Raw genomic sequence first — 60,948 nt, 5'->3', positions numbered from 1 at the left:
ATTAACCATGATTATTAGTTTCACTAACTACTGCACTAAAAACTACTACCGAACTTGTATAATAATTCATTTTATAATCCAACAAATAACTCCAAATCAAAGCTTTGGAAGTTTTACACCATCCCTAAACATTTTAATACTAAGATTGCTTTGTAAACTCTACAAAATGATTATCATTGTATAATATATATATATATATATATTATATATATCTTTTAGGATGTTGAAGAAATTGTAGAACAATGACATATCAAAATATGATGCTCTTTTCTAATTAAGCATGCATCTTTCTCCATTATTTATAGGGTTAGGCATAGCAAGATTTACACTCAACTGTGGAGAAATATCAAATATTAATAAGGGAGTTTCTATTCATACCTTTCAAAATAGTATTTAGACCTCATTCTTTTTCTAATTGCGTTTTAACTTTTTCAATATATATGAAATCACCAAAAAGATATATAAGAGTGAAAAAAAAAGAAAAAAAATCTCAAACTGCCTATTTTATAATTTTACTTTTTCTTGTTAATCCTTTATTTATTTATTTTAGGCTAACCCTATTTTGGAATAATAAATTGAATAAGATAATTTAATTACTTTCATTTTTTATTGTTAAACATATAATAAATAACATTCTTAATCTTCATGTATCAATTGAAAAACTACATATAATTTTTGATAAACTTATTATAAGAGAAAAAAATTGTTCAATAGATGTTAGAATTTTTCGTGTTGATTTTACCATTTGGCGAGTTTCAAATCAATGAATGAATAAAAAATAACAATATTATTAACTATGAATTTAGGAGTGAAAAAGAAAATTAATTTGAGAAGATAGATTATGTAATTCTAAAAAAAATTCGATTTTTTATAATAATTGAATATAAAAGTAGAATTGAAAAAATATTAATGGATAGTAGATTGATTTGATATATAATAATAATATATTAATTATAGACATTCTCGGAAAAAGTATGGAAGTCTAAATAACATTTTAAGAATTTGTAAAAGTAAAAGAGAAATATATTAAGTGTGGAGGTCCAAATAACATTTTTTGAGGTATGAATAGAAGCTCCATATTAATAATCATGAAATATAATCCTCTAATCCTCTATAACTACTCGATCACCATCAACATCTTCTCCTCCACAACATTTCGATGATTCATGTAATTTTTTCCTCTCTCCTCTAAGGTCTCGACTATTCAAATCACTTAACAAAAAAAAGACCCATATTCCATCACCTAGCAAAACTGAAACCATAAAATTTATGGAAGAAGATGGAGGGCATTATAGTAAACAAATGGATATGTACTTAGGTTTTCTAAATACTATAAAGTAAAATGGAGGTGCATTAAGTAACAAATGTAGATATAGCAATATTGGAGGTGCAACTAGAGTCTCTTAATTAGAAATGAGGTACAAATAAATGTTGAAACCTATTAAAGTTTAGCATGGGATATCGTCATGTGTTTGCATTCACAACTTTAATTTATTATTTTTTAAATAATTATGTTTTGTCGATACTTACGGTTGAGTTTTGATACTATTGATTCTTAAGGAGATATAATCATCTAGATTTAAAAACAATCATTTTGACAATATAGTATAATTTTGACACGCTCATTCTTATGTCACGAGTTTGCTTGAGTTGTCAGTTACTTCAGTTGCGATTGAATACCCGTACATGACAACATTCTCTATTAAATTAGATGCGCTCATTCTCGTTTTCAGGTCCACTTTAGTATCAATTTATGTTTGAATACCCACACATGACAACATTTATATTTTTAATACGCTCATTCTCGTGTCTTGAGTCTATTTGTGCATCCGTTACTTTATTTATTTTTAAATATATTTGCAAAATAAAACTCGAACTGTTTTTTTGGTTCATTTTTTTATATCTTTCAATAAAAAGAAGAGGTCAAATACAATAATAAGTTGATGCCACATATTAATTACATCATAATCAACACTAATGTTTCACCTAAAAATTGGAAAATAACCACATTGAAACATCTCTATCCCCATATGCTTCACGACATTAGTTATTTACTATGTCATGTCTTACTCTATTGTAGTTTCTAGACAGTAGTTACGTTTCAACAACTTGATATCAGGATTTGTTGTATGAAAAACTTAATTACATTAGAGAAGTACACGAAACGCTCTACCATAATTATTTTCTTAAAACCAAAGTATGTGAATAGTTGACTTGAGAGATAAAATTTTCTCCCATACAACTTGGTTAAGATCACTTACTAAAAGGATTTTAGTACTAATGCCATCGAATTAGGGCTTGAATTAAACGAGGATTAAAAAAAGGGAATAAAATAACAATAAAGGCAAAAAATGGCAAAGCGGGATTAGCATGGGCACGATTCATGGCCAATTCTGCGCACTACTACGGCTTTATACATTCGAGCGGAAACCCAGAAACAAAGAACCTCATAATATAAAAAAAAAACAAAAATATATTATCCCATTTAATCTATGGTTGTAATTTTATATTTTCCCCAAAAATCTTATATATAATTCTCTGTCAGTTTGAACCCTCTCTCTCTCTCTCTCTCTCTCTCTCTGAAATCCGCGTCGTCGTCCATATAAAACCCAGACCTCCGTTCACGACGATCTCTCTCTCTCTCGCATTCGTTTTTTACCGGCTTCAATTTCGTGCCGGCGGTTCCCTCGCTCAATGGTGATGGAAGACAACGAGAGCTGCGGGAGTAGAGTAGTGTTAAACGACACGTCGTCTTCTCCGGCTCAGTCCCAGTCGCGTCAACACCGCCTGAAGCTTCAGGTCTACAATGAGGTTCTTCGCCGCCTCAAGGACTCAGAAAACGACGAGGCTCTTCTCCCTGGCTTTGATGAAGACCTTTGGGCTCACTTCAACCGTCTCCCCACTCGGTACACCTCTCACCTTTACCTTTTGCCTCTCTATTTTTTTTTACTTTTTTTTTTACGAGACGATGTGATGTGCATGTGTGAGGTTCTGGTTGATCTCGATTCTCTTCGTATTTTCATGGATTAGTTAGTGAATTTTGGATTTTCTCTCGCTTCGTTTTTGGTAGTGGTGATCTTGTTCTTCACGTTATGGCGTTCGTTTCTGTTAGTTTTGAGCCAGCGAGAGTAGAATCGAGACAGCTGTAGCGATTTGAAGCACAGTACTGTGTTGTCGGTTTGAAATCTGGATTCTGGAGTTGGAACTTGGCTAGATCAGTGTCTCTCATGCATTTACTGATGACTTATTAGTGTAGTTTTCGATGATTTGAAACGATCGTCCGTTGCGAAAATGTTTTCAGGTATGCGTTGGATGTGAATGTGGAGAGGGCAGAAGATGTGTTGATGCATAAAAGGTTGCTGCATTTGGCGCATGATCCAGCTCAAAGACCGGCGATCGAAATCCGGCTTGTACAGGTTAGTTGATGTCTGCTTATCTGTGATCTGGCTGAACGAATCGATGACATCCAGATGGAAGAATCCTTATTATGTGTTTTTGATGCTTATTCTTAGCTGTTTGTTCTTGTCATGTTGCTATATTCACCAGGGATTCAGTGCAATCTTTTCTTGCTTAGGCTTAAACTTGGATGTGGATAAGGCCTGAGTTGTAATTACTTAGCGGTTTATCTAGCTACATATTACATTCAAGATGTTAGAAATTTGTTATTAAGGAGTCCAATGTTTATAACTTAATTGATGAAATGATAGTAAGACACGATAATTATCCTTGACTAATTCTTATAAGGTTCATATGCTTTTCTTTTTGTGTGGAAATTATGCCACCTCAGAAATGTAGACATTTATAAAGTCAAATGACTTTAGTAATAAAGTTCCCTTTCAGAAAAGTCTCTTGTCTCATCTTCTGCTGTAATTTTTCTCTCATACTTTGTCCCGATTTTTGTTTTTTTTTTTTGCATATTTGTAGGTTCATCCAACCACAGATGGAAATATAGATTCTCCGGGTAAAGAAGCTGCCCAAAGCCCAAAGTTATCTAGCAGACAAAGGTAAACTTCTGTTTACCTACGTTGGATTTTTCATCTCACTGCCTGATTATTGCTAAGCATTTCTTATTTCTTCTCATATGCCAGTTTACATCCACCTCCAGCATTTGGCTCATCACCCAACCTTGAAGCCCTTGCACTTGAATCGAATAAAGCTCATGATCAAGATGATGAACAGTCTGTACATGCCAACTCACAGATGAGTCGGTAAGTAGCCATTTCTGTTTTCTTGGAATACATTTGTATAACTCTCATCTTCTTCTTTTATTTCTGTGAGGCCAAAAAAAGAAGAGTTTCGGGTTGACTCATGTGCTTGACTAAATTACTTTTTCTATTCTATGTTTAAGTTGGTTTCAATGAAAGGCTCTTGGAGATCATCTTCAGTTAAGTGTGATAATATTTCTATCCAGCTTTTGATTGGTTTTAGATTTGTAAGTACTTGTTAGCCATAATTATTTGATATTGATTCCGAATGTTTTTTTTTTGTTTGAGATCCTGATGCACTGGATAAATCCTTCATCGATTTATTGTATTATTTCTTAAACTTAACTTTCATTTCAATTTCAATGTGCTCTTTATTGATAATGTATGATACTAATGAAGTAAAGTGACTTCAGTTGCTTATGAGTTGTGGTTAGTCTTAATTTAGTTTAAATGATGCAGGCCTATGCATGAAATCACTTTCTCAACAGATGACAAGCCAAAACTACTCAGCCAGGTACTTGAGTGGTCTTTATCTGAAAGCAAACAAGTTTTCCAATGATTTTTGCAATATCCCTTTCCATAGACAGACTAAGCTTATGGCAATAAATCTACTGAGTTTGAGAACTTTACTCACTGCTAAGCTATGCACATGCAATACTTGACTAACGTTGCACTGATAATACAAACTTCATATGAGAAGAGTATATCTTTCTATCATAGTACCTCTCATTTTTCACTGTCTTGGCTCTTGCAATAAATTTTGCAGCTGACTTGCTTGCTCGCGGAGATTGGGCTGAACATCCAAGAAGCACATGCATTTTCCACGCTGGATGGTTACTCCTTGGATGTCTTTGTTGTTGACGGCTGGCCTTACGAGGTACATACATTCAGACTCTTCATAGATTATTAACCTTTGCCAAAAATAGATCATAATGTGAAGTGGGAATTGAGAGAAAGCGACACTCTCATCTATTGTAGTAAATATTTGAAGTTGTTCTTTTATCATTGCATGGTAAGCATGGTTTTTGGTTACAACAGTTCTTTGGAGAAATCATTATAGTTTCAGAATCTGGCCAGTTTATTGTCAAATTTTATATTATTTACAACAAGCAACTGAGTGATTGAAATATTGCCGAAACAGGAAATTGAGAAGCTCAAGTCTGCATTGGAAAAGGAAGTTTTGAAGATTGAGGTGAGTTTGTTGTTACATGGTTCAGTTGTGCAATATTTAGTAGGGGAGGTGACAGTGAGTAAGGCCTACTTGTGTTATTGCAATCTTATGAGAGATTCCTCATGTATCTGAGCAGGAACCGTGGCCAATATGTCGATCATCATCTTCTGGCAGTGATCATGACCAAGTAGTGATCAAATCTGAATCTAATCATCTGACCATACCCAATGATGGGACTGATGTATGGGAAATTGATCCTAAACAGTTAAAATTTGGGAACAAAGTTGCATCTGGATCCTGCGGTGATCTGTAAGTTCAAAATATTTATGCTCCCAGCTAATCATACACTTTTGAGCAGCAGTTTATTGACCTGTTGCATTTGATCAGATACAAAGGTACATACTGTAGTCAAGAAGTGGCCATCAAAGTCCTCAAGCCTGAGTGCGTAAATTCTGACATGCAAAAAGATTTTGCCCAAGAGGTCTTTATTATGAGGTATGTTAAATCAAATTGACCTCCATGTTCTCTACCATTTCAGAAGACCTCACATGAGCAAATACCTAGGAATAATTTTTACTCGTCAGCGAGTTATTAAGCTTCATAACATGTCAACTGAAGTTTGAAGGGCGATAACTATGGCTGTTTGTTTCTTGTAGTCGTACTTCCTCTAGAAAATAAAGCAAATAGTGTGGTTTTAGACACCATGAAATGAACTCAGTTGAATATTAGATGCCTGTACTTGACATTTTCTTAGATGTTTGTGATTGTATCTAACCTTTTAACATCATTCACTACATGAGTCCTTTCCTCAAGAATAGGGGTGAGAGGAGAGGTTCAATTCTACCATCATGTCTTTCCCGGATTTTTCTGTATCGGCTATCCCTACTTTAACGATCTAGTCTTTGAATCTTGTAGGAAAGTTCGGCATAAGAATGTTGTGCAGTTCATTGGTGCATGTACCAAGACTCCAAGCTTGTGTATTGTAACAGGTGAGTTCCATTGAATGATTATTTTTGGCAAGTCAAATGAAAATTTGAGTACCCACTATTTTATTTTAAATACTTACCTTACCTTATATACATATTTGTATTTATGCAGAGTATATGTCTGGTGGAAGTGTGTATGACTACTTACATAAGCAAAAGGGTGTCTTTAAGCTTCCCTCCTTGCTTAAGGTTGCAATTGATGTTTCTAAGGGAATGACCTACTTGCACCATAATAACATAATCCACAGGGATTTAAAGGCTGCCAATCTCTTGATGGATGAAAATGAAGTAAGAGACCCAGCGACATATTTCCTGTAATAAGATAAATTCAGTGTTTATGCCAGTTCTTATATAGAAACAGTCCTGACACGTGCTTCACCTTAAAGGTTGTCAAGGTTGCTGATTTTGGGGTTGCCAGAGTCATATCTCAATCAGGAGTAATGACGGCAGAAACTGGGACATATAGGTGGATGGCTCCAGAGGTATGCACTGCCTTCCCTCTAACTTCTTTGTATTGAGAGATTATTTTTGTTTTGGGGGGGGGGGGGGGGAGGGGGATTTTGGATTAGTCATAAAACCAAAGTCATGAGAGAGAGAGAGAGAGAGAGAGAGAGAGAGAGAGAGAGAGAGAGAGAGGTAATTGGCTTCTTCAACTGACATAACCAACTTTCACTAGTTTTTGGATTAGTCATAAACCAACTGCTACATTGGCTCATGATGATGGACAGTTGGAATTGTGAATTCTGATTTGTTTCTTATGTTGTCATTTTCTTATAACAGTTCTTTTGCATTGAAGGTTATTGAACACAAGCCGTATGACCACAAAGCTGATGTTTTTAGCTTTGGAATTGTGTTGTGGGAGTTGCTGACTGGAAAGGTATTGCTTGCTTAAGCATTTCTATTACCATTGTTCTTTGTTCTTTTTGCTCATTTGTAAGACTTTGTACTCTGTTTCAATTTGCAGCTTCCGTATGAGTACCTGACCCCACTACAAGCAGCTGTTGGAGTGGTCCAAAAGGTAACTATTGATTCCCCAAATTGCATAGTCAATTGCTAGCATGGAAATTCTGGTCGTTTTGTGTTGGGATTAGTTTTCTTGATAAATTTGTTATACCATGCCTGCTGAAGGGACAAGTGATGCACAAATTAATATGCAACTGTTATTTACATTTGAGTTTCATGATTTTCAGGGTTTACGGCCAACCATTCCAAAGCAAACTCATCCAAAGCTTACTGAGTTGCTTGAGAAATGCTGGCAACAAGATCCAGCATTAAGACCCGACTTCTCAGAAATCATAGAGATTCTGCGTCCATTAACCAAGGAGGTAATCTGGTCATGGGCACACAGGATTGCCATTTGTGTTTGCTTCCAGCCATTGAAAAAGCATGTCTTAATAGCATGATCAAAAGCTTTGCTGTTGCTCTCAGATGGCGCTTACATGAGTTTTTTTTTTGTTGAACAGATTGGTGATGATGGAGAAGAAAAACGCAAGGCACCAGGAGGGTTTCTGTCCGTCCTTAGACGAGGTCATCACTAATTAAGACACATATTTATAACAAAAGCAAATGACTACAGCATGGGGAATTCCCCATCTATTTTCACATATCATGTACAGTGTTACACCCTCATATCTGTCTTTTGCAGTTCATATGAAAGTCAATTTTTTAACAACCGACCATTCTGGTTTTCTGTATTTTCCGGCGACTAATCCATATCATAGCAACTTAACATTACTATGTAAGGGGATCGGTGCAAATCTCCTGCGGCTGCGGAATGGTGTTTTGCCGTGTTTTCGTTTCACCAAAATCATGGGTTTGTAATGAGTTGGGTTATCTTCGGAATTGTTGGAATATGACAAGGCTACATACTCTTTTCAATCAAGTTATCTCAATTTTTCTTCAAAAGGCCATTCGTTATTGCCCTAAGACCTCTGCACTACTGCCAAATATGTATTTGGTTGTCAAATTTAAATGCGAGGAACATTTTCTGTTCGAATTAATTTTCTTCTGCCGCCAAGTGATAGTGAAGAGTGCAACGAGCTCCATGTATGGACTTCTCCCTCTGTCGATGTAAGGGTGCTGTGACCATCGAAATAGGAGCTCTTGAAAATATCAGTTTCGACAAGTTGGCGGGTAAATCATATACAAAGGCTTTGCAACTTAGCTTGTAACCTCGTCTATTCTCAAGGCTAGCTCTTATTTTGGGTGTTCCATAGCCGATGTTGGCTAGAAGCAATATAGTTGAGGCCATGGAGCACCCCTTCCAGGTACTTTGATTCTCCTTTTCCTCGACGCTGGACCTTCAGTGGCCTGTGCGATAAGCATCTTCGATCTCAGTATCGTCGAAGAAGGAAGAGGTAGATGGTTAGAGCATCTCCAACAGTTTTGTTCTATAATAGAGGAGGAAATTACAAAATTTCTATAAAAAAAATCACCAATTTCAACAACTCTTCTATAATATTTGACAAAATAAAATGCATTTATGCATAATTTAATGAATTTAGAAAATTATTATATATTTATTCAAAATAAAGAAATGATTTTATCAACCTTTTCATTTATAAGAAAGAGAGAGTGAATTCTAAGAGCAAGTAATAAAGTTTAGAGATTTTCCAATAAATTATACAAGTTTGAGAACTCTATAAATCTAGAGATTTTCATTCTCTCTTCCCACTTTCTCTAGAATAAAGGATGTTTTACATTAACTGTTGGAGCAAAAATGTGGTATTTTTACTCTAAAATATAGATTTTTATAGTTTTACAAGAGCTGTTGGAGATACTCTTAAACACAATGTTTTTTTTTTAAAAAACTCACCTCAAGACTCGCCTGAGGCTTAACAAACTTAAAACTACTTATAAAACATCTCTGTTTTTTTTCTAGGCAGTGAGGTTTAAAAAACTTACGTCTTTCACGCCTATAGCTATGTTTTTCACGTATTTTACTACGTCTTAGAAAATAATTTTTTATGTATTTATATATATATATTATATTTAATTGATGAAAAATATCTAATAAGTTTGGATTATGAATTTCATTATATCTAAATATAATAATTGGTAAGTTTTCATGTATATATGTTCTATTTGTATGTATATAATCATACATTTACATATTTAACTACTAATTTTTTATAACATAAGGCGTAAATGCATCTCAAATTTTAAAGTTCAATGCTATGAAGAAAATGTTTTGGGGCAAGCTTTGGCGTTTTAAAACAATGGACATATGCGCATATGACGAGGGATCGCAGTTGAATTGATGGTCTAGTGTATCATGTATGGACCACAGCCATGCAACTATATATGAATAGGTAGAATAGCTGAGAAAGGATCGATGAACTCTTTTTTCTCTTGCAATATTCAGCATTTTACGATTTCGTCACTTTGGCTAATCTGACTGTCCTACTGCAACTTTAGTTCAGCAGTTGAACACAGAAACAAACCTTGATCTCCAGCCAAAGCACCAAGCCACCGTATATAAGAAAAAATGAGTTGCAGCAGCCAGCATGCAGTGCCTAACTGCCTACTAATCTGATATTGCGACTGGAGGCGGCACGAACAGGGATTTTACGACTTTGGCACCCTGTTGTTGTCAAGCGGAAGACCAAAGTCCTGCTACGTACGACGTCCACCATGTCATCACCTCGATCACTACGGATAGCGTCCGGTCCGGCCGGTACAGCGAGAAGTATGGCCGGGTTAGCCGCCGTGCCTGAGCAGTGATTAAGCGCCAACATGGCAACATCCATGTTGCAGCAGATTTTGACATTATTAGTACCCAGTAGTGAAAAAATGCTAAGCTTGAGCTTCTCAAGACAGGATAATCTTCAAAATTGAAACACTCAATCAGACTGAAAATGTTACAAATCCAAAGGTATGTAGACTAGAGGGTCGTCTTTATTGATTAACTGCATAGAGTCGTACGTAGTATAAACAGCTGGAGTTATGAGCTAGAGGGTCCTCTGTTGAATCATAGGCGCCTAGTACAAAGAAATTGCCGCAGATTTAAATTTCGCAATGAAACATTGATCCATTACAACTGGGTTCTTGTCTTCTTGATCTTGTAATAGTTGCATGTGATTTCAAGAAACCAACATCAATCTCGTAACGATTTGCATATAAGAATTGTCCAGTTTACAGACTTTCAACCTCAGTGTTGAGCCGCTCTAGCTGTTCAAGCATAAACAAATGCTGTGTAGTGGGGGAGGAAATGTTACATGATCCCTCGCCATATTAGTCAATAGGTGTGTAGCTGATAAAAGGAATTCAGAGGGATTAATATAGAAATTTATGAATTATATATAGAAATTTGAGATGATTTAATATTTAAAATTTCATTTTTTTACTAAAATTTAACTAGAAAAATAAAATTTTCAGCAATTTGATCCCGTGTGTAGCTATGCTCTTGACTATAAACCACATATTGGGACTAATCTTGATGTTTTGCGTAGCTAACACATGGACTAATCTTAAGATGCATCATAAAACTCATCCTATAACGAATCTATAAATTCTTCTCATTAGCTATACTCAAGGCACATCATATGCATTTAGCTAACTTTTACACATATCAAATGTACCCCTTGCTATATAATAAGCTAAACTTTAAGCATATGAGATGCAATCCGATATCAACAAGGTGAGTTAAAGACAAATCTCTTACTCCTATGCCCTAATGTACTACTTTAACCATCACACCTAACTTGCCTAAAAGCCCAGAGTAGTTGATAGATGGATCCTTGCCTAGGCTGCATGGAATCGGGTGCGGGTACGTGGAAGCGAAGCGTTTGGAAACGTGGAAGCGTTTTTTTTTCCAAAAATTAAGGAAGCGGGTGCGTTTTGGAAGCGTCGGAATAATATATATATATTATATAATATTTTTATATTTTATTTTTTAATTATTTTATCTAGTATTAAAATAACTAGATAACTATTAATGACTTATTTTCTAACCCATGATTATCTTTAATTATAGCATTATTAAAGCTTCATTTCAAAATTCAAACAAAAGAATGTACAACATAGTGTGAAGGTGTTGGGCACGTGCAAGTCAAAGAGACATCACTTAGATGAAATTGATAAAAAAGGTTCGTCTTCTCTCTGTCTCTCTCTCATATGGATTTTTTTTCATATCTCTCCACAACTCTCTGTCTTCTCTTTATATCTCTCTCATCTAGATTTTCCTGATATCTCTCCCCTTATTTCTGACACATATTAGATTGATTGATGCTGATAATCTTTAACCGCTTAACGAAATAAATAAGAAGATGAGACGACAAGAAGAGTCTCAAGACATTGATTGATGAAATAGAGGTAGAGAAATAATCACGCTTCCAATTTGGAAGTCAACGATTCCGCCGCGCTTCCGTCGCGCTTCCAATTTAGAAGCCAACGCTTCCGCCGCGCTTCCAATTTGGAAGCCAACGCTTCCGCCACGCTTCCAAACCCACCTTTTTCGGAATCGCGCTTCCGTCGCGCTTCCCCGCGCTTCCGAGCGCTTCCGCTCCCGCTTCCGCTTCCGAAGCGGGAATCGGTCGTCCAACCAAGCTTCCGTGCTATGTAGATCCTTGCTCACTTCCACCTCACATAGTGATGACATGAAACAAACCGCTATGCTCTCGCTGCTTTCTCTTTCCGCCGGTACCTAGTTGACTAAAGCACCAAGAGATACGGACACCCTCTCAATTTTTTTGCACGCAACCTAGTTACCTATCACTATATTATCATGCACTTGAAAATCAAATCAATCAAAGTCCTTAAATATAAAAACCCCCAACGACATTCTTTTGGCCCAATGCTGTGACTGTCACCATCCCACACCAACGTATGCCCGACGCGTAAATTCCAAAACCCAAAACCCTCGTGCACCTTTAATCATGGGACACCTGGCCCTCCGCATTTACGGCCTTGGAGTTAATATGACCTGGATAGGTTGGGTTGTAGAGGAACAGACAAGTAAGTTTTTGCCACGTTAGGATCGGAAACTTCGTGGAGGTTGGATTTTGGTGAACTGCAGGTGAAATTTGGTTGTTTTCTCCGCTTTAGAGCAGGAAATGCGTTGCGCCACGAAATCTCGCTTGAGAGGGAGAGACGCACGGAGTTTAGCGCGCGAAGTTTTAGGTACAGCACTGCTTTTTACTAAAATACCCTTCTTGAGATCATATATGTCATTATGTCATGGTTGAAATTTTGCAGCTAGATTTTAATTGTTTGGTAAGTAAATCGGAACAGAATCGAGTCGGATGTATTTCAGGATCATAACTAAATCGGATATATTCTTAAAAGATATTTTCTGGTATTATACATACCGATTGAGTTATTCTCTAATTGAATGAGGTTTTAGGCCCAAACACGCTAATAAGATATAGAAATGCTGGTGTACATCGGAAAAGACGTAATGCCTAAGTTTGTGAATTAATTATGGTAAATAGTACAATCAATACTATGAGTGAACTAAGAAAGTATTTCCTCATGACAAGATAAATGTTTCATTTTATGTTTTCTTTAGTTATTATTGATAATGGACCATAATGATACCAATTTTGTACGCATGTAAGCTATACACGTGACATAAAAAATTGCAACTATATATGTCTGAAAAATTAAACATGCTCACATAATTAACATAGCAAGGCTCGAGGTGCATCATACACGGGCCAAAAATATAGCTTAAATCCAAACTGATATGCAACCTAGATACAAAACCAAGATTCATGCCTCATAAGTCATAAGTAAGCATAATCAAGTGAAATCTGAACAAATGTGCGCTTGGTACAAAGTACTTTTTTCCTTTTTTTTGCGTGATGATATTAGGTGGACTTATCGTTGGTGGTGTTTGACAAACAACTAAACAAGGATCATGAATACTCTTGATGTATGGCTTTGTGCTTAACCAATGTAATAAAATCAATATTGTTGAACGTCAAAAAATATAACATTACGATGAGAAATTTTTTTTTTTCAATGAAGCGGTCTAGAAGAGCCCTGCTAGGGTTAGGGGGTGGCGTCCACTATTGGTTCAACCACTCCGCTCTTTGGATCGAGACCAATGGGTGGCGACGACATTAGATCAAAGATATTTCTCCCTCGACTAATGGCGTAATTATGGCCTCGTGCTAAATCTACAGAGGAGCAGGACGATGCGGTGGTGCTGATTTGGGTGGTGACATCGAGGGCTTGGACCACTGGTAAACCATCCTGGGGTCCTGGGTCCGGATATGGGATCTAGGTCATCACCAGTTGCAAGTTGTAGGTGTTGGTTGGTGGCAAGGTTGGCCTCATGTTGAGTATCGACGACGAGCTCTCTTTTTGTTTGGAGCTCCGGTACTCCAGGGTCCTTTGTTGGTAGGCCGATGACGGTAGGGTTCAACACATGTTGTGATGGCTTTGAGTGTTGGGCGGCGGCTGGTTGAGGGCTCCCTTGTTCCATCAAAAGATCCTAGTGCAGCTCTGGTTGGAAGTGCTTGGGTGAGTACTAGGCATGGTTGGGTATTTTTGGGCATGTTTGGAGCATGGGCTCTGAGGCCCAGTCACTGTTGGGTCGGGATCTTGGACATGCGCGGATCCAAGGCAAGAAGTGGGTGGGCTCAAGCCCAACCGAGAATTTTGAAAAAAAAAACCCTAAGTATATATATATTTTTTGGTACTACACTAAATCACTAATACTTTCACTCTCTATATCCTTAACAATATAATTCTCAGTTCTCTCAATCCCTCACTCTCTGGAGGCTGGACAAAGGCATGCATGGACTGCCAAATCAAACAATGGTGTATTGGTTTCAAATTCTAAATTGGGAATTTGATTATGCTTTTTTCTGGTATGAACTCTAAGCTTTGTCAAATGATTATTGCTAAAATTTATACTTCTTATTGATTTACAATAATTTAATTTTAGTTTTAGGTTTTATGACTTATATTACAAATTCACAATTAATATGAATTTTTATATTTGCTTTGCTGTTGTGTTTGCCTTGCTGTTGTGTTTGCATATTTGTTACATTTTGTCTAATATAAGCATTGTCTTTTAATATGTAGGTAGTCTCTAATAAATTGTCTAATTCAATGCTGAAGTTAAAGCATTTTAAAAAACTTACTAGATGGTATCCAATAATTAATGCCTCATCTTCAAGTTTTAATATGATTTCTACTCCTTCCGTAGCTTCTCCAAACTTTGATGATGCACCATTGCCTTTAGAGTCTACAGTCAGTTTAGTGGATAATTCTAAGAAAGAGTATGCTGATTTTGTTGACAACGAGATGATGATCCATGACTTTTAAAATTTATCGAACCGTAGGATTAGATTTACTTAGTTTATTCTTATATTGTATTTGATGAGTAAGGATCTCTCAAAGTGTATTTTTTCCCACTTAATATAAGTCTCTCACACTGTCAAGATTTTTCATATATATTTTTTTCGTTTCATAGAAACTCAAGCTTACCTGAACTCCAATTCCTGGATCCGCCACTGATCTTGGAGGACAACCTTTGCATATTGGTTCTTCGCTTATCAAAGAGGTTCCTATTGAGGGTGACTCCTACAAGATGTTTCGAAAGCGCTCTCAACGTAATTGAATAAATGAGTTTCGTCTCATAATTCTTTGGTTCTTTTTTTTATTCCAAAATTATGGTTAACAATATTGAGATTGTTAGACTTTGTTTTGGTTTATTTTACATGGTTCCATTAATTTGACGAAACTTTAATAAAGTGGATCATATTTATGTTGTACTCTTACATTTAATGTGAATGACAAATTGTCGCTCGTTTAAAAATAAACATTAGGATCAGACTCGATTTAACTAAAATAACAAATACAATCATTAAAGTTCAATCACCTCATAATTTTCCGACTACGTACATATATACTAAGGAAACAAGAAATGGCAAAATAGTAATTAAACAAGCAACCTAGGTTGTTATATAAAGATTCGAAAAACCTAAAAAACCTAAATGTAAAAGCGGCCCAACACCCCCATCTTGGTCTTTTTCTTTCTCGATCGTTTCTTAATAGCCATACACCCCTACCCGTCGGCGCAAACACGTTCTCTCTCTCTCTCTGAATTTTTTGTTCACTTCCTCTTCCACTGTACAAGCGTCAACCTAATTCCCAGAAAAACCCTCTCTTAATTCCTAAAATATAAAAACAAACGTTCAAACCGAACTCAGATTCCAATCTCCAGCGACTTCCCTGACGTTACGGTGTTACAGATATATATATATATAAGTATATATTATTATATTTCTCGAAGGTGCTATATCTGTCGAGTCCCGCATGGATTTCTCACTGAGAAAATCCTTCAAATCTCTCGCCTCCAGTAACCACTTGCGAAACGAAACACTAGACCAGCAACGAGAAACTCCCCATTCTATTAGATCACCACAACCAATTACACCAAGCTATGAGCACCTCCGCCGACCGCCGCGAGGTGATTGTTAAGATCGACCAAGGCAACTCCGGTAAGGAGGCGAACACGGCCAAGCGCAGCGGCCTGGTTTGGCGGGAGGGCAGCATTGATTTATGGAAGGAGGGAGTGAGCAATGGCGGCATGGGTTTTGAGTTTGAGAAGACGCCGCCGAGGAAGACGGCTCAGGCGGCGGCGGAGGAGGACGATCCGTCGTCGAAGCTGATCGGGCAGTTCTTGCACAAGCAGCGAGCCTCCGGCGGCGGTATGTCGCTGGACATGGATTTTGAGATGGACGAGCTCCGGCAGCAGGACCTGGCGCCGGTGGCGGAGTCGCCGAGGAACTCCCGCACGTCGAGGGAGCTCAAAGTGTCGTTCCAGTCGCCGGCGTTGGACATCGCCGCCGATTCCGAGTCGGTTCGGGGGCGGCACAAGAACTTCGCCGACGAGGAGCGGCGCCGCAGCAGTCAGCTCAGCAGCGACGGCGCTGACGTCATCAGGTGCTCGTCGAACGCATCGTTCCGGCGGGAGGTGTCGTTTCAGAACAGGTCGGAACTGCTGAGGATGAAGACGAAGTCGAGGTTGATGGACCCGCCCGAGGGCTGGGACGAGGGTCCGGGTCGGGTCCTAAGATCGGGTCTGATGAGGTCAGGGATGTTGGGCCGGAGCGGAGGTGGTGAGGATGAGGAGGATGACCCGTTTGTGGATGAGGACTTGCCTGATGAGTACAAGAAGGCCAACTTCAATGCATTGACTCTGGTCCAGTGGCTGAGTCTGGTTTTGATTATAGTGGCATTGGCTTGTACACTTTCTATAAGGTTTTTGAGGGAGAAGAATCTGTGGAAGTTGAAGATGTGGAAATGGGAGGTGTTGATTTTGGTTTCGATTTGTGGGAGGCTTGTTTCGGGTTGGGTGATAAGGCTCATGGTGTTCTTTGTTGAGAGGAATTTTATTTTGAGGAAGAGGGTGTTGTATTTTGTGTATGGGATCAGGAAGGCTGTGCAGAACTGTATTTGGCTAGGCCTTGTTTTGATGGGTTGGCATTTCTTGCTGATCAGGAAAGTTGAGAAGGAAACCAATGGTAGAATCCTTGAGTATGTGACCAAAGTGTTGCTCTGTCTCTTGATTGGGGGTTTGATTTGGTTGGTGAAGACTCTGGTTGTGAAGGTTCTTGCTTCGTCGTTCCATGTTAGGTCCTACTTTGATCGGATTCAGGATGCACTATTTAATCAGTATGTGATCCAGACATTGTCGGGGCGGCCTTGGATTGAGATACACAAAGGGGAGGATGAAGAGGAGAGGCTTGCTGATGAGGTTAAGAAGCTACAAAATGCTGGGGCTACTATGCCTCCTGACCTCAGAGCAAATGCATTCCCGTCTGGGAATATTGGGAAGCCGGTTGGGAATGGCTCTGGGAGAAGTGGGAGAAGTGGGCTTGTGGGGAAGAGTGGCTTGATCTCAAATCCACTTTTCTAAGAAGTCAGGGGAGACCAGAATCACAATTGGTCACTTGCATAGGCTCAATCCAAAGAATGTATCTGCTTGGAATATGAAGAGGCTCATGAATATAGTGAGAACTGGGCATCTCACAACACTTGATGAGCAGATTCTGGATTCCACCAAGGATGAGGGTGATACTCAGATCAAGAGTGAAGTTGAGGCAAAGGCTGCCGCTAAAAAAATATTTTGCAATGTGGCTAGGCCTGGCTCCAAGTATGTTTCTCTATATTCCCTGTTTGTATTTTATGTGCATCCAACTGCTTTCTTAACTTGTTATGTTGTTCATATCAGTTTCTTTTATTGGTAGAAAGTTGAAAATGTCTACGGCTTCAAAAATTTATTTTCACTTTATAGTTTTAAAGCTTAAAACATGTTCATGTAATGTCCATAGGAAGATCCCAATCATTGAAATTTAATCTGCATGTGCTCTTTGAACACCCATACAGGCATACATATTTGCACTTGAAGTTTTCGTGTTACGCTGTACACACTGTCTATTGTTACCGTCAACATGCTTTTATACTTGGAATTGCCAGTGTATGTACAATATTTGTGCAACTCTAAAATCTCAAATCGGCCTTACAGTTTTTGCTCCAATTTTCTCTAAAACGTTTATGGATAATACGATGTTGATGGCATTTCTTCACCTTTCATGCAAATAAGTTTCTTGGCTGACAAACTCCGGATGACATTAATAGTGCAAACAGATGCCATGTTGGGGTAGGAATTTTGCGACTGTGTCACATAATTTCGTTTAGATTGAGAAAGGAGGAGATGCTCCTTCCTCCGCATAGAAATAAGACTTTAGAGAATACTGGATATGTAAATATTTCTTTTAGTTATATATTGATACAAATTCTATTTATTTCTGGCAGGCACATCTACCTGGAGGATTTGTTGCGTTTCATGGAGGAAGGCGTGGCCTTAAAGACCATGAGTCTCTTTGAAGGAGCGTCTGAGAGCAAGAGAATCAGCAAAACTACATTGAAAAATTGGGTGGTGAGCATGAACTGTCAAATAGATTACTTGACACATCTATTAGGTTTTAAAATTTGTTGACCGCCACAAACTCAAAATTTCAAAATTGTAGGGGAAAGGAAAAATGAATTAAGCAACACAATTTTGCATAACGAACAACATGTAATCATATCAGTAAATATTTTTACGACTGCATATTAAGTAGAACACATGGACTTTGAACTTAATATTCCCATCTCTTTAAAACATTGTCTAAAAATAGTTCTCTTATTTGTACATTTAGTGGTTATAGCTTGTTAACATACATCGTTTATATGTCCAGGTCAATTGCTTCAGAGAACGAAGAGCACTTGCTTTAACACTGAATGACACCAAAACAGCGGTGAACAGACTTCGACGAGTGGTGGACGTATTAGTTAGCATTATAATTTTAGTTATTTGGCTGCTTGTGCTGGGTATCGTCACCAGCGCCAATATTGTTTATGCAACTTCTCAGCTCGTGATCGTGGCATTTATTTTTGGTAATTCATGCAAAACAGTTTTTGAAGCAGTCATATTTTTATTTGTGATGCACCCTTTTGACGTGGGAGATCGATGTGAAATTGACGGAGTTCAGGTAAATTTCCATCTTTACATGTGTCACATTCACTTCAATATCGTACATTCTTATGTTTATGGTCTAAAATCGTTTAATCACTGACTCTCAGATGGTTGTAGAGGAGATGAATATTTTGACTACTGTTTTTCTGAGGTATGACAACCTGAAGATCGTGTACCCAAACAACACCCTTGCAACTAAGCCTATCAATAACTTCTATCGCAGTCCGGACACTGGAGATGCTGTTGAGTTTTGTGTCCATATAACGACTCCGGCAGATAAGATTGCTGTGATGAAGCAGAGAATGATAAGGTAAGTGAAAAGGTCCTTATGCTACTTACTACATTCAAATGATGATGTATTTCAACGTCTGGTTAACATATGATTTGTTATGGTTGCTGTTACAGTTACATTGACAACAAAAAGGAGCACTGGCATCCTGCGCCAATGTTCATATTAAAGGATGTAGAAGAATTAAATAGGATGAGGTTTGCTATCTGGCTGACGCATAGAATGAACTTCCAAGACATGGGAGAAAAGTGGGCAAGGAGAGCCCTTTTACTTGAAGAGATGGTACGGATCTTTCAAGAGCTTGATATTCAGTACCGTCTGCTGCCTATTGACATAAATGTCCGTGGAATGCCTCCCACAACCACCAGTCTGCCTCCCTCTAATATCACAACAACCAAAAACTAAGTGGGGAAACGAGGAAATCCAAAGTCTGATCTCCCGGATGAGTGTGCATATACCCTAAGTGCCTTGGGATATACGGAGAAGGGAGCAGAGTTCATGCAGGAGGATCTAGTAGAGATGGGAGAGGATGATATCCATTGACACTGTTTGATGGATTGATCTCAAGTTAGTTGTCTACAATCTTGAACTAGAGCATATGGAGTAGAAGTTCCGTTTGATTTTCCATAGGGCGTTGCTACTTGCTAATTAGAGTTGTTATTTTTTATTCCGACAAGATGCTAGTTAGATTTGTTGCCACTCATGTCATGTCCTTGTGGTTACGTATATGCATATGTCTATGTAATTATATATCTATTTTAACTTCAATTATCGTCTCCTTCTCACTGACTAGCTAGGTGTTTCAACTGAAGCTGCAATTTTACTCCGTTTGCAAAAAAGACAATTGAAGACCATGAAACAGACTCCAAGAAGCTTCACCGTGCAAAACTTCACAAGTTTCAATGTTTTATCATAAACCCTACAATCTAGCAACCACTACAATCTCTATTTATCCCTCGAGCTCCAATATCATCAATTCTAGTCCTAGAACTAGCCACATTTAGTTTATAGAAACTAGAAGCAGGTTTAATCCGAGTAAGAGCTTCCAAATTTCTAGAAGTACATATAGAAGGTTTTAATATAGCTCTATTCCGACCCTAGTAGTTATTTACTAACACTTCTACACTAAATTTGATAATAATACACGTCATATATATGATGCAAAGGCTATAAAGGGAATCCCAGTCTTCATCTCACTCTCAATTCTACTGCTTAAATTCAATTTGATTTAGAGATGCTGTTGTTTCTACCATATTCAACGTATCTACATTTTGAAAATTACGGCAAATTTATTCCCCCCTAACATGTTTGAAACAAGGTTACAAAACTTGTAAAATATTGAGAAAACAAGTTCCAAAAAATTGAGTTTGGTTTTGGGCTCAAACCCGGGTTGACCCGAACCGAGAAAAGTGTAAGGCCCAATAGAAAGCGCGGCTAGTAAGGTGCAAGGTACGCTTCTACTTTTTCCACATCGACTGACACAGCCTGCACTTCACTTCGAAATTTGGGAGGGAAGAGAAAACACAGAGAGAAAGAAAGAGAGAGAATTGAGAGCATGAGAGAATGTCCAACCTGAGACTCATCCACGAGCTCCGAGAACGCATAGCCGCCGCGACCTCCTCTTCTCCCAACAACCAAAACGACGCCGCTTTGGAGAATCGATTCCGCGCCGTCCTTCCCAACCTTCTCCATGCTCACGTCGTCCCCTCTCCCACTGGTACACTACCCCTCTTTCTAAACCCTAACCCTAATTTAACCGCAGTAAGTTGAATTGCAATTTTGGTTTGCTTGCAGCGAGTGAGAGAGAAGTGATAGCTATACTGAGGCTGATCGGTTACACGGCGAAGCATTTTCCCGGCGTCTTTTACCATGGAAAGGCCGGCGCGATTCTCCCCATGCTCGGTCGGATTCTGGCCTTCTTCGCAGAGCCGGCGTTCCGGTAAGGGTTTTGGAACTGTCACTGTTTGATTTTTTGAGGCTTCGTTTGGTTTTTGATTCACTGAGGAAATGTATTTGGTGATTTGTTTAAAGCCTTAGAAGAATTGAAGAAACAGCTCAGTCTGTGATTGTTGATATTGTTATGGATTATGTTAGGGTTGTTCTAATTGGTGTTTTTTTCAGGTCTAAGCATGGAGTGATATTCGAAACGCTTGGACCACTTTTGACCTTACTTCGCAGCGGAGCGCAGGATGCATATCGTTATTTTTTCATGGATTGTATGCTTGTTGTTCAAGGTAAGGAGGATGTGGTGATTTGTGATTAGATAGTTGATGGTTTTTGTATAATTACCAGGCTTTTCGATGCGATTTTTGGTTGGAATGTTACTGTATAAGATATTGAAAGCTTAGTTGAACTGGACATTTGCCTTATTGATTGATGTGTATGCACTTACAAGAAAGCTAATATATGTTTGTCTTTGTTCAGATCTTTTCTGTGTTGCATCAGTCAATGCGGATAAATCAAGTTTTACAGAATCAAGTAGAGTGACTTTAAAGTGTTTCTGCGAGTCCTTCAATGGAATTTTAGATGATCCTTCACATCTTGGAGATCTCCCAGACAGTATCAAACCTGTTGATGACACTGGGATCTTGATTGACCTTACAGGCAATACAAGGTGGCAACCTTTTGCAACTTGGATGATTAAGCTTATTGGAAAATGCTTAACTGAAGGAACTCTATATGTGGATGGACTTGTCAATATGCCATTTGTTATGGCAGCATGTTCACTTCTTTGTTATGGGGATGCTGATTTGCATGTGGTGAGTAGCGATTACTTATTATTATCATCGTCATTATTTTGAATGAGAAGCAGTTGCTTCTCATGCTGTTTCTGTGGTTTTAATGAAACTTGTATGCATGATGATGAGACTTGAAAGAAGTGTATCTGAGATGCTCATACGTTCAACAGCTGTTACAAGAATTATTTTTATAATTCTGTACCACCTCCCCACAAATTTCTAACTAGTTGAATTTTATGCAAGGCGATTTTTGAATTTGCGCGCATCATTGGATCTGCTACAAAATGTGACGTCATTCCTTATCATAACATGATCCAGTCGATATCATCTATATTAAGCGAGGACAAAGATGGAACTCCTGCATATAGGTCTTTCTCTTTTACTCCAATTTTTTATAATTCATTTTGAACGCGAAGTGGAATTAACCCCCAGAAATGCCCAGATGAAGCAACTGTTTTCTTAATTTTTTTTCTACACTATCTTTTCTTATCCCTGGTATATGTGGTTGGCTATTGTGGAGGAATATTTTGGTTACATTCTATCACCTTAGTGGCCGGATTACAACAATAAACTCAGACATACCCACAAGACACCCACTCATATAATTGTAATATTATTTTATGAGCGTTCTCTATAATTTTCCATTGCAGTTGGATCATTCAAAATAGTTTTGAGTGTCTCATGGAGTTTCCACAGAACCTCCTTTTTCATCACAAACTACGAATCCTGTTTTTGACTTGGGTGTATACACATTTTGATAATTATGGAGTGTGTTGTAGTTTGGGTTCAATTCATGATCATGCTTTCCAAGTATTAGACTGAATACAAATGCTTTTCAGATTAGAATGATTATGATGGGCATGGTACGTTTTGACAGTTATGAGATATTAATAAATGTTGCAAACTGTGTCATCCGTAAAACATGGTTTGAATAAGCAATGAATTTATAGGCAACTGCTACCTTTTTTGAGTCATTACGGCGTAACACATCTTCCTAAAGCATTTTATTTTTTCGTTTTTCAGGGTTTTTAGTGAAATATCTACATCTAATATTACTCTTATTAAATCTCTGCATTGGCATCATGCTGCAGGAACGCGGGTTATGATTCGTCCATGGGTGGTTGCCTAGAGGTATTGCACTCTAATTGCCCTGATGGTATAGTCAAGCTAACGGCTGCGCAGTTAGTCAATGTATTTCCTCATTCAATGAGGAGTACCCAAAGCCAGGAGCTTAAGGTTAATGTCAATATTCACTCTATTTTTCTTTCTGTCTTTGGTTACTCTTGTGAGCCATTCTTATCTTCTGGATTGCTGACAGATGCAAAGATTGGTTTGTTCCGTGAACCTAATAATTTATTTGTTTTCAGGTTGCCTTGTGCAACACATACATACGAATTGCGAAGATGTGCCCCCCTTATATCTGGAGGCCGGAATCTCTCGTATATGTACTTTCATGTCCGGAACCCTCCTTCTCATTGATAGATTGTTTACATGTTGCTCTCTCTATACTTGGTTCTGATGTTGTTGGAGGAAGAATAACAGATAGTACCTGCCGAAGTTTTTCCTCAGTAAGTGATAAACCAATTGAAACCTCACATGTTGGAGAAAAAAGACCTATTGGGGATGTGGATTATTTCAAGATCAAACGTCAAAAGATTGATGAAAAAGTCATCAATCCTGATTCCAATAGTCAGTTGGAATGGCAGCGTACTCATATAGTTCCTTATGAGACAGAAGACTATGCAAATCGGATGCATAAATCACTCCTTTCTTTTGCTGGATGTTTAAAGTCTCCTGGAATCAGTCCTAATTCCTTGGGACCTGATCTTGCTTTAACGGCTCTTAGCATTCTTTGCATTGCGTTCTGTAGATATCCAGAGACTTATCTATCATTATGCATCTTTCATCAGATGTATGCATGGATACCTTGGATATGCCAACAGGTATGGTGGTTTCAATTTGTGGATTAGCATAATAATTCACTTGCCACTAATTGAGAATTACATCATGTAGGCAAAGGAAGGAAGTACCGTAGAACTTGATATTTCCATCTACCTGGAAGGAATTCACTGCATGTTATGTTTGCGAAGTAAGAAGTTAGACCTACTTTTATTTAAATTGAAAAAATCTCGCCTTTGAGATATCGATATGTTATATTTTGGTTCAAAAATTCTGTCATGGTTGATAATCTCTTATGAGCCTCTAGGTTTCTCCCTCGTTATGTGATCGATATTTCTATTCCTTCTCTTTTTAATGCTGTTTATCACCTTTTATTTTCTTGAGTCCGCTTGTTTGCCATTAATTCATTTTCTGGAGGGTTGGCTGTTGAAAATTGGAGTTTAAGCATACTTTCCATTTATCTGCTTTTATTTTTTGAGTCACCTCTTTTTGTCATTCATGCAATCTCTGGAGGTTTGGATGTTGGATGCTGGAGTTTTGTGCATACTTGCTGTTCAGTACAAGTCACTAGTAGGGATTCTTGTTTCATGAGACATCAAGTACGTCAGCTTGAATCTTGTCCTGATTGACTGGTTCAAGGTCTGATTGCTTGATTGTTTACTTCAAGGCTAAGCTGCAGAGCATATTTTTTTTTATATCTTTGTGTCCTTATAGACAGCTATTTATGCTAGTCATATGTAAAAAAACACCAATTCCTTTCACTTATCGCATGTGAAGTATTTCTTTTGATTCTTATGCAGATTGCTTAATGATGAAGTGTATGGATGGATTGCCTGTTGATTCTGATCTTATACTTGTCCTTTTAAAGCTTCCGTGGACCCATCCTCATGTAGTTACTGACCGCCATCAATTGTGGAAAATAAAATGTATATCACTTCAAGTTGCATGCAAACTTGGTCGTAGCGCAAGATTTGAAACTCAACTTGAAGTATTGGACCTGGGTCTTAATGATGAATGTGAGGAGGTTATAATTGAAGCTATACATTCTATGCCCGTGATTGCCATGTGGTCTAGCCTCAGTGGCCTTTCTCACGTATTCAGAAGGCTTGAGTAAGAAAACATTCTAGAGCTGGCTATTCTCTGAATTTAATATATGTTGTTGGTAGCATCTGTGATTAATATGTGTGCTTAATGTGTATTGTAACAAGTGCGATTGAAACAGGCTCATCTAAGGAGGATAAATTTAGTAATAAAAACTCTGACACTCCTTCTCTATTAGGAAAAGTTATCGAAGAATCATGGAGGGAAACTTGGACTAGTAATTTATTTATTATTATCATTATAATAATAATAATAATTAATATATGTTTTTCCAATGTTTTCTTAAATTTGCCGTAAATTTCACTTATAAATGTTTTTGTTTTCTTATATTTTATTAACTGCTTGGGGAAGTAGCAGAGGGCAATGAGTACCAAAGTTGAACTGTGATTCATTGTGTTCTCTGTGTTCATAAAATAATATAAGCTTCCATTCAGTAATTTATGTTATGTCCCTCACACTTGCAGGCTATTGGGGCAACAGAGAACTGAGAAGGTGAAGAAAATCATTCCCTTTTGTATTGGTTTTTTGTCATGTCTTTATGGATCTCATAACAATGGAGATGACAAGAATAGAAGCCGGTGTAAATTTTTCTTTAAAATGAAAAGTGAGAGGCACAGTCAAACAGTGGATTTACTGCAAGGATTCTGGTGTTCAATGTGTGACAGAAGTGTTCAACACAATACCGAGTCATACTCAAATATCATAGATCTTCCTGAAAATCTCAGAGAATTGGACTGTAATTTTCACCATCTTCAGTCTCTATATTTTGAGCTTCTTAACGATGAGTCATCTGAAGAGGTTCAAGTGGCTTGTGTGAAAAATATCCGCCGAGTACTTGTACATGGGGGCAGAGAGAATCTATTGGAGTCAAGAGTTGTATGGATTACATGTGTTAAATATATACTGATTAATTCCAAGAAGGCTATAAGAGAAGCATTCTGCACTCAGATTAGTTCGTTCATTGAGGGTTCAAATTTGAGTTGCTTATTTCCTGATGAGGGCATGCCAAGTAATGGTAAAGAACAAGGGTTTTTGAACATAATCAACAACTCCTTTTCAGAAACTGCAGACCTGCAAATCTTTGAGACTCTTTTGGAATCAACTGCTGAAATAATGATTGCAGTTGATATTCAGAGTCCATTATTCTTGCTTTCCCTTCTTTTGTTGGTTGATCAACTTGATAATCCACACGCGACAGTGAGAATGATTGCAGCAAAGTTGATACACAAATCCTGCTGTTTTCATCTTAAAGGAGGCTTGCAAGTAGTTCTTCTAAAAGTTGTTCATGTTCGAAATGAACTCTTTGACTTCCTGTCTTCAAGGCTCTCTAGCCGTCCGACTATGGTCCAAGAGTTTGCAGAATCAGTTCTTGGTATTGAAACAGAAGATCTTGTCAAGAAAATGGTTCCAGTAGTTCTTCCTAAGCTTGTGGTGTCTCAGCAAAATGATGATCAAGCAGTTGGCACCTTATATGAACTGGCGAAATGGTTAAACACTGATGTTGCAGGTCTTATAGTTCTTTGGGTGCCAAAAGTGCTAGCTTTTGCTCTCCATCAACGAGATCTGCGAGAGTTACAAGCTGCTGTACTGTTCTACCATACACAAATTGGTTCAAACAAAAAAGAAATCTTTGCTGCTGCACTAAATAATCTTCTCGATGAACTCATATGCTTTCTTGATGGAGGTGATTCAGATGATATAAGTGGAAGGTATGAAGCTCTACTTGTCACCTGGGCTTATGGTGCACCTTTTCCATATGTTTTACTTGCATCTCTGAGTGGATATCACTACGCAATTCTTTTTGATACCTATTATTACATGATGTTGCTCACCAAAGAATTATTAATGTATCTGGTATGTTATACGTGTATTTTTGTTGTGTTGTAAGAGTATACATATTTACATCTCTTGTCTGCTTACAGGTTAGCAAGAGTACCTGAGATGGTGAAGGAGGTTGCTAGAGTTCTGGATGAGGGTGAAGATCTACCAAACTTTTTGCGGAATCATTTTGCCCACCTTCTAAACAGTATCGATAGAAAGATGCTCCATGCAGAAGAATTTTCTTTGCAGAAACAAGCCTTGCAACGAATTGAGATGCTAATTAAAATGATGGGTCGACATCTTAGTACTTACGTGCCTAAATTAATGGTTCTTCTCATGCATGCGATTGATAAAGAACTCCTCCAGAGTGAGGGTCTCTCTGTGTTGCATTTTTTTGTTGGGCAGTTGGTGAAAGTATCACCGGCTAGCACTAAACATGTCATTTCACAAGTTTTTGCCGCTCTTATTCCCTTTCTTGAGAGAGATGATGAAAGTCCAGCACATCTGGATAAAGTGGTACAAATTTTGGAAGAACTAGTTCTAAATAACAGGTATATTCTAAAGGAGCATATCCGTGAGTTCCCTCCATTGCCCAGTATACCAGCTCTAACAGAAGTGAACAAGGCTTTACAAGAAGCCAGAGGGTCAATGACCTTAAGGGATCGATTGCGTGATATTGTTGATGGTTTGAATCATGACAGCTTAAATGTGAGATACATGGTAGTGTGTGAGTTGAAGAAGTTACTGAACTTGGAACGGGAAGGGGTTACATCCCTAATAACTGCTGAAGCTGGTGCAGATATGGAAATTTTGAGCTCTTTAATCAGATCTCTACTTAAAGGATGTGCAGAAGAATCAAGGAGAGCAGTTGGACAGCGGCTGAAGTTGGTGTGTGCTGACTGCCTGGGGGCCCTGGGTGCAGTCGACCCTGCTAAACTGAAGGCCTTTTCGTGTCAACGTTTTAAAATTGAATGTTCTGATGATGACCTCATCTATGAGTTGATTCAGAAGCAACTTGCGCGGGCTTTTAGAGCTGCACCTGACACTATAATTCAAGATTCAGCTGTAGTAGCCATACAGGAACTGCTAAAGATTGCAGGTTGTGAGGCCTCGTTACATGAGAACACTGCTGCTCCTATGTCAGCTCCAAAGGGCAAAGACCCTCAGCTAGGTTCTGCATCTGGAATGATGACTACTGATGGTAAAAATGAGATGACTAGAAGGGGTCAGAGATTATGGGACCGGTTTTCGGATTATGTCAAAGAAATAATTGCCCCTTACTTGTCCTCTCGATTTCAACTTCCTAATGTTGCTGATCCTGCATTTGCTGGCCCAATTTACCGTCCATCTATGTCATTCAGAAGATGGATATTCTTCTGGATAAGAAAGCTGACTACACATGCTACTGGTTCTCGTGCAAGAATTTTCAATGCTTGTCGAGGCATAGTGCGCCAGGATATGCAAACAGCAATCTATCTGCTTCCATATTTAGTTCTTAATGCTGTTTGTCATGGCACAGAGGAGGCACGCGATGGCATAACACAAGAAATCCTATATGTTCTTGATGTTGCTGCATCTCATAACAGTGAGGATGCAGTGCATGGAGTCAATGGTGGGAAAAATGAAGTTTGCATTCAAGCTGTGTTTATTCTCCTTGATAATCTTGGTCAATGGGCGGATGACGTTAGACAAGAACTATTCCGTTCTTTTCAATTATTAGCTTCTAAGCAACAAGTATCGAAGACCAGGCATCAGAATCAGTATACTACCAATCAGGACCAACTTCGTCTACAGTGCGAACATGTTTCCAAACTCTTGTCTGCTGTTCCGAAGGAGACCCTTGCCAGGGCCTCTTTTAGGTGTCAGGCTTATGCAAGATCCTTCATGTATTATGAGTTGTACGTGAGGGAAAAATCAGGTTCTTTCAACCCTGCATCTGAGAAAAGTGGTTCATTTGACAATGCAGATGTGGCATATCTGATGGAAATATATAGTTGTCTGGATGAGCCTGATGGTCTTTCCGGATTTGCATTTTTGCGTAAATCCTGGGAATTACAAGACCAGCTCTTGATCAACAAAAAGGCTGGGAATTGGGCAGAGGTTTTAACTTCTTGTGAACAAGCTCTGCATATGGAACCGACATCAGTTCAAAAGCAGTCTGATGTGCTCAACTGTTTATTGAACATGTGTCACCTTCAGGCTATGGTTACACATGTGGATGGTTTAATGTGTAGGATACCCCAATACAAGAAAACATGGTGCATGCAAGGCGTGCAGGCAGCATGGAGACTTGGTAGGTGGGATTTGATGGATGAGTACCTTAGTGGAGCTGATGGAGAAGGTTTACTCTGTAGCAGCTCTGAAAGTAATGCTTCATTTGATATGGATGTTGCAAAAATTCTGCAGGCAATGATTACTAAGGATCAGTTTTCAGTTGAAGAAAAAATTGCCCTCTCCAAGCAAGCACTAATTGCTCCCCTTTCTGCTGCAGGCATGGATTCTTATGTGCGTGCATACCCTTTTGTTGTGAAACTTCACCTGCTACGAGAGCTTGAGGATTTTTATACTCTTCTTGGTGATGCATCTTTCTTGGAGAAATCATTTGCATTGGATGATCCTAAATTCTCAAAAGTGAGGGAGAATTGGGAAAACCGCCTCAGATTTACTCAGCCATCACTCTGGGCAAGAGAGCCACTTTTGGCTTTCCGAAGAATGGTCTTTGCTAACAGTGGTCTTGATTCTCAAGTTGGGAGCTGCTGGCTTCAATATGCAAAGCTATGTCGCATGGCTGGTCATTTTGAGACGGCAAATCAGGCGATTCTAGAAGCCCAAGTTACCAATGCACCTAATGTTCACATGGAGAAGGCTAAACTTCTATGGAGCACTAGGCGGTCTGATGGTGCAATTGCACAGTTGCAACAATGTCTCTTAAACATGCCTGAAGGGGTTGTAGGCGCTGCTGCAATTTCATCAATTACTAGTCTTTCGCTGGTTCCACAGAGCCTGCCCCCTTTAGTTAATAACACTCAAGCTTGGAATGAAAATCGGGATATTGCGAAAACACTTCTCCTCTATTCCAGGTGGATCCATTACACTGGGCAGAAGCAGAAAGAAGATGTCATAAGTCTATATAACAAGGTTAGGGAGCTGCAGCCCAAGTGGGAGAAAGGATATTTTTACTTGGCTAAATATTATGAGGAAGTCCTAGCTGATGCCAGGAAGCGTCAGGAAGAAAATATGGAACTGGGTTCTAGGAAACTGTCATCAGATACAACTATTATTGGTTCTTCAAAATCAAACACTGAGAAAGCTTGGTGGGCATATGTGCCTGATATACTGATATTCTATGCAAAAGGGCTTCATCGGGGCCACAAGAATCTCTTTCAAGCACTTCCAAGGTTATTGACCCTATGGTTCGACTTTGGGACCATGTATGAAAGCAGTGGCAAATCTACCAATAGAGATTTACAAAATGTCCATAAGCTGGTAACTATCATATATTGAATTTGAACTCTAGTTCTTTTGCTAATTTATGTCTGCTTCATTCATTATGTTATTCTTCTGTGTGTTGTCTTATTCTTATATTGGCAGGTGATCAGATGCATGCGAGGATGTTTGAAAGACTTGCCAACATATCAGTGGCTAACAGTACTGCCACAGTTGGTTTCAAGAATCTGCCACCAGAATAAGGAAGTAGTTCAAGTGGTTAAAAACATCATCACATCAGTTCTCTGGCATTACCCACAACAAGCCTTGTGGATCATGGCAGCGGTTTCAAAATCCACTGTTCCATCTAGGAGGGAGGCAGCTGCTGAAATTCTACAGGAGGCACGAAAAGGGTTCATCCAAGGAGCTAGTGGAAGCAATTTGTTTGCTCAGTTTGCCAGTATGATTGATCATTTTATCAAGTTGTGCTTCCATGCTTGTCAAACAAAGGTGAAAACAATAAATATCTCCACTGAATTTAGTCTCTTAAAGAGGATGATGCCGCTGGGAATTATCATGCCGATTCAGCAATCTCTAACTGTTAGCCTACCGACATGTGATGGGAAGTTGTCTGACTCACTTAAGTCCGATATCTTTTCTGCAACTGATCTGCCTACCATTTCAGGAATACGTGATGAGGCTGAGATTCTTTCTTCCCTTCAGCGACCTAAGAAAGTAAGTTCTTCTGAATTTTCAAGTCATTTAACATTCTGAACTTATATCCTATCATATTCATGTGTCCACAGTCTTTTCCTATATTACCAAATTACTGATGTTGGGTTTTCCTTCTAAAAGTGCATGGAGACTGTTTTAATCATTAACTACTGATTTAATCCCCCATGTTTCCGAAGTTGAAATTAGATTAGCAATTCTCACTCGTGATAACCTGTAATATTTTTCCAAATAGATTTGGCGGGTCATTTTATGACTCCATTTGTATCCAATTAGCTTGGGGTGAAGCCCAAAATTAGACTTGGAAGTTTGAGGGATCTGAGTTGTTGCAATCTTGTCTTCTTTATATCTTGGAAATGTCTGATAGTTGACACAACATGACAATCTTGGTAATAATTTGCTCTCTCCTTTGCCTTTTTAGATTGTTTTATTGGGCAGTGATGGAATTGAACGTCCATTCCTCTGCAAACCCAAGGATGACCTCAGGAAAGATGCACGCATGATGGAGTTCACAGCAATGATTAACCGGTTGCTGTCTAAATACCCAGCCAGCCGTCGGCGGAAGCTCTACATTCGCACCTTTGCAGTAATTCCTTTGACAGAGGACTGTGGCATGATAGAATGGGTGCCGCACACACGTGGACTTCGACAGATACTTCAAGACATATATATGAACTGTGGAAACTTTGATAGGGATACAAATCCAAAGATCAAGCGCATATATGATCAATGCAAGGGTAAAATACCAGAAGAGGACATGTTGAAGGACAAAATTCTTCCAATGTTCCCTCCAGTTTTCCACAAGTGGTTCCTGACCACCTTTTCTGAGCCAGCCGCTTGGTTTAGGGCGCGGGTTGCTTATGCACACACTACTGCAGTGTGGTCCATGGTTGGACATATTGTGGGGCTTGGTGACCGACATGGCGAAAACATTCTGTTTGACTCTACAACAGGTGATTGTGTTCATGTTGATTTCAGTTGCTTATTTGACAAAGGCTTGCAATTGGAGAAGCCTGAGCTGGTGCCTTTCAGACTGACTCAGGTGAGAGGAGCAAATGGATAAAAAAGAAAAAGGATTTATAAGATGCATGTCTCTCAATTAATTAGAGTATTATTAATACTATATGAGCATGTATAGATCCGTTAGTTATTATATTCTTTTCTCTTTCACTACATGGTTTCTTCATTTTCATGGAGTTTGTTATGGAACTGGCAGAATATGATTGATGGTTTGGGCATCATTGGCTATGAGGGAATCTTTTTGAAGATATGCGAAATCACACTTTCAGTACTGAGGATGCATCGGGAGACATTGATGAGTGTTCTTGAGACTTTTGTCCATGATCCTCTTGTAGAATGGACAAAATCACACAAGTCTAGTGGAGTAGAAGTGCAGAATCCACACGCGCAGGTTTGACAATCTTTTTATCATGGTTTTGACTCTTCACTACTATGTTTGGATTTATGTTCTAAAAATGAGATTGATTATTATTCCTAAATGAAGCAATTTGCCTCGGAAATATAATCATGGAAACTTCTGTCCAGAAAAAATAATACTAATAATAATTGAAGCAAGTTGTGGCAACTTGATTTAAAAAATGACTTAATTTCCCTAACTGTCAAATTTTGTATAGCCCTCAAATAAAATTTAATTCATTTATACTGATAGAATAAGGTGTTTTGGAGGATCAATGGATAGGTTTGGGTGGTCACTGGTGCTTTTCGGTGGCCATTTACAAGATAACAATGTGCTTCTTATGACTATGGTATTTGAAGGGTTGAAGTTCTATATTAGAAGTACTGATGCTGCTGCATCACATGTTTAGACGTAACTGATAAGTTGTACTATCATTAATGCTGAAGTGAGCTAGATCTCTAGTTCTCTGTGTAGAAAGTTTAAAACCAAGACTCGCCGTCCTTCCTGAACAGTTTTGATTTTACGAAGGTCCTGGCAAGTGTTTGTTTTGAAACAACCACTAAATAGTGTTCTTTATAAACATCACAGCTAGCCATCAATAACATTGAGGCAAGGTTGCAAGGAGTAGTTGTCGGTGTTGGAGCAGCACCATCTTTGCCTTTGGCTGTAGAAGGTCAGGCTCGTCGGTTGATATCTGAAGCAGTCTCCCAAAAAAATCTTGGAAAGATGTATATCTGGTGGATGCCATGGTTTTGATGTACCTCATTCAGAATTTGTCCTGTCGGGAGTTAAAATCAACTCAATTTTTGTCTCTACGGCTCTACCTTTCAAAGGTCAGGTACCAGGCCAACCAGGGGAATCACGTGTTTCCTGAAGCAGGTATGCTCTTTCCTTTCTGGTATTGATACTAAAATGTGTATAAAGTAGATGATATTGTTGCATTCTCTGCCCAGTTGTGTTTAACGTCTTTAACCTGAAATATATTAGACCAACGAGTGGACTTTTTGCCTGTAGCACGATATATAGGAGTTACAATGATATTTATTGTCAATAAGCTTTGTGTCTTTTAATAAAGTTATTACTGGATTACATAAAGCATCGATTGGGGTGTATACGTATTTCACTCTACAAACAAAATATTCCTCATAAAAACCATATTCTACCCATGAGTTAAATTAAAATGTACTAAATTAAAATCGAGGAAAAAAATAGGATCAGTTACCCAATCTGTTTTCCAGCCCAGAGTAGATCGCTGGCAATTACCAGCACCATAACTTAAAATCTCAAATTCATAATTAATGGCAGAATAATAACCTAAATTATCAATGGCACTTGTTGGGTCATTCCCATTTAACTTGTTTCTCTCTCACGAGTAGTACCCCCATGAATAGGGACAACAATTCTTGCTGTATGTCTCTGCATTTAAGTGAACAAAGAAGAAAATGAATTCAAGGGTTTTAGCCAGACTGCTTTTACATATTTTATTCTATGGAGTCGGTGCTGCTTTTAGTTTTCACACTTTCTGGGATCAAGTAACATCTTTTGTCCTGATTTGATACACTTCTTGAACAATGATCGAGAATCAAGAATGAGAAATCTTTGGTATTTTACATAATTGATTTTTATTTCTCTTTATATTTAATGGAGACTAAAATTGGATATTTTAGGCATAAATTTGGTTCTAGGGCGAGTTAAATACGAACACTGTTGGATGGCAATAACTGCACCCTTATTTAAGGCTTCTAGTAAAACAACCAGACATTTGTTATATACTAGTATATTGTTACTCACATTAATAATATTGGAAAGGCCTACTATCATTAGTTTTCACCTTTTCGGGAATGATAGTATTAGCAGCTGCAATTGTTGCTATGTTTTAGAGCCGTGGCTTTCTCCACACAATGCAAACTTAATCTCTTTTTTATTTGGTTTATTATTTATTATTATTATTATTTGCTTCTTATTCTTTTTATGTTTCCTGTCCAAACGTCATTTCCTGTACTTTTGGATTGCTCTAGTGATATCTATGATGACAGTTTTCCTATGATAACGTGTTTTTTAGGTTTCACTGTCATTCTCTTCTGCCATAATATTCTTTGATCATGAAAATGTCATTTTGTAATGCTCGTGCAGGCTACTGTCTAGATACAAATGGCAAGCTTAACTTATCAATCCCAGACCTTATTAGCGGTGCTGTGCAAAATTTGTAGGTAGTGTGTATCTAGTATCTACCGTTATCGAAAGAGTCCTGACTGCCTGAAGAATATCGCCACTGCTGTCTCATTCCCTCAATGCGACAGATTTTGTGTTGAGCTACCAGGAGTAAGCAACCGTGTCTAGTGCTGAGTGCAAGGATTTGGGAATAGTATGTGCTCTGCTCATTTGAAGTCTCTTTGAAAATATATTGTGTGTGTATATGTATATATATATATATATACTGTAGTCTTGTTCGATGTTGAGACATATGCTGCTAGGATTTTCTCTTGTATATACTCAGCCCAACGGTTTTACTATCAACTCTATTAAACACCAAGCCAGCTCAATGTCTATTCTGTAGCTGAAAATGAATTTAAAGTACGCATACAACAGAATCTAGACTTCACCCTCAGAAAGAGATTCAGTAGGACTTGAAAAGCAAACTTTTGCAAAGAGGTGGTAAAGTACTGTGGTTTTCAAAATGTTTGGATCGGAAAGCTACCTATTCTGTCCAACAGTTCAACACAACCAGTCCTTCACAGCTCTTCCCTTAGCAATGAAACACCCGACATTCTTCCTGTCGATTCTCATCGGACTTTTCATTCGATGCATCATCTCTTTAACCATATCTTTAACCGGGGATTCACCTCTAACAGTGCTATGCTTTCCCAATCCACAAACAATGACCACCTGTGTAGGAACCACGCACTCCGCACTCTTGAACCTGTGTCGCATTGCCTCGAACCACTCCAGCATTACCAAGTACGCTGAAGCTAAATGCATGCCATGCAAATCCAACTTGCCCTCTGCAGCATCCCACACCATTGCCTCATCCACAACTGCCGATCCAACCAGCTCCTTCACCAGCAAAGCCTCATCACCATCCAAAATCCCAGTCAGTTCTCCAATGGAACACGGAACAGCATTCGGCTCCTGCAGCATTGTCATGATCGTAGGGCATGAATTCAACACCGAATTGTAAGTCCTAATTGAGAAAGGAACACTCGATTCTTTCATTTTCTGAAGCCACATTGCCATGGCAGCAAGCTCATTGTGCGCTCCATACGATGAAAGAACCATATTACAGCATATAGTATCATTACCAAACCCCTGCTTCTCCATTTGGTCCACAACCTTCAGCATTTCTTCAAACAGTCCTAACCTTCCATAGCCATAAACCACAGACCTGAATTCGAAAACCGACGCTTTCATTCCCTTAATCTTCATCTCCTGAATCAACTCATCCGCATCCTGAGGCCTATCCATGGTACATAAGCCTCCAACTATCGATTCAAAAGCTCTACGCTTCACATAAACAGAGCTAGAATTCTGAAGAAGCTGATAGAGATAACTACATGCCTTATCAAACCCACGCTTTGAGGTTATCTTCGAGTGTGACTCCACCAAGTGGCAATGAAACTGAGCAAGCTCTCGGTCTTTAGTGCCTAACTTCTCAATGGTCTCGGAGATTAAAGCTTCTGATTGGCTCTCTACTCCTTGTTTATCAAGCAACGCAACAAGGGAAGCAACCAGCTTTGGATTCCACTCAAACCAAGACGCCTCTGTGATTTTCGAGTACATCTGCAAGAACCCAATTCTGAAACTTAGTCGAATTCAAGAGTAAAACAAAACCCAATCGGGAAATGCGCAGAGGAGTTGGTCTTGACTTACTGGGAGGGCGAGGGAAGAGAGGTGAGGGTGGGTGGTGTGGGGAGAGAGGAGATAAGAGAGAGTGCTGAGAGCAGCGGACTTGGAAGAGCTAGACAGGAACTTGGAGATCAATTTGTTGGCGACGGATGGGTCGTTGGCGTTGGCTGCGAGCTTGGTCAGAAAGCGTTGGCCTTGTTTGGTGAGAGCGCATTGGATTTGAAGTGAGGGTTTTGACTGTTGGCGAGATTGGCGCCATGGCAATGCTACTGAAAATGATAGCTGCTGTGCACTGCCGAGGCTTCCCATCTGTTGGCTGAGCGTAGCAACTAGCAAGCGTCGAGCCGTCGAGGTTTCTATACAGTAGGTGGTATTGCACCAACAAAATTTCATTTCCTAGCTACTTACAAGTTACAAGTTACTTATTCAAGACGTAAATTTCATCTCACTGAACAAACGGATCTCCCATTTGTTCTGCATGGGTAAAACAGAGCAAGCCAGGGAAGCATTCGACAACATGGAGCAGCGGAACATCGTGACTTGGAACTCAATGATTGCTGGGTACGTGAGACGCGGCGAGATGGTCAAGGCCCGGAAGCTGTTCGACGAAATGCCTGAGAGAGATGTTGTGTCTTGGAATATAATGATATCTGGATACGTTTCGTGCGGCGGAAGTAGGTACATTGAGGAGGGGAGGAGGCTGTTTGATAAAATGCCGACGAGGGACTATGTTTCTTGGACCACAATGATCAGTGGGTATGCCAAGAATGGCATGATGGGAGAGGCATTGCAGCTGTTTCTGAGTGATCCGGACAAGAATATTACTTCTTGGAATGCAATGATTAGTGGGTATATGCAGAAGGGTGATGTTGAGCGTGCGGTTGTTATGAATCCATGGTATTTCTTTTGTAAGGTTTATTAGATATTTTGTTTCAACTGCTAGGGGTATTATTATTATTAGTTAGATGCGTGACACGTGTTTGCATCCTGATGATCAATATGACCTATAAGTAGTAAAAGTGTAAGGCTTTGGCTGCAATGAATGGAGATATGTTCTTTCAATTTCATCATGCCCATTTTTAGCTTTCAGCATTTTCAATTAAGCTTTGTTTTCGTTTACATTCTTATTATCTAGTACCAGAGCCTCTTCTGGGTTTGTTCTTGAATTATGGGACGCAAGGGGGCTGGGGGATCTCAGCAACCACTTACTGAGCCAACTAATGTGGAACTTGCACTGCAACAACACAAGGAACACACAGCTGCTCAGATCGGAGAGCTTCAGAGCACTCTCAACATCTATCAAGAGTCACTCAACTCGTTCCGCTCGGAGATCTTATCGGAGTTTCGGGCTATGCGCGATGCATCTGCAGTGCGACTGACCGCCTTAATCTTCTGCAAATCGGCCCAACCTCGACACCCTTGTTGGAGTCATCTCCATCCACCAAGGCTTCCATTGCTACGTCTACGGTCTCTCCTGCGGGTACGGTTCACAAACCTACCTTACCAGCTTCTTCAATGAAAGAACTGACTGGAGGGAAATCAAGCGGAACTGATGAGGCTGAGGTTTTGTTTGAGTTCAATACCACTAAGCCGTTGATACCTAATGCATATGGAGTAGTTATGAACACATTGAATGTGTCCAAAGTCAGGTCTAACCCCCAACCTAACCACTGATTTGATAGAGAGGAGAAGGGAAAAGAGACAATGAAAGAAACCCCAATGAAGGAACCACCAAAAGTCTCATTACCACAATCAGCACCAACCACTACTTATATACATGGCCCTCGACCAACCTACATACCCATACCATCTGCCGCTGCTACCGGTTTTGCTCCACCAACATATGCTCATAATTTTGGTCCAACTTCAAATTTTGTGAACACTAGTTTTGTCCCCAACAGTTTTGCAAGTGGTAAAACTATTGGATACGTGAACACAAGTTTTGCCCCAAACAGTTTTGCAAATGGTACAGCCACATGATACACTCCATACAACTATGCTTCACACAATTTTGCTTCAACTAGTTTTGTGCCTCCCTCACCCCGCCCACCACCTTACATAGACCATAACTATACTCATACACTTACCTACACAATGAGCACTACAACCACACCCCAACTTCAGTCCTCGGGACCTCCTTACCAACCATACTATCCAAATCAAGTTTTTAATCCCACACAGGCCACACCATATACCCATTTTGACCTTACTATGCCAGTATGCCTACCATGAAACAGATGAAGTTGGAATTTGGCACTTTTGGAGGAGGAGATCCTATTAAGTGACTTAACAAAGTGGAATAATATTTTGAGTTTTACCAAGTGCCAGAAGAGAGAAAGTTGGCCATTGCATCTATGCATTTGGTTGACAAAGCTTCCGATAGATGGTTTATGTTTCGCGGTGAATTTGTTCCTACTTGGTTAGGCTTGTCAGAGTTGTTAATACGAGAGTTTGGAAATAGCAATTTGGTGGATGTTCAAGCTGCTTTGGGAAGAATGAATCAAAGTGGGTCGGTAGATCAGCACATGGACCAGTTCACTCGTCTATCACGTCAAGCACCTGGTTTCTCTCCACAAATGCTCCTATCTTTCTTTCAAGGGGGCCTCAAAGATCACATTAGGGCCAAGGTGAAGGCTCTAAAGCCAAAAACGTTGTATGAAGCTTGTGACCTAGCCAAGATATTTGAAGAGGAGAGAGAATTGTTGCAAAAGCAACAAAATAAGCAGCCATACCTTGTTCCTCGGGTTGGCAATGTGGTAAATGCAACTAGGCCACTGGCAATTGCGCTTGCACCTGCACCAAATCATGTGCGTGCTATACAACCTCATGTCCCAGTTATCGCTGCTGCTCCACCAGCTGATGGTAACCGGAGACTAACACAGGCTGAGTTTCAAGACAGGAAAGCTAGAGGTCTATGCATTTTTTGTGATGCTCAATACAACCCTGGTCATAATTGCAGGAGGCCAGGACAAAGGTTAATGGTGCTTGAAATTGTTCAAGAGGAAGTGGATTTACAAGGTCATGTTGACAATGATGAGGGTGTTCAAGTGCAAGAACTTACAATAGAGGGAGAACCAGAACTACAACTACAAGCGTTGGGGGATGCCACAAGTAGCACTATGCAACTCAAGGGAACTTGTAGGAAGAACACAGTGCATGTACTCATAGATTCAGGTGCTTCACATTGTTTTGTGCACCCATCTCTATTGAGAAATACTAAAGCACAAGTAGCCACAATCAAACCATTCAAAGTGAGGTTAGCAAGTGGAGACTATATGGAAAAAAATCAGCTAGCTACATTGGAGGTGAACCTACAAGGCTATATTTATAGTGGAAAATTATGTCTTACCAATATCCGGATGTGGAATTATTTTGAGAGCAAGCTGGCTAATGACTCTTGGCGACATTACCTGAAATTTTGGCAGCATGACAATGAAGCTCCTTCAACAAGGTCAGCAACATTTGCTACAAGGAGAGTCTGCCACAAAAACAATGGTGGTTAGCTGCAAGGCTATGCAAAGGTGTTGAGAAAAGAGAGTGAGGCAGTGTTAGTTCATGTCAACCCTTAGCTACAAAATGTCAACATCATTCCTTCCAAGATCCAAGCCTTGATGTCCAAGTATGAGTCCGTTTTTACCCCACTACTGAGCTACCCCCTACTAGGAACAAAGACCACCAAATTAAACTTTTCCCAAACACCCCCCAATAAATGTGAGACCTTATAGGTATCCCCATTTCCAGAAAGAGGAGATTGAAAAGATAATTCAGGAGATGTTGGATAGTGGTGTGATTAGGCAAAGTGTCAGGCCATTTTTCTCACCAGTTTTGTTGGTTAAGAAGAAAGATGGAAGTTGGAGGTTATGCATTGACTACATGGAACTTAACGCAGCTACGGTGAAGGATAAATACCCCATACATGTAGTAGATGAACTCCTAGATGAAGTGCATGGAGATGTTGTGTTTAGCAAGCTGGACTTGAGGTCAGGATACCATCAGATACGCATGAGGGAAGAAGACATCATGAAGACTACATTTAGAACCCATTCGGGCCACTATGAATTTTTGGTGATGCCATTTGGGCTAACCAATGCACCATCCACATTTCAGTCAGTGATGAATGATGTGCTCAGGGAATGGTTGAGAAAATTTATTCTTGTCTTTTTTGATGACATTCTGATTTACAGTAACTCTATGGAGGAACATTTAGTTCACTTGGAAATGGTCTTTCAAAGATTGCAAGAGCACTCCTTGAAGGTTAAGGAAACCAAATGTAGCTTTGGTGTCTCACAAGTGGAGTATTTAGGGCACATTATTAGTGCATCAGTGGTGACTGTTGATCCAGTTAAGGTGAAGAATGTACAACAATGGGCACAACCTACAACTTTGAAACAATTAAGAGGGTTTCTTGGTCTAGCAGGTTACTACAGGAAGTACATTAGGAACTTTGGTATAATTGCAAAGCCACTAACTGATTTACTCAAGAAGGATGCATTTCACTGGTCTGACCCAGCCACTGCAGCTTTCAATGAATTGAAACATGCTTTAATCAATGCTCCAGTTATTGCTACTCCAAACTTTGCTAAGGAGTTCACAGTGGAATGTGATGCCTCAGACCTTGGCATAGGGGCAGTGTTGTCACAAGAAGGGCACCCAATTTCCTTCTTGAGTAAGGCATTATCACAGAAACACTTAGCTCTTTCGGTTTATGACAAGGAAATGCTAATTGTGGTCACTGCTGTGCAACATTGGCGGCCATATCTCCTTGGTCACCACTTCAAAATCTACACTGATCACAGGACTATTGAGCATTTCTTAAGTCAACGGATAACAACACTAGCTCAACAGAAATGGCTATTGAAACTTATGGGTTATGACTATACAATAGACTATAAGGCTGGGAAGAACAATGCAGTTCCAGATGCTCTCTCAAGGAATCCTACTATTTCCACACTCACTGGTACATCCCAACCAGTTCATCAATACCTTGAAGAGATTAAAGCAACTTGTTTACAAGACTCAATGGCACAAAAGATTATTCATACCCTTACACATGATCCAAATGAAAAAAAAAAAACATTACTCTCTTCTCAATGGTCAACTAATGTATAAGAACAAAGTTTTTGTACCACAACATGGTGACTGGAGAGCAAAGGTGATGTCTGAATATCATGATGGTTACTTGGGTGGCCATGCTGGAAGAGCTAGGTCTTATAAGAGAGTGCATAGGTGCTTTGGGTGGCCTGGTATGCAAGCAGATGTGCATAAGTTTGTGGCAGAATGTGATGTGTGTCAAAGGCAGCATTATAAAACCATATCACCACTTGGCTTGCTACAACCATTGAAAATTCCTGATGGAGCATGGAGTGTAATCTCAATGGACTTCATTGAAGGGCTTCCAACATCTGATGGAAAAATGTTATTTGGGTGATCGTGGATAAACTCACCAAGTATGCTCACTCTATCCATCTCTCTCATCCTTACATTGCTGCCTCCCTAGCTAAAATTTTTGTGAATGAGACATTTAAGTTGCATGGTTTACCTGAGGAGATCATCTCGGATAGGAATCCAATTTTTAAGTTGCAGGGTACTAAACTCAGTAAATCCTCAGCTTATCACCCCCAATCAGATGGACAGACTGAAAATTTAAATCGCACTCTTAAGCAGTATCTTAGATGTGCAGTTGGTGAAAACCTAAGGATTGGGCAAAGGCTTTGCCATGGGCTGAATAGTGGTATAATACAGCTTACCACTCTGCAATTAAAATGACACCTTTGAAGCTTTATATGGTTATGCTTCTCCTTCCATTTTGCCATACATTCCAGGATCCATTGCACTTTCCCAAGTCGATACCCAGCTGCAAGACAGAGATGCTCTATTGGAATTGCTGCGCAGGAACTTACAAAAGGCTCAAGACAGAATGAAGCACTACTATGACAAGGGTCATTCAGAGCGATTCTTTGCGGTAGGAGAATTTGTCTACTTGAAACTCCAGCCCTACAAACAACAATCAGTTCACAAGAGATTGTTCAACAAGTTGTCTGCTAAGTTTTATGGCCCTTATGAAGTGCTTGAGAAAATTGGAACAGTGGCATACAAACTCAAATTGCCACCTACTGCCAGAATCCACAATGTCTTTCACGTGTCTCTTCTAAAAAAAAAAGATCGGTCACAACTCACTAGCAACTACTGAATTGCCAGCTATTTTGGACCCAGCAAACCCAAAATGGGTACCCTCAGCTATTCTGCAGAGAAGGATGGTCAAGAAAAATCGTGTAGAAGCTACTCAATGGTTGATTCAATGGCATGGATCCAATCCTGAAGAAGCCACCTGGGAATATGCTGATGATATTTTAGCACGATTTCCAGAATTTGTCTCAGAAACTTGACCTCAAGTTTCTAGTGCAGCAGGGTGCAATGTTATGAATCAATGGTATGTCTTTCGTAAGGTTTATTAGATATTTTGTTTCAGCTACTAGGGGTATTATTATTAGTTAGATGCGTGACACGTGTTTGCATCCTGATGATCAATATGACCTATAAATAGTAAAAGTGTAAGGCTTTGGCCGCAATGAATGGAGATCTGTTCTTTCAATTTCATCGTGTCCATTTTTAGCTTTCAGCATTTTCAATTAAGCTTTGCTTTCGTTTACATTCTTATTAGCGGTTGAGTTTTTTGATAGGATGCCGTGTAGGGATAGGGCTTCTGTTAATGCACTTGTGTCGGGGCTGATTCATAACGATGAGCTGGATGCTGCTGCGTGGCTTCTTCGTGAATGTCGGAAGAAGGATGAGGGTGTGGAAGGTTTGCTGCAGGCTTATAATACTTTGATTGCTGGTTATGGTCGGAGTGGAATGGTTGAAGAAGCTCGGCAGCTGTTTGATCAGATACCATTGCATTGTGAGAAGGGGAGAGAGGAGGGTAGGAGGTTTGAGAAGAATTTTGCGTCATGGAGTTCTATGATTTCGTGCTATGTGAAGGCGGGGGATATTGTTTCTGCTAGAGAACTTTTAGACCAAATGATAGAACGAGATATCTGGACGTGGAATACTATGATTAGTGGTTATGTACGTATGTTAGATATGGAAGAGGCTGCGAACCTTTTTCGTAGAATGCCATATCCTGATGCGCGGTCATGGAATATAATGATCACAGGGTATTCCAAGGTTGGTAGTTTGGAATTGGCTCTAGGTTTTTTCGAGTTGATGCCTGAAAAGAATATAATCACTTGGACCTCCTTGATAGCAGGGTATGAAAAGAATGGGGACTTTATAGGTGGTGTTGAGGTTTTTTCTCAGATGCTATTAGAAGGAGAGAAACCTAATAGACACACTTTATCATCAGTTCTAAGTTTGAGTACCGGGTTAGTTGATCTGCATCTATAGAGAGAGGGAGCATCATTTAATTTTAATCGAAGAAGAACAGGGATTGGGCAATTTCAGTTTTGCGAAGGTCACCGAACCGAAATCGTTAGTTGTCGTATTCGCTACCTATCCAATAACTATTGGGAGCGGGTCATTGGTCTTGATCTGTTCATTTCGCGATCGGCATATTTCACAACAGGTGGGCTAACTGTGACAGCAGCGGCAGTTTTCTGGTGTGGCAGTGGTGTTGGTGGTTGTGCTATTGGAGTAGTGAAGAAGGTTTTTGTTATATCATTGACGAGCAAGGTAAACACTGGTATTAATAAGTCGTGTGGGTCGGCAGCGGTGGTGGTGTAGGTTAGGTCGTAACCCGATTTTGTTTAATTTTGTGGTTTGTTTTGTTTGGAATTAAGTGATAAATTGTCTATTTGATAAAGAAGCGACCAACGACGACGACTTGGACCACGACTCTACGAAACTGAAGATGGAGAATTTAACGTTTAAGATTGACAATTCGGATGTTGTAGAGGAGCATACAACCCAGTGGAGATCATAGTGCTAGAGAAGAGCTACTGAAGAGAGAGGTACATTTTCATTGACATTTTGTGTTTATGAATTTCAGCATTATGGATTACTGTGTAATTTGTTGTATAACTTCGATTTTTAGGTAGGAGGAAGCTTCCAGTGATGGTGTTAATTAGCATATGATCTGGTATTTGTCTCTGATCAACTTTTGTTAAGTGTTTGGTGAATAAGAATCTCTGAAAGCAAGAACTTTTGTTGTATACCTGTGCTGATGTTCATTTTAATCTATGGTTTTTTTTATGCTATTGGTTTTCTCAGGTTGGTTGATTAAAGAACATAGCCGGCCTGGCCAAACATGCCCAAGGAGTTGTTTGACTGGTTATGGATAGGTAGTTCTGTTAGCTCAGTACCTCATTCCATCCATTTGTGATAAGTTTTAATATCTCCTGTAAGTTTTGTTTATGGTTTTCACTTTCGGATGACAGAAGCTATTAGTCAGTTATGGTTATCAGATGTAATCACCATGTATATCTATTTTCACATCCTTAAATTCAAAGGGTTTTTAGACGGTACTACATAGGAAAATACTCAAAATAAACAATTCTAGATCTACATAAGGACTACGAGATCACTCTGTCAAATCATTTCTTACATGTCCTGGTTTTATTCTGCTGTCAGAACTACTTTCACAATACAATATACAGTTTACAACCTACAATGGTTATTTGGTATCTTTTTTGTTTTTCTAATTTTCTCGAGCATTATTAGGCTCTATGTTCAGTTGGGTAACCGGGAGCTCTACTAAATCACGTTCTATGTCGACAATGTATTGATATTATTACATGATTAAAGTATTGGGGCTTATATTCCTGAAATCCCTAGGGTTGGACCTTGTAAATGATTAGGCACTTCCCCAATATGTACGGTCCTATGTTGTACCTTGTGCATTAGTGAAATTATCGTTTTATGTAGGAGGTATCACTGTCTCCTTGGTACTAACACTCTTTTCTTGGTTACAGCCAAAGGTTTGGAGATATAGCTTATTGTGCAATGACAACTGATCACAAGTAAAAGGTTATGGCACCGAACTGATAAATCACTTAAAACAGGATGCACGGGATGTTGGGTGAACCCGACGTATGCAATGGTTCCTCTTGTATATGTTTCGCACAATGATCTAGCTGTGGCTCATTTTTTTTAAATTCCACTCGGCATGAGTGCTAATTTATTCACCTCTACATCTTTTTGAAAAATTGTATTGCAGTTTTTGCTCTGCATTTTTCATGGCTTATATGTATCCAATATCAGCAACTAAGGTGAGCTATCAATAATTTCTTGAAGGAGATTACATTGCTTGAGCTAACGTGGTTTCACAGCTAGTTCTGGGTGGCATATTGTCTGTTGGGATTGTGAAGCGAAAGGAACGTCTCACTCCTTAAATGATAAACCATTTGCCCTCTGATTTTGTGTTAAAGCTTTTTTTCTTTAGTTTGTACTGGCTTCTTGTAAATGTTCAAATTGTTTGGGAATCAAATTTTTTTGTTTTGTTTATATCAAGAACTCTTCATATACTTGTGTAAGTTTAAAAGCACGTAACATTTATATATTTAAGAATGTTATGTATTCTGTATATATGTTAACAATTAATCATGATATCTAAAAAGACAAATCAAACGCCAGAGACATTAAATTAATATCATAAAACCGAGAAGTACCCTTGTAGAGAAGATAACATGCTTCTTAGCGATAAATCCACCTAGGCAAGAAGTACGTACACTTATAGAAATGATACATGTATGCTCCTAGGTAATGTACTAAAGACAATGCATCCTCCTAGGCAAGAAGCACCCTAGCTAGTAGATTAGATATATGCTCTTAGGTGAGAAGTACCCTAGTAGATAAATTTGAAGACGAAGGTGTTGTAAATATCGACAATTTTGTGATAGAGTCCTCGTAGTCTATAAATTTGTTACATTTTCTACAACTTTTTTTTTATGTATATAAGGACAATTTATAAGATATTTTATAATAAATGTTCTATAAGTTGTAAATACAAGACCATGACCATATTTACATGTTCATGCTTATTTTACAAATCTGAAGACGAATGTGTTGTAAAGGACCAAAGGTAGTAAATTTACATTCATGTAATAGATTTTTCGGTTGTGTAATTGGGTGTCCTCTTTGTAATTTTCATTATTGAGAAAATTATTACATTTTTCACATCATTTTTATGAATACGATGACAATCGATAAAAGTTTTTGTAATACATTTTCATATAAATTTTAATTACAATGCCACGACCATAAGTATATGGTCTTAACTCATTTTACAAATTTGAAGACAAATGTGTTGTAAAGGTCGTAAATTTTTACATTTGCACAAAAGAGTCAATTTGTCATCATTCATGTAATAGAGTACTCAAATGTGTAGTCGAGTGATATTCTAAGTTATTACATTTTTCACAATATTATTACGAATACAAGGACAAGTGATACAAAATTCTGTAATAAATGTAATATAAGTTGTAATTATAAGGTCATGACCATATTTACATGTTCATGACTCAATTATAAATTTGAAAATAAATGTGTTGTAAAGGTAGTAAATTCTCATATTTACACAAAACAGTCCATGAATCCTTATTCATGTAATAGATTGCTCAATTGTGTAATTGGGTGGTATTATTTATTATTACATTTTTTTACTACACTATTATGAATACGAGGAAAATTGATACAATTTTTTTGTAATAAATGTTATGTAAGTTGTAAATTACAATGTCATGACTATATTTACATGTTCGTAACTCATTTTACAAATTTGAAGACGAATGTGTACTAAATGTGATAATTTTTCATATTTACACAAAAAAGTCTATGTGTCTTCACTCATATAATAGTGTACTCAATTGTGTAAAAATGTTCTAACTATTATATTTACAAGATCGACCAATAAATTTTGAAAATTACTATAACTGTGATAATAAATTATTATTTTTGTCTAATTTGATGTAATTAATATATTGATGACCTCTATTATATGTTTTTGGACAAATTTACTAACATGACAACAAATGTGTTGTTCAATTTGTAAAAATAAAAATAAAAATTGTCATGTGTTATTTATTGGGTAATCTGATGACCTGTTGTCCAGGTTACAAAGATTAAATAAAAAAAAAGAGAACAAAAAAAGAGGGGTACCACATACTGCTCAGTACCGTAGCCTGTCTCGGTGCAACCCACGTATATAAAATTTATTGCAGTTCTACTTCTACATGCATGTGCATATGCATGATTGGTTGAAGAAGGCCGGAATTAATTTAAATCCATGATTAGTGAATTTGAGCCACGTATCAAACACTATGCCTCCCTTGTGGACATCATTTTGGTCGGCATAGAAAGCTTGAGGAGGCTAGGGATTTAATCAATAGAATGCCATTTGAACCTGATAAGGCTGTGTGGGGAGCATTATTAGGTGCTTGTAGAGTGCATAACAATGTGGAGTTGCCAAAAGTTGCAGCCGAAGCATTGATAAGATTTGAACCCAACAACTCAGCTCCGTATGTATTGTTGTACAATATGTATGCTGATGCTGAACTATGGGATGACGCAGCAGCTGTGAGATCGCTGGTGGTTGAAAACAGGAAAACAAAGCATGCTGCCCATAGGAATTCATGTTATTCGCATTGCTGAGATGTCAAACCTTTTTACTCACTGGAAAAAGAATTGCACAATATTCCTCAGAGGCTTAGAAATCACTGATGGATGAAAATGGGATAACAATGCATGCTGCCTACATTAGCGTGAGTTGTTCGCGTTGCTGGGATGTCAAACCTTTTCACTCACTGGAGAAAATTTGAATCAAGTAGGGATCTCTATCATGACTCATGAGCAGTACTAAGTTCTAGTAGTTTGGTTTAATAATGATCAGATATGCTATATAAACTTAAAGTCAAATATAAGTGTAGACACATGAAATTTAATGAAGTAAATTATCTTCGTTAAATAATTAAATCGACCAAGAGCCCGACAAAATTGCACACGTGGCCAAAAGTCAACAAAGTTGGTGCGGATCCGAATAAAACTCGTGTCAGCACATAAATTATGATTGTAATTGAAGCTACGTGATTCCGACGTAAATTAGAAATTGAATGTCACTGACGATTCAAAATGGTAATCGGACATTCGATTAAATTAATAAATTTTTAACGGTTGTAATTAAATCAATTATTTTCGGTTTAATTTAGTTATGAGAATAACTAACTTTAAATTAATCGGAAAATATATATTGATTTAATTATACAATTAAAGAAATTTATTATTTTAGTGTCATTAAAATATTCTACAAAATAGAAGGCTTGACACTATAATTACCCCCCTTCAACATGAAGAGAGGGGACTTGAGAAGAAGAGAGAAAATCACTTGAGCAAGATCACTCTCGACAAATCTCGAAGTCTCTCAAGTCCACGAAGATCATCAAATCCACGAAGAATCGTCAAGCCACCAAATCGCTCGTTCTTCATCAAATTCAAATCCAAACTCAAGTCTACAAAGAATCATCAAGCGGCCAAATCGCTCGTTCTTCATCAAATCCAAATCCAAACTCAAGTCCACGAAGAATCATCAAACGGTCATATCGCTCGTTCTTCATCAAATTCAAATCCAAATCAAACTCAAATTCTCAAGATCAAGTGCACGTCACCCTTGATCCAAGTCATATACGGAGATAGAATCAAAGAAGTTTACAAAGATTGTGTGACAAACGCGCTCACATGTTCCATACATTTCACTAAGACTAAACCATTGATAATGATTTAGGGTTACATTAAAAAAAAACCATTGATAATGATGGATGATGTATATGAAAATGCGCTAATGACCTACCATTTTACCTCGAGAACAAACTAGTGTGTCACTCACATAATTTGCGAGCACCAATGACACTAACGAGACACTAATAATCTTATAATATTTTTGACTTTAAATACAGAGCACGTATCTTTACTACTATAAAACAGACATTCAAGTACTATTAAATTACAAACTTTAAAAAAAAAATATCATTTTCATATCACACTCATAAACAAACAAATAAAAGTATGACAAATTATAAAAATGTACAATCTCCAAACTTATATTAGAAAAAGTCACTACTTATGAATTAATTATAAAAATGTCATTATATTTAAGTGAAAATTAGAAAAAGGTCAACAAAATTAGAAAAACGTCACTTTAAAAATATTTTTGGACTGTTTTACCCTTTCTCACTATTTTTCTTCATTTTTTTCTTTTTTTTCTAATTTCGGCCATAACTTTCCCGTCCGGCGATAGATTTTGACGAAATTGGTACTGTTAGAAAGATCTCACTCCCCTCTTTCATTTGATATGCTACCCACTCTAAATAGACCAACAATACAAGGTGCAACAACCATCGCAAAGGGTTTCCGTCATCGATGAGGGTGCTCCAAACAATTCCGGCGAAACCGAAACTCAAGATTCCCTAATTCTAGCTATTCTCTACATTCTGAGCATACTTATACAAATCTCATTTGTATTTTAACAAAATTTCGCATATTTCCACATTTCCTCTCGGCATGTCACACCTCCTGTCACACTTACTGTCACAACCGCTATCACACTCACTGTCACAGAACCTGTCACACTATCTATTTACACTAATTGTCACACCCATTATCACAACCTCTGTCACACTACCTGTCACAACCACTATCACACTACCTATTACACTAACGGTCACACCTACTATCACAACCACTGTCACACACATTGCCCCTGTCACACTACCTGTCACAACTTCTATCACACTACTTGTCACAACCACTACCACACCCCCTGTCACAACCTTTGTCACAACCCCTGTCACAACCCCCGTCACAACTCATATCACACTACCTATCATAACCACTGTTACAGTCACACTTTCTGTCACAACCATTGTCACACTATTTTATGTGACTATGTTGTGAAAAGATGAAGAAGAAGAAGAAGAAAAAGAAGAAGAAGAATGACTAGAATTAACGTACATTTGTTTACAATTATGTGATCTTGAACTTTTTGAATCGACTTATACGATCCAAAAATCGATATTAATGTGATGTCACACCCCAACCACACTGCATATCACCCTGCCTATCATACTACCAATCACACTAACTTTTTGCTGTGACAGTTAGTGTGACAGTAATTTTCTTTAAAAAAATCATTTTGGCACTCAGAAAAATGATATGGGCACCCATGTGTGAAAGAAAAGGAAGATCATGGAGGACTGCGGCCACATTCTCAGAGACACTGGCCACAAAGACTGCCATAGTAGTGTGACCCAGACTCAAAGATCATCTCCGTCATATTCTCTCTCCTCTGCTTTGACTGTGTCGCCGATGAAGATCTCTACTCTGCGACGCCTCGTACAACCGCAAGTAGGGGCCTCCTCTGATCTAACATCCTTAACCTCTACAGTTGTGATGACGCCACCCCTCAGATTGGCTTCGACGACGCCGCCTCCCACCTTCACAATGCCATACGCCGCGCCTGGAGGTCGCCGCCAACCATCACCGGGAATTCCAGACGGAGGTGCGAACCAGAAAATAATTTTGACCAGTGACATTCGTGTAAATTTCATGAAATTTGTGGGCAACGGTTTATCAAATTTGATTTAGTGATTTTTTAATGATTTTGAAACTGTTGATGACTTTTTTATAATTAGGTTAGTCAAATATGAATTTTTTATAAGAAGCCCATAAAAGTATTATGGTCAAAATTTAAATAAATTAAATAAAAAATATTATTTTTTTTCTCCGATTTTAATCACTAATTTTTTCACAAAATAACTACTCACTTTTTGCGTACCATTAACAGTTAGTCACGCCTTGTGCTTTCAGTGTTGTTTTTTAATCAATCAAAACCTTGGTGGAGCTAATCAGAAACAAAGGAAAGGAGAGAAGAAAGGACATTGTCAAGAAGAGAGTTAGATAGCCTCTTCTGGGTTCCAACCAAATGCGATCAGATTAGCTCTCTTCCCAAACCAAAGCTTCTCTTTTCATTCTCCGCCGTCCATGATGAATAAGAGACTCAAAACGACCACCGATAAGGGTCATAAGGCTGTCGTTAATGTTTGGCAGCGACAGCTCGGCGAGCTCTCCGCCAGAAACTACGCCAACCGCCTCGGTGGCTCCGAGGTCATCTCTCTTGATCCTGTTATGTTCTTGTCTCCCATCTCTTGTTTTTTTTTGCCGGATTTTTCAGTTAAAGGAGTTCTTGATCAGTTTTGTTATATTGGGCTCTATCTATAATTTGCGTAGTTATTGAAATTTGGTTTCTTTTTATGTTGTGAATGGATTCTAGTATTAGTTTTGTGATTGCAAGTAAGTATGGATGTTTTGTTTTGGTTCAGGATCTGGTGCTTCGGCTCGATATCCACAGGAAGCTGGACAAGCATAGTGGATGTGTGAACACTGTAAGCTTCAATGCAGGCGGTGATGTTTTGATTTCAGGTTCTGATGACCAGCGTCTTATACTATGGAACTGGGAAACTGGGAAAGTTAACTTGTCGTTGGATTCCGGTCATAGTAATAATGTTTTCCAAGCAAAGTTCATGCCTTACAGTGACGATCGGAGCATTGTCTCTTGCGCCGCTGATGGGCAGGTAGTTTGTCTAATCTTAAAACAGGGACATTGTGCCACGGATGTTACCATTTTTCATGAAAATGGCTATATCGGAATGATTTACATGTAAATAATGGAGAAGATATTCACCATTGGTAGCTTCTTCTTATGTGTGTATTTATATCATCATTTCTAATGACAGGCTACAGTTGGTGTTATTTACTCTTTACTTCATGTGTACTTTTATCCTTCATGTTGCTTAAGTGCCTCTGTTTTTTTTATTTAATTTCTTCTTGTTTTACAATTATTAAAGGTTTGATCAATTTTAGGTGAGACACACTCAGATTTCTGAACACGGAAAAGTGGAGAGTTCAATGTTGGCCAAACATCGCGGACGTGCTCATAAGCTGGCTATTGAGCCTGGGAGCCCTCACATTTTCTATACCTGTGGTGAAGATGGACGGGTGCAGCATGTGAGTTGCTGTTTCCCTTGCTAGTCTGTTAATGAATATTTTTTATCTTTACTTTTCTTCATGTAGATTATTATCATACTCCAAACAAGCTTAATTTTTTTTTTAATTCTACTTGAAGAATGAAACCTTCTGTTCAATGCACTACTACTAAAGCTTTGAAGATTCACACATGATTTACAATCTGGTCATCTGATTAATTTTTGGTTTTTGTAATCCCAACATTTCAAAAATCTGAAGGCTGGTTGGGCCAAATGGAAGACAGTAATCCATGCTAGTCATAATGCATGAGTGCTTTGCGTTCCAAACTTCATTGGCTTTGTTTTTTGTATAATATGATTCCATAGAAATGTGACTGGATTATTATTTTACAGTTTGATCTCAGAACTAAGGCTCCCACAAAACTTTTGACATGCCAAACGCTTGATGGTAGAGAGAGACACTCGCCAATTACCACTCTAAATGCAATTGCAATTGACCCAAGAAATCCAAATCTCTTCGCAGTCGCAGGTTCTGATGAGTATACCAGACTTTTTGACATCCGCAAGTATAACTGGGATGGGTCATCTGAATTTGGTCAACCCACAGACTACTTTTGCCCACCACATTTGATTGGTAATGACCAAGTTGGAATTACAGGCTTGGCCTTTTCAGAGCAAAGTGAGCTCCTTGTATCATACAATGACGAGTTCATCTACCTATTTACACGAGAAATGGCATTAGGACCTAATCCTCACATTTCCATGAGTAGTGATGGAAGTGAAATGAGTGATGATCGTGAGTCTGAAGCATCTCCATCATCTATGGATGCTGATGAAAAAACCATTCCTCAAGCTTACAAGGGTCATATGAACTCTGAGACAGTGAAAGGTGTGAACTTCTTTGGCCCGAAATGCGAGTATGTTGTCAGTGGGTCTGATTGTGGGCGGATATTCATATGGAAGAAAAAGGGTGGGGAGTTGATTCGTGTCATGGAAGGAGATAAGGATGTGGTAAACTGTATTGAGTCTCATCCACACACCATGGTACTTGCAAGCAGTGGAATTGAACATGACATTAAGATGTGGACTCCAAAGGCTCTAGAGAGAGCTACTCTGCCTCAGACCATTGAACGGGTATGCTTTGTTATCCTTACCTGTATATTTATCAGTAAAATTGATTATTTTTTGCATCGAACTTTCCCATGGGCTTATCTTGCGCATCCTAGTTGTGAGCTTAGATGGTGTTGCGGCTGTAAAGATTAGATCTCTGCTTAGGGAAAGTAGAACAAAAGGGGGTGAAAAGGGAGTTGTGGAGGGTGTGTTCAGACTACTGCCCTTTTGGTTATGATAAGCATTGGATCGGTTATGAATTCATGATGCATCATTATGTATATATGCTCAAAAGACTAAATGTTAATTTTTTTTTTGTGATTTATATAAATGTGGCATTTATATAATTGGAGGTTGCCAGCTCGTTGACCCATTATATTGATTTCCACCCCCAACATTGCATAGATTTTCAAGTGGTTTAGGGTCTTGTAAATTTGACATAGAAAGGTGATTTGGGTGAGCATGAGGGGTTTGGTCAATGCTCAACATCTAAGTAGTCCTAGGAACTCCTACATGTATGCCATGTTGGTACTGGGATCTTAATGAGTGAGAGATAAGTGGATATGCATAGGGCAATCATGATTCCAAAAGCCATAGCAGAGGAACTAATTTCTCTGCTGTTACTTGTTTGGTAAAGGACCCGATACCTGGCCGATTAATATGGTACCCTATTGGTGATGAGGAAGAGGATGAGGACGAGGATGAGGAGTATTCTTATGATGACTATATGTTTGATGACGATGACAATAGTGATGAAGATGACGATGATAGTGATGATCAGGATGAGGATGACGTTGGTTCTGATGATGACAATGTTGCGAACGAATGTGGCAGAAACTGTGAAGATGATGATGCTAATAATCATGATAGTTTCCTTGATGGTTATGATCTACACTAATGATGGTTATGGTTTTACACTTTTCTGTCCAGCAGAAACCCAAGCCAAAGAGCTGGATGTACACCCCTCAGGAATTGATGCTACAACTATTTTCACTGCAAAGGCGTAGGATGCGCCAAGAGCACAGTGGGGAAAATTCATCAGCAGATCTAGAGCTAATACTGACATTAGATCACGACAATGATGATTCTTCAGGAGATGAAGGAGACGAAGATGACAACTCCAGCCAAGGGGATTTTGTTTTTTGAGTGGAAAGCAATATGTGACTGTTGATTGTACATGATTTAGGATTGAATGTTGCTTCTTGATACTTATCGGGATCGCAAACTGTCTAAGTTAATTTACATTGATGTTCTTTCTATTACTTGTTGAGTTATGGGCACTCTTATTTCTTCTTTGTGCATAAATTATGGGATTGTATTTGTTTCTCTGTATTCGTCTGTCCTCACACTGCACCTATGGCTGCTTCTCTTGGCCGACACCAAGCCCAGCGGCTGCTTTCGCTACTCTATATACTCACAAGGTTTCTTGTTTCTATAACAATGAAGATGATTACGCCTCCTTGACTTTGATTTTTCATCCGAGTTACCTCCTAATTATGGTGTTGATCTGATACCAGAACGGATGAAGAGCTTGGGACGGTAGAACCTAAGTTACAAATGAGGCCTAAGTTTCGGTGGAAACTAACCATGGAAAAGGAAACTTGTTCCATTCCCTGCGTATGGGATGCAGCAGGAAATGAATCACTTTCCTAATTGAAAGGAAAACATGGTTCAACCCAAAATTTAATAGAATCACTTTCTGATATTCTTTCCTTGCATTTATGACTCACAATCCATTATTTTTATTATATTATTTAACAACTTTCTTGATGATTTTCCTTATGTTACCAAACAGCACAATGTAAATTATTGGGAAATTTCCCTTCTCTTTTCATTCCCATGGGAAATGTCAAGCAATGAATTTCCTTCCCGTGAACCAAACAAGGGTAAATTATAAAACGAGAATTTAGTTTCAGCTCCCAAATCGTGCACTAGCACACAGATTTACCAAACATGTTCGGGTAAGTCCGAGTAACATAAAAATCACGAATCGGGGCTCCGACGCCCAGTTGACAAGAGCAATCCTCCAAAACCACGACTTGCCCGCGGTCTCTCTCAGATTCTCTCTGAAATCAAAATCAGCATGGAAACCCTAACAACCTCCTCCTCCTCCTCCTCCTCGCCCCCCTTCTCCCTCTTCTCTCCCCGTAAATCCGTCTCCTTCAGACCCTTCCACCTCCCACTCGCTTCCAAAGGTAATCAGCCTTCACTATGTTCCATTTTCATTTTCCTTTTTTCTTTTTGATTTTTTTATGGAATTCTTCGATTTCAGGTAACGAAAATGGCTCCAATCCCCCTCAGTCCGATTCCAAAGATATTAACAACCTTCCGGTTCTCACTAATCGCCACCTTTCTCTTTCCCCACTCTCTAAGGTGCTCTCTTAGTTTTTGCATATTTACCCAAACAGTAATTCGATACACTCAAGTCTTTGATTTTGTTCTTCTCAATAATCTAAAAAGAATAGCTAAGCTGCTCAAAATTGAATGCTCTGGAATTTGAGTTTAAAGATAAATATTTTCTTGCTAAATTTCTTCAAGGAAGGAAAACTTTAACAATATAGACTATTGAAAACTTAGAAAGACGACACTAAGTCAGCTGTTTTTTTTAGGTTTTCGAGCCGAATTTAACTCTAATGGATTTGTAATCTTTTCTATTCAATCCTTGGATTTAGCTTTATATTTCTGTTGTATGTAAATAATTTGGATGTCATTTCTCTGCAAGCGTCGCCAAAAATGCCACGGATGGGCTTTGGTTATGAAATATGTGTTAGGACCTGACAGTAATGTAATGTTATTGCGCTACCTTTTATGTGTTGAATGACGTTATGTTCGTTACAATTTTGTGTGTTTTTAGGATGCGGCAATGGGATTGGTGATGGGTGCGGCAACAGGAAGAGGGTGGACTACTGGTTCTGGGATGGAAGGGCCTCCTGCTCCTGCTGGGATTGGCTCCCAATCAAGCACCGAGAATGTCTCCACATTTCCTTGGTCTCTCTTCACAAAGTCGCCTCGCCGTAGAATGCTCGTAGCTTTCACTTGCAACATTTGTGGGCAGCGGACAACTCGGGCAATCAATCCCCATGCATTCACTGATGGCACTGTTTTTGTGCAGGTAATTTGAGAATTAATCTTGGAACTCAATACTAAGTTGACAATCAGTTAAATTATTAGATAGGGTTTCTAGTAAGAATTTAATGGGGGAAATTCTTGTAGTGAATCAGAAAAACAGAACAAGCACAGCAAACCAAGAGAAACAACCACAAAGTAAAGAACACAAATTTAAGGCGGTTCAGCAAATAGCTTTGACTACATCCACCGAACAAAAACACACACTTCCACTATATTAATAATGGGTACACAAGAAAGACTAAGAAAACAAGGACTCTTCTCTTCCTATCTTTCTCCTCTCTGCCCTCTCTTACCCTCTAACCGAGAATGGAACACACTTTGCTCTTTGTCTCTGTGATGCCTAAACCTAGAGCATAACCCATCCTTATATAGCCATAAGGACAAACATGTTTCCTCACCAAATAGGAATCCTATTCCTAATAGTGGTAGGCTATAAAGCCTCCTCTTTCTACAAGTAAATTATCATCAATAAGGATTCTCTATCCTTACCGGAACACTATACTCTAAGAAACCATCTTAGGAAAAACACATGGGCTGGAAACCCAACAGAAATGAGGAAAGATACATTGACCAAGAAGAATGTCTAATAATGTAATGGGGTAGCGAGTGTTAAATTTGAATGTACACATTTTACTGGGTATATTTGGCTGATGGTTTACATAAGTTATTCGGGACAATTTGGGAAGATGAAAAATCAATCTTTGAAAGTATTTTGATGGGTGGCATCAAAGCAGTTAAAAAATTTCTTATGACTGCGTGTTTGCTTTCTACTTCTGTAGTGTTGTGGATGCAATGCTTTCCATAAGCTCGTAGATAATTTGAACCTGTTTCATGAGATGAAGTGCTATGTGAGTCCTGGCTTTGATTACAAAGGTAATGGATGGAATGCTGTTAACTTCAAATATCTGGACGTGGAAGATGTTGATGATAATGATGAAATATTTCCCTTCCAATGAGGTGGATGGACCGCTTATCATGTATGTATATTCTACACTGATGTATTGGGATATCTAGCTTAGTTGTCTTGTATATTTCACTATCTTGTTACATTTTAATATTTAGTATGGGAATATATGGGTTATTTACCGCTTAGATGTGTGAATGGCGAAACAGTACATTTCAAATAATTTCTATTTAGAGCTTATGTATAGTGATGGTTCTAAGTTTCTTACAATGCGAATCTGAGTCCACTACCTGAATTTCAAAGCTGTTCGCATGTTCATTAGTCTTAGTGTTTTGAGAACGATTTTTCTGCATTTTGAAATCAGTACTCGGACACTACCGAGTTCATTATCGTGTAATTGTGAGATAGATTATTTGGGAGATTCAGATTCTTCATCCTAAACGGTTGTCGAACTAATGAGGAGCCATCTGCACTTTTATGTTCGTCTAAATCATGAATCTAGTTGGCTGTAATTACCCAAGTACTGAAAGATGCATACAGAATACCTGTCGAGAGAGTTACCCAGTTGTTATTTCTTTCAATGGTCAAGTATCCTCTTCCATTTTCCTACTGAAATAGTTTGCACAAATATGTCCTTGCTTATCAGTCGCGTGCATCAAATTTATAATGAAATGGACGTAGTAGTGCCAAAATGTACATTAATCAAACTCATGGGGCTACGAAGATGGTGAAAATGGTCTCACTAATTAACCTTATGCTTAAATAACATGCTATACAGAGTTTACATAAGGATCAAACTAAACAGGTCTAGCTATTCAAGTGCAAGATACACCATCAGCTTTGACTGCCTTCGAGAGCCCCGCTGGTTATAAGGTCCCCCATATGGAGTATACTGAAATAATTTCTCTAATAACAAATAGTCTCTATTTCTCTCTTTCAAGTTTCTGCTACGTATACATGATATAATTTCTGAATAGCTTTACATGCTTTTGTTCTGTGGTTCCTTCTGTATTTGGTTACAGAGTTCCATTAGATCAAACTGTAGGTGAGATCCTAATGCTAGGCTAAACTGTGACCTGAAATAGCAGGAGGAGCCCTTATCATAGTACTCTGAATTAAGGCGATAACCTGCACACAGAAGTGTTATATGTCAAGCAGTTTATGTAGAATACTGTAGGTCGACGTTTTATGAATTATTATGTCTGAAAACTATTCGTGTGTCAACTGTGCTATGTGAGTTCATTCATACCGTTGCGAGTGCAAGACACATAATACTGAAGCCAGGGAAATTGAAAGGTGCATCTTCAGACAAAAATAAAGCTGTATAATAGCAAAACTGGTCAAAATGAAGACATTTACTTCCCAGTAGAGATAAAATAGGTAGAAAGACCCCAACATGTACCTGTCAAAGGACTGAAAACTAAAGGAGAAACTATATTGGCAAATGAACTTATTCCTGCAATGCAGCCTTGAGCCTTGCCCTGAAACCATTTTACTTCTTCAATGTGAGTGAATAACACAAAGTAACAATAATACAATGTGCAGATCTTTTCTTATCATAAAACTGAATACCCATTCATTAGAACTACCTGCTCATTTGGTCCAACTTGTTTCGATGCAATGCTGCGAATCTGTTGGCCACAAAAGTTTACTGTCAGCCAGTCATTTAAACAGCAGAACAAAGCTTTTGATCAAGTTAGAGAACAAAAAACATACAGTTGGTTGCGCTAGTAAGCCAAAAGAAGTGAAAAAAGTAGCTGCATAAGGAATCTGCAGAATTGAAAACATTAGGACACGAAAGAATACTTGGTATATGAGGAAAGATGCAGTAAAACAAACATGTGTAACGTGTTTAAGGATGTTGAGAGTGTGGAAAGACCAAAGATTACCCAAGGTGACCACGCGATACTGTCCAGAAACATCTGCATAGTTGGTAAAATCGGACACGGTTAAGCAATATTGATTTACAGAAAATTAAAATAAAAAGTAATGAGTAATGAGTAATAACACAAGAAATTAGCAAGGTGAATCTAGTAAAAGGGAAGAGTTGAAGTTAAGTTCTTACACCGATACAGGTCAGTAAGAGCCCAGTTGACAGCAGCTTTACCTCTCCAAATTTAGGTGCCATCAAGGGAATGAAGATCATCTGCATATGAGCCAAAACAATTAGCATATCAGTAAGAACTTAAAGTGGGGGAAAGCTGAAGACTCTAAAGGACTGTTTTTATATGTATAGCAGTTCAAGTTTTAGATGTAGCTAGCCTGTGATATGGCTCCTGATATCCCCACAAGCAGCAGTATATCAGCAAACTGATTTTTGTCGAACTGAAAACGAGCCTTAAGGAAATACTGCAGGGTTTGGAAACTAGACAGTCAATTATATGGGACTTAATGGATCTTGACAAAATGAGTGAATTAAAAAAAAATGAGATTACAAAGTTCGGTAAATAAGGGAATACTTACCAGGATCGTAGCCTGCATGCCACCTTCTGCTAGGCATTGAAAGAAGGTAATGATACCAGCTTGTGACAGGGTATTACTGCAACAATTACAGGTTTTACTTATGTGAAAACTAAAGAGGGTAAGTGAAGAAATAGTTATGATCCTTAGGTAATTGCTTTGTTTGAACTATCCAGACATTTACAGCTTAAGCTGTACTGCTATACAAACTATTACCTACTCCTGAGTAAACCAAAAAGATCCCCAGCAGAAGGCATCTTCTTAAATTCAATTTTCATCTTCGGAGTGTAATCATCATCTGTAATTCGCTCTACTACTGGTTCTGGTTCCTTCAAGATAGGCTGCCTCAAAGTACTATCTCCATTATCTGATGGCCTGATGTCTTTGAGAAAGATTCTCATGTAAACAGCTGCCAGCATTGATACTAAGGCAGCAACCTAATAACCATATATGTATAAAGAAAGCTATAATCACAAGTAGTAATTGAAAGCCAGACTTGGTGGTAGGTACGGAGGAAATTAAAACCTGAAATGTTAACGAAGTGGGGAGGAAACGGGCTACTAAAGTTCCGACCACAAATGATACGGAGGTAAAACCAGATAGAATTCCAAATGTGGATGCTCTTTCTTTCTCTGAAATGTTATCTGCCTGAAAGTAAGAAAATTAGTTGTATTACTTGTATATATGGTTCAACAGAGGATTGTGATGCGTCTCAGCATTATGCATTATGCATTGCAATGCAGCTTAGCATACGCGAGGTAAGCCCTGTAGGTTCTACAGGTTCATGGTGTTGGGAAGGGACATACCACATAAGCGAGGGCGAGACAGTTCACGCTGCCTTCACATGTCATGGCAGTTAGGGTCCTCAGCACGTAGAAAGCATAGAAGAAGTTGGTCTCCCTACTATATGCCAATATTGCTGCAAGAGAAAAGAAGATTAAGTCACATATAGTAAATTAGTAGTACAGAAGAAAATTAGATAATGAATTAACACATGCTATTCAAACACCCTTGTAATGTACTTTGAAGTGGAGAATTCATGAAGCTGGAAGCAGTTGGGCGAAGTACCAATGGCAAATCTCAGACATGTTGTTTTAATTTAGAAGACACCCTTAGCCTAATATACTACAATTTGTCATACTTCAGCTGGAAGAAAGGATCCACGAGTATGACACATGCAGGAGTAATATAGAATTATATATGCTTAATAATAGGTCTTTTTTGTTTGTTTTCCCTCATCAAATCATAGTAAACTGGTTGCTCTATGGTTGATC

At 38.6% G+C, this 60,948-nt stretch overlaps 7 protein-coding genes and 1 pseudogene across 10 annotated transcripts in view; 6 read left to right on the top strand and 2 right to left on the bottom strand.

Moving 5' to 3' along the window:
* Positions 1–2,612: 2,612 nt before the first annotated feature.
* On the top strand, positions 2,613–8,038 carry LOC126782676 (serine/threonine-protein kinase STY46). 2 transcript variants are annotated; one of them, XM_050507974.1, is made up of 16 exons: positions 2,614–2,906; positions 3,302–3,416; positions 3,925–4,004; positions 4,089–4,208; positions 4,665–4,719; positions 4,972–5,082; positions 5,347–5,397; positions 5,513–5,685; positions 5,764–5,871; positions 6,292–6,365; positions 6,475–6,650; positions 6,749–6,844; positions 7,159–7,239; positions 7,327–7,380; positions 7,553–7,687; positions 7,826–8,038. In XM_050507974.1, the coding sequence occupies exons 1-16, from the start codon at positions 2,695–2,697 to the stop codon at positions 7,898–7,900; spliced, it is 1,716 nt and encodes a 571-aa protein (XP_050363931.1). In that variant the 5' UTR covers positions 2,614–2,694; the 3' UTR covers positions 7,901–8,038. The 2 variants fall into 2 exon arrangements, 1 of the variants encoding a protein (XP_050363931.1); XR_007670787.1 differs by lacking the exon at positions 7,826–8,038 and having other exon boundaries at positions 2,613–2,906; positions 7,143–7,239; positions 7,553–7,567.
* Positions 8,039–15,632: 7,594 nt separating this feature from the next.
* On the top strand, positions 15,633–19,534 carry LOC126782669 (mechanosensitive ion channel protein 6-like). The gene is given in 7 exon segments (XM_050507966.1): positions 15,633–15,703; positions 15,705–17,232; positions 17,234–17,475; positions 18,138–18,261; positions 18,563–18,856; positions 18,948–19,150; positions 19,246–19,534. Coding segments are annotated over 7 exon segments (2,751 nt in total).
* A 1,093-nt stretch (positions 19,535–20,627) lies between these two features.
* On the top strand, positions 20,628–34,493 carry LOC126782667 (serine/threonine-protein kinase ATR). Its single transcript, XM_050507963.1, has 16 exons — positions 20,628–20,846; positions 20,924–21,068; positions 21,251–21,363; positions 21,554–21,888; positions 22,111–22,235; positions 22,959–23,103; positions 23,235–23,810; positions 23,881–23,956; positions 24,567–24,876; positions 25,332–26,576; positions 26,790–30,174; positions 30,280–30,849; positions 31,268–31,888; positions 32,063–32,257; positions 32,852–33,142; positions 34,397–34,493. The coding sequence occupies exons 1-15, from the start codon at positions 20,693–20,695 to the stop codon at positions 33,017–33,019; spliced, it is 8,163 nt and encodes a 2,720-aa protein (XP_050363920.1). The 5' UTR covers positions 20,628–20,692; the 3' UTR covers positions 33,020–33,142; positions 34,397–34,493.
* Positions 34,494–34,978: 485 nt separating this feature from the next.
* LOC126782688 (pentatricopeptide repeat-containing protein At2g17033) lies at positions 34,979–36,426 on the bottom strand. The gene is made up of 2 exons (XM_050507987.1): positions 36,131–36,426; positions 34,979–36,040 (listed from the first exon to the last, which is right to left on the bottom strand). The coding sequence occupies exons 1-2, from the start codon at positions 36,413–36,415 to the stop codon at positions 34,979–34,981; spliced, it is 1,347 nt and encodes a 448-aa protein (XP_050363944.1). The 5' UTR covers positions 36,416–36,426.
* A 125-nt stretch (positions 36,427–36,551) lies between these two features.
* Positions 36,552–47,882, top strand: LOC126784016 (pentatricopeptide repeat-containing protein At1g62260, mitochondrial-like; annotated as a pseudogene).
* A 3,055-nt stretch (positions 47,883–50,937) lies between these two features.
* LOC126782683 (uncharacterized) lies at positions 50,938–54,429 on the top strand. Of its 3 annotated transcripts, none has more exons than XM_050507980.1 (5): positions 50,938–51,193; positions 51,409–51,660; positions 51,950–52,093; positions 52,465–53,205; positions 53,819–54,105. In XM_050507980.1, exons 1-5 carry the CDS (start codon positions 51,071–51,073, stop codon positions 54,077–54,079), a joined length of 1,521 nt encoding a protein of 506 aa, XP_050363937.1. In that variant the 5' UTR covers positions 50,938–51,070; the 3' UTR covers positions 54,080–54,105. The 3 variants fall into 3 exon arrangements, with proteins under 3 accessions (XP_050363937.1, XP_050363939.1, XP_050363940.1); XM_050507982.1 differs by lacking the exon at positions 53,819–54,105 and adding an exon at positions 54,112–54,429 and having other exon boundaries at positions 50,939–51,193; XM_050507983.1 differs by lacking the exon at positions 53,819–54,105 and adding an exon at positions 54,115–54,428 and having other exon boundaries at positions 50,939–51,193.
* Positions 54,430–55,241: 812 nt separating this feature from the next.
* Positions 55,242–57,458, top strand: LOC126782710 (uncharacterized). Its single transcript, XM_050508008.1, has 4 exons — positions 55,242–55,376; positions 55,454–55,554; positions 56,036–56,293; positions 57,090–57,458. The coding sequence occupies exons 1-4, from the start codon at positions 55,265–55,267 to the stop codon at positions 57,264–57,266; spliced, it is 648 nt and encodes a 215-aa protein (XP_050363965.1). The 5' UTR covers positions 55,242–55,264; the 3' UTR covers positions 57,267–57,458.
* Positions 57,459–58,273: 815 nt separating this feature from the next.
* The window catches only part of LOC126784015 (uncharacterized), a 6,078-nt gene continuing 3,403 nt past the window's right edge, over positions 58,274–60,948 (bottom strand). The window contains exons 3-14 of the mRNA XM_050509528.1: positions 60,481–60,593; positions 60,200–60,322; positions 59,891–60,111; positions 59,678–59,753; positions 59,477–59,563; positions 59,280–59,360; positions 59,104–59,136; positions 58,931–58,984; positions 58,804–58,845; positions 58,617–58,695; positions 58,464–58,534; positions 58,274–58,342 (exon numbers count right to left, since the gene is read on the bottom strand). Of these exons, the coding sequence (XP_050365485.1) occupies positions 58,274–58,342; positions 58,464–58,534; positions 58,617–58,695; positions 58,804–58,845; positions 58,931–58,984; positions 59,104–59,136; positions 59,280–59,360; positions 59,477–59,563; positions 59,678–59,753; positions 59,891–60,111; positions 60,200–60,322; positions 60,481–60,593 (1,049 nt within the window). The remainder of the gene's footprint in view (positions 58,343–58,463; positions 58,535–58,616; positions 58,696–58,803; positions 58,846–58,930; positions 58,985–59,103; positions 59,137–59,279; positions 59,361–59,476; positions 59,564–59,677; positions 59,754–59,890; positions 60,112–60,199; positions 60,323–60,480; positions 60,594–60,948) is intronic.

This window comes from Argentina anserina, chromosome 2 (assembly GCF_933775445.1).
Source record: "Argentina anserina chromosome 2, drPotAnse1.1, whole genome shotgun sequence".
Taxonomy (NCBI): Eukaryota; Viridiplantae; Streptophyta; class Magnoliopsida; order Rosales; family Rosaceae; genus Argentina; species Argentina anserina.
Note: the sequence above shows the minus strand (reverse complement) of the source record. Positions and strands in the feature narration are given on the sequence as shown.

What these genes read in the sequence shown, in the direction of transcription:
- LOC126782676 (XM_050507974.1), top strand. Translation starts at nt 2,695, where the DNA reads ATGGTGATGGAAGACAACGAGAGCTGCGGGAGTAGAGTAGTGTTAAAC. An exon ending in AAGCTTGTGTATTGTAACAG is followed by an intron (nt 6,366 to 6,474) that starts GTGAGTTCCATT and finishes GTATTTATGCAG; the next exon opens with AGTATATGTCTGGTGGAAGT. An exon ending in ATAGGTGGATGGCTCCAGAG is followed by an intron (nt 6,845 to 7,158) that starts GTATGCACTGCC and finishes TTTGCATTGAAG; the next exon opens with GTTATTGAACACAAGCCGTA.
- LOC126782667 (XM_050507963.1), top strand. Translation starts at nt 20,693, where the DNA reads ATGTCCAACCTGAGACTCATCCACGAGCTCCGAGAACGCATAGCCGCC. An exon ending in GGGATGCTGATTTGCATGTG is followed by an intron (nt 21,889 to 22,110) that starts GTGAGTAGCGAT and finishes ATTTTATGCAAG; the next exon opens with GCGATTTTTGAATTTGCGCG. An exon ending in CTGCATGTTATGTTTGCGAA is followed by an intron (nt 23,957 to 24,566) that starts GTAAGAAGTTAG and finishes ATTCTTATGCAG; the next exon opens with ATTGCTTAATGATGAAGTGT.
- LOC126782688 (XM_050507987.1), bottom strand. Translation starts at nt 36,415, where the DNA reads ATGGGAAGCCTCGGCAGTGCACAGCAGCTATCATTTTCAGTAGCATTG. An exon ending in TCTCTTCCCTCGCCCTCCCA is followed by an intron (nt 36,041 to 36,130) that starts GTAAGTCAAGAC and finishes GGGTTCTTGCAG; the next exon opens with ATGTACTCGAAAATCACAGA.
- LOC126782683 (XM_050507980.1), top strand. Translation starts at nt 51,071, where the DNA reads ATGATGAATAAGAGACTCAAAACGACCACCGATAAGGGTCATAAGGCT. An exon ending in ACCGCCTCGGTGGCTCCGAG is followed by an intron (nt 51,194 to 51,408) that starts GTCATCTCTCTT and finishes GTTTTGGTTCAG; the next exon opens with GATCTGGTGCTTCGGCTCGA. An exon ending in CTTGCGCCGCTGATGGGCAG is followed by an intron (nt 51,661 to 51,949) that starts GTAGTTTGTCTA and finishes GATCAATTTTAG; the next exon opens with GTGAGACACACTCAGATTTC.
- LOC126782710 (XM_050508008.1), top strand. Translation starts at nt 55,265, where the DNA reads ATGGAAACCCTAACAACCTCCTCCTCCTCCTCCTCCTCGCCCCCCTTC. An exon ending in CCTCCCACTCGCTTCCAAAG is followed by an intron (nt 55,377 to 55,453) that starts GTAATCAGCCTT and finishes CTTCGATTTCAG; the next exon opens with GTAACGAAAATGGCTCCAAT. An exon ending in CTCTTTCCCCACTCTCTAAG is followed by an intron (nt 55,555 to 56,035) that starts GTGCTCTCTTAG and finishes GTGTGTTTTTAG; the next exon opens with GATGCGGCAATGGGATTGGT.